This window comes from Coregonus lavaretus (assembly GCF_964263955.1).
Source record: "Coregonus lavaretus genome assembly, chromosome: 28".
Lineage (NCBI taxonomy): Eukaryota > Metazoa > Chordata > Actinopteri > Salmoniformes > Salmonidae > Coregonus > Coregonus lavaretus.
This window is the reverse complement of record NC_140015.1, coordinates 27,423,557-27,490,852: the sequence shown is the minus strand read 5'-3', so window position 1 is coordinate 27,490,852 and position 67,296 is coordinate 27,423,557.

The window sequence follows — 67,296 nt, the reverse complement described above, 5'->3', positions numbered from 1 at the left end:
TGTAAGTAGACAGTGTAAGTAGACAGTGTAAGTAGAGAGTGTAAGTAGAGAGTGTAAGTAGAGAGTGTAAGTAGAGAGTGTAAGTAGACAGTGTAAGTAGAGAGTGTAAGTAGAGAGTGTAAGTAGACAGTGTAAGTAGAGAGTGTAAGTAGAGAGTGTAAGTAAACAGTGTAAGTAGAGAGTGTAAGTAGAGAGTGTAAGTAGACAGTGTAAGTAGAGAGTGTAAGTAGAGAGTGTAAGTAGACAGTGTAAGTGTACAGTGTAAGTAGAGAGTGTAAGTAGACAGTGTAAGTAGACAGTGTAAGTAGAGAGTGTAAGTAGACATTGTAAGTAGACAGTGTAAGTAGAGAGTGTAAGTAGAGAGTGTAAGTAGACAGTGTAAGTAGAGAGTGTAAGTAGAGAGTGTAAGTAGACAGTGTAAGTAGAGAGTGTAAGTAGAGAGTGTACGTAGAGAGAGTAAGTAGACAGTGTAAGTAGAGAGTGTAAGTAGAGAGTGTAAGTAGAGAGTGTAAGTAGAGAGTGTAAGTAGAGAGTGTAAGTAGAGAGTGTAAGTAGACAGTGTAAGTAGACAGTGTAAGTAGAGAGTGTAAGTAGAGAGTGTAAGTAGACAGTGTAAGTAGAGAGTGTAGTAGAGAGTGTAAGTAGACAGTGTAAGTAGAGAGTGTAAGTAGACAGTGTAAGTAGAGAGTGTAAGTAGATCGTGTAAGTAGACAGTGTAAGTAGACAGTGTAAGTAGAGAGTGTAAGTAGAAAGTGTAAGTAGAGAGTGTAAGTAGACATTGTAAGTAGAGAGTGTAAGTAGAGAGTGTAAATAGACAGTGTAAGTATACAGTGTAAGTAGAGAGTATAAGCAGAGAGTGTAAGTAGAGAGTGTAAGTAGAGAGTGTAAGTAGACATTGTAAGTAGACAGTGTAAGTAGACAGTGTAAGTAGAGAGTGTAAGTAGAGAGTGTAAGTAGACAGTGTAAGTAGAGAGTGTAAGTAGAGAGTGTAAGTAGACAGTGTAAGTAGAGAGTGTATTAGAGAGTGTACGTAGAGAGAGTAAGTAGACAGTGTAAGTAGAGAGTGTAAGTAGAGAGTGTAAGTAGAGAGTGTAAGTAGAGAGTGTAAGTAGAGAGTGTAAGTAGAGAGTGTAAGTAGAGAGTGTAAGTAGACAGTGTAAGTAGACAGTGTAAGTAGAGAGTGTAAGTAGAGAGTGTATGTAGACAGTGTAAGTATAGAGTGTAAGTACAGAGTGTAAGTATAGAGTGTAAGTAGACAGTGTAAGTAGAGAGTGTAAGTACGGAGTGTAAGTAGACAGTGTAAGTAGAGAGTGTAAGTAGAGAGTGTAAGTAGACAGTGTAAGTAGAGAGTGTAAGTAGAGAGTGTAAGTAGACAGTGTAAGTAGAGAGTGTAAGTAGAGAGTGTAAGTAGAGAGTGTAAATAGACAGTGTAAGTAGACAGTGTAAGTAGAGAGTGTAAGCAGAGAGTGTAAGTAGAGAGTGTAAGTAGAGAGTGTAAGTAGAGAGTGTATGTATACAGTGTAAGTAGAGAGTGTAAGTACAGAGTGTAAGTAGACAGTGTAAGTAGACAGTATATGTAGAGAGTGTAAGTAGACAGTGTAAGTAGACAGTGTAAGTAGAGAGTGTAAGTAGAGAGTGTAAGTAGAGAGTGTAAGTAGAGAGTGTAAGTAGACAGTGTAAGTAGAGAGTGTAAGTAGAGAGTGTAAGTAGACAGTGTAAGTAGAGAGTGTAAGTAGAGAGTGTAAGTAGACAGTGTAAGTAGAGAGTGTAAGTAGAGAGTGTAAGTAGACAGTGTAAGTAGAGAGAGTAAGTAGAGAGTGTAAGTAGACAGTGTAAGTGTACAGTGTAAGTAGAGAGTGTAAGTAGACAGTGTAAGTAGACAGTGTAAGTAGAGAGTGTAAGTAGACATTGTAAGTAGACAGTGTAAGTAGACAGTGTAAGTAGAGAGTGTAAGTAGAGAGTGTAAGTAGACAGTGTAAGTAGAGAGTGTAAGTAGAGAGTGTAAGTAGACAGTGTAAGTAGAGAGTGTAAGTAGAGAGTGTACGTAGAGAGAGTAAGTAGACAGTGTAAGTAGAGAGTGTAAGTAGAGAGTGTAAGTAGAGAGTGTAAGTAGAGAGTGTAAGTAGAGAGTGTAAGTAGAGAGTGTAAGTAGACAGTGTAAGTAGACAGTGTAAGTAGAGAGTGTAGTAGAGAGTGTAAGTAGACAGTGTAAGTAGAGAGTGTAAGTAGACAGTGTAAGTAGAGAGTGTAAGTAGATCGTGTAAGTAGACAGTGTAAGTAGACAGTGTAAGTAGAGAGTGTAAGTAGAAAGTGTAAGTAGAGAGTGTAAGTAGACATTGTAAGTAGAGAGTGTAAGTAGAGAGTGTAAATAGACAGTGTAAGTAGACAGTGTAAGTAGAGAGTATAAGCAGAGAGTGTAAGTAGAGAGTGTAAGTAGAGAGTGTAAGTAGACATTGTAAGTAGACAGTGTAAGTAGACAGTGTAAGTAGAGAGTGTAAGTAGAGAGTGTAAGTAGACAGTGTAAGTAGAGAGTGTAAGTAGAGAGTGTAAGTAGACAGTGTAAGTAGAGAGTGTAAGTAGAGAGTGTACGTAGAGAGAGTAAGTAGACAGTGTAAGTAGAGAGTGTAAGTAGAGAGTGTAAGTAGAGAGTGTAAGTAGAGAGTGTAAGTAGAGAGTGTAAGTAGACAGTGTAAGTAGACAGTGTAAGTAGAGAGTGTAAGTAGAGAGTGTATGTAGACAGTGTAAGTATAGAGTGTAAGTACAGAGTGTAAGTATAGAGTGTAAGTAGACAGTGTAAGTAGAGAGTGTAAGTACGGAGTGTAAGTAGACAGTGTAAGTAGAGAGTGTAAGTAGAGAGTGTAAGTAGACAGTGTAAGTAGAGAGTGTAAGTAGAGAGTGTAAGTAGACAGTGTAAGTAGAGAGTGTAAGTAGAGAGTGTAAGTAGAGAGTGTAAGTAGACAGTGTAAGTAGAGAGTGTAAGTAGAGAGTGTAAATAGACAGTGTAAGTAGACAGTGTAAGTAGAGAGTGTAAGCAGAGAGTGTAAGTAGAGAGTGTAAGTAGAGAGTGTAAGTAGAGAGTGTATGTATACAGTGTAAGTAGAGAGTGTAAGTACAGAGTGTAAGTAGACAGTGTAAGTAGACAGTGTAAGTACAGAGTGTAAGTAGACAGTGTAAGTAGACAGTATATGTAGAGAGTGTAAGTAGACAGTGTAAGTAGACAGTGTAAGTAGAGAGTGTAAGTAGAGAGTGTAAGTAGAGAGTGTAAGTAGAGAGTGTAAGTAGACAGTGTAAGTAGAGAGTGTAAGTAGAGAGTGTAAGTAGACAGTGTAAGTAGAGAGTGTAAGTAGAGAGTGTAAGTAGACAGTGTAAGTAGAGAGTGTAAGTAGAGAGTGTAAGTAGACAGTGTAAGTAGAGAGAGTAAGTAGAGAGTGTAAGTAGACAGTGTAAGTGTACAGTGTAAGTAGAGAGTGTAAGTAGACAGTGTAAGTAGACAGTGTAAGTAGAGAGTGTAAGTAGACATTGTAAGTAGACAGTGTAAGTAGACAGTGTAAGTAGAGAGTGTAAGTAGAGAGTGTAAGTAGACAGTGTAAGTAGAGAGTGTAAGTAGAGAGTGTAAGTAGACAGTGTAAGTAGAGAGTGTAAGTAGAGAGTGTACGTAGAGAGAGTAAGTAGACAGTGTAAGTAGAGAGTGTAAGTAGAGAGTGTAAGTAGAGAGTGTAAGTAGAGAGTGTAAGTAGAGAGTGTAAGTAGAGAGTTTAAGTAGACAGTGTAAGTAGACAGTGTAAGTAGAGAGTGTAGTAGAGAGTGTAAGTAGACAGTGTAAGTAGAGAGTGTAAGTAGACAGTGTAAGTAGAGAGTGTAAGTAGATCGTGTAAGTAGACAGTGTAAGTAGACAGTGTAAGTAGAGAGTGTAAGTAGAGAGTGTAAGTAGACAGTGTAAGTAGAGAGTGTAAGTAGAGAGTGTACGTAGAGAGAGTAAGTAGACAGTGTAAGTAGAGAGTGTAAGTAGAGAGTGTAAGTAGAGAGTGTAAGTAGAGAGTGTAAGTAGAGAGTGTAAGTAGAGAGTGTAAGTAGACAGTGTAAGTAGACAGTGTAAGTAGAGAGTGTAAGTAGAGAGTGTAAGTAGACAGTGTAAGTAGAGAGTGTAGTAGAGAGTGTAAGTAGACAGTGTAAGTAGAGAGTGTAAGTAGACAGTGTAAGTAGAGAGTGTAAGTAGATCGTGTAAGTAGACAGTGTAAGTAGACAGTGTAAGTAGAGAGTGTAAGTAGAAAGTGTAAGTAGAGAGTGTAAGTAGACATTGTAAGTAGAGAGTGTAAGTAGAGAGTGTAAATAGACAGTGTAAGTAGACAGTGTAAGTAGAGAGTATAAGCAGAGAGTGTAAGTAGAGAGTGTAAGTAGAGAGTGTAAGTAGACATTGTAAGTAGACAGTGTAAGTAGACAGTGTAAGTAGAGAGTGTAAGTAGAGAGTGTAAGTAGACAGTGTAAGTAGAGAGTGTAAGTAGAGAGTGTAAGTAGACAGTGTAAGTAGAGAGTGTAATTAGAGAGTGTACGTAGAGAGAGTAAGTAGACAGTGTAAGTAGAGAGTGTAAGTAGAGAGTGTAAGTAGAGAGTGTAAGTAGAGAGTGTAAGTAGAGAGTGTAAGTAGAGAGTGTAAGTAGAGAGTGTAAGTAGACAGTGTAAGTAGACAGTGTAAGTAGAGAGTGTAAGTAGAGAGTGTATGTAGACAGTGTAAGTATAGAGTGTAAGTACAGAGTGTAAGTATAGAGTGTAAGTAGACAGTGTAAGTAGAGAGTGTAAGTACGGAGTGTAAGTAGACAGTGTAAGTAGAGAGTGTAAGTAGAGAGTGTAAGTAGACAGTGTAAGTAGAGAGTGTAAGTAGAGAGTGTAAGTAGACAGTGTAAGTAGAGAGTGTAAGTAGAGAGTGTAAGTAGAGAGTGTAAGTAGACAGTGTAAGTAGAGAGTGTAAGTAGAGAGTGTAAATAGACAGTGTAAGTAGACAGTGTAAGTAGAGAGTGTAAGCAGAGAGTGTAAGTAGAGAGTGTAAGTAGAGAGTGTAAGTAGAGAGTGTATGTATACAGTGTAAGTAGAGAGTGTAAGTACAGAGTGTAAGTAGACAGTGTAAGTAGACAGTATATGTAGAGAGTGTAAGTAGACAGTGTAAGTAGACAGTGTAAGTAGAGAGTGTAAGTAGAGAGTGTAAGTAGAGAGTGTAAGTAGAGAGTGTAAGTAGACAGTGTAAGTAGAGAGTGTAAGTAGAGAGTGTAAGTAGACAGTGTAAGTAGAGAGTGTAAGTAGAGAGTGTAAGTAGACAGTGTAAGTAGAGAGTGTAAGTAGAGAGTGTAAGTAGACAGTGTAAGTAGAGAGAGTAAGTAGAGAGTGTAAGTAGACAGTGTAAGTGTACAGTGTAAGTAGAGAGTGTAAGTAGACAGTGTAAGTAGACAGTGTAAGTAGAGAGTGTAAGTAGACATTGTAAGTAGACAGTGTAAGTAGACAGTGTAAGTAGAGAGTGTAAGTAGAGAGTGTAAGTAGACAGTGTAAGTAGAGAGTGTAAGTAGAGAGTGTAAGTAGACAGTGTAAGTAGAGAGTGTAAGTAGAGAGTGTACGTAGAGAGAGTAAGTAGACAGTGTAAGTAGAGAGTGTAAGTAGAGAGTGTAAGTAGAGAGTGTAAGTAGAGAGTGTAAGTAGAGAGTGTAAGTAGAGAGTGTAAGTAGACAGTGTAAGTAGACAGTGTAAGTAGAGAGTGTAGTAGAGAGTGTAAGTAGACAGTGTAAGTAGAGAGTGTAAGTAGACAGTGTAAGTAGAGAGTGTAAGTAGATCGTGTAAGTAGACAGTGTAAGTAGACAGTGTAAGTAGAGAGTGTAAGTAGAAAGTGTAAGTAGAGAGTGTAAGTAGACATTGTAAGTAGAGAGTGTAAGTAGAGAGTGTAAATAGACAGTGTAAGTAGACAGTGTAAGTAGAGAGTATAAGCAGAGAGTGTAAGTAGAGAGTGTAAGTAGAGAGTGTAAGTAGACATTGTAAGTAGACAGTGTAAGTAGACAGTGTAAGTAGAGAGTGTAAGTAGAGAGTGTAAGTAGACAGTGTAAGTAGAGAGTGTAAGTAGAGAGTGTAAGTAGACAGTGTAAGTAGAGAGTGTAAGTAGAGAGTGTACGTAGAGAGAGTAAGTAGACAGTGTAAGTAGAGAGTGTAAGTAGAGAGTGTAAGTAGAGAGTGTAAGTAGAGAGTGTAAGTAGAGAGTGTAAGTAGAGAGTGTAAGTAGAGAGTGTAAGTAGACAGTGTAAGTAGACAGTGTAAGTAGAGAGTGTAAGTAGAGAGTGTATGTAGACAGTGTAAGTATAGAGTGTAAGTACAGAGTGTAAGTATAGAGTGTAAGTAGACAGTGTAAGTAGAGAGTGTAAGTACGGAGTGTAAGTAGACAGTGTAAGTAGAGAGTGTAAGTAGAGAGTGTAAGTAGACAGTGTAAGTAGAGAGTGTAAGTAGAGAGTGTAAGTAGACAGTGTAAGTAGAGAGTGTAAGTAGAGAGTGTAAGTAGAGAGTGTAAGTAGACAGTGTAAGTAGAGAGTGTAAGTAGAGAGTGTAAATAGACAGTGTAAGTAGACAGTGTAAGTAGAGAGTGTAAGCAGAGAGTGTAAGTAGAGAGTGTAAGTAGAGAGTGTAAGTAGAGAGTGTATGTATACAGTGTAAGTAGAGAGTGTAAGTACAGAGTGTAAGTAGACAGTGTAAGTAGACAGTGTAAGTACAGAGTGTAAGTAGACAGTGTAAGTAGACAGTATATGTAGAGAGTGTAAGTAGAGAGTGTAAGTAGAGAGTGTAAGTAGAGAGTGTAAGTAGAGAGTGTAAGTAGACAGTGTAAGTAGAGAGTGTAAGTAGAGAGTGTAAGTAGACAGTGTAAGTAGAGAGTGTAAGTAGAGAGTGTAAGTAGACAGTGTAAGTAGAGAGAGTAAGTAGAGAGTGTAAGTAGACAGTGTAAGTGTACAGTGTAAGTAGAGAGTGTAAGTAGACAGTGTAAGTAGACAGTGTAAGTAGAGAGTGTAAGTAGACATTGTAAGTAGACAGTGTAAGTAGACAGTGTAAGTAGAGAGTGTAAGTAGAGAGTGTAAGTAGACAGTGTAAGTAGAGAATGTAAGTAGAGAGTGTAAGTAGACAGTGTAAGTAGAGAGTGTAAGTAGAGAGTGTACGTAGAGAGAGTAAGTAGACAGTGTAAGTAGAGAGTGTAAGTAGAGAGTGTAAGTAGAGAGTGTAAGTAGAGAGTGTAAGTAGAGAGTGTAAGTAGAGAGTTTAAGTAGACAGTGTAAGTAGACAGTGTAAGTAGAGAGTGTAGTAGAGAGTGTAAGTAGACAGTGTAAGTAGAGAGTGTAAGTAGACAGTGTAAGTAGAGAGTGTAAGTAGATCGTGTAAGTAGACAGTGTAAGTAGACAGTGTAAGTAGAGAGTGTAAGTAGAGAGTGTAAGTAGAGAGTGTAAGTAGACATTGTAAGTAGAGAGTGTAAGTAGAGAGTGTAAATAGACAGTGTAAGTAGACAGTGTAAGTAGAGAGTATAAGCAGAGAGTGTAAGTAGAGAGTGTAAGTAGAGAGTGTAAGTAGAGAGTGTATGTATACAGTGTAAGTAGAGAGTGTAAGTACAGAGTGTAAGTAGACAGTGTAAGTAGACAGTGTAAGTACAGAGTGTAAGTAGACAGTGTAAGTAGACAGTATAAGTAGAGAGTGTAAGTAGACAGTGTAAGTAGACAGTGTAAGTAGAGAGTGTAAGTAGAGAGTGTAAGTAGAGAGTGTAAGTAGAGAGTGTAAGTAGACAGTGTAAGTAGAGAGTGTAAGTAGAGAGTGTAAGTAGACAGTGTAAGTAGAGAGTGTAAGTAGAGAGTGTAAGTAGACAGTGTAAGTAGAGAGTGTAAGTAGAGAGTGTAAGTAGACAGTGTAAGTAGAGAGAGTAAGTAGAGAGTGTAAGTAGACAGTGTAAATGTACAGTGTAAGTAGAGAGTGTAAGTAGACAGTGTAAGTAGACAGTGTAAGTAGAGAGTGTAAGTAGACATTGTAAGTAGACAGTGTAAGTAGACAGTGTAAGTAGAGAGTGTAAGTAGAGAGTGTAAGTAGACAGTGTAAGTAGAGAGTGTAAGTAGAGAGTGTAAGTAGACAGTGTAAGTAGAGAGTGTAAGTAGAGAGTGTACGTAGAGAGAGTAAGTAGACAGTGTAAGTAGAGAGTGTAAGTAGAGAGTGTAAGTAGAGAGTGTAAGTAGACAGTGTAAGTAGACAGTGTAAGTAGACAGTGTAAGTAGAGAGTGTAGTAGAGAGTGTAAGTAGACAGTGTAAGTAGAGAGTGTAAGTAGACAGTGTAAGTAGAGAGTGTAAGTAGATAGTGTAAGTAGACAGTGTAAGTAGAGAGTGTAAGTAGAGAGTGTAAGTAGAGAGTGTAAGTAGACAGTGTAAGTATAGAGTGTAAGTACAGAGTGTAAGTATAGATTGTAAGTAGACAGTGTAAGTAGAGAGTGTAAGTACGGAGTGTAAGTAGACAGTGTAAGTAGAGAGTGTAAGTAGAGAGTGTAAGTAGACAGTGTAAGTAGAGAGTGTAAGTAGAGAGTTTAAGTAGACACTGTATGTAGACAGTGTAAGTAGAGTGTGTATGTAGACAGTGTAAGTAGAGAGTGTAAGTAGAGAGTGTAAGTAGATAGTGTAAGTAGAAAGTGTAAGTAGATAGTGTAAGTAGAGAGTGTAAGTAGTAGAGAGTGTAAGTAGAGAGTGTAAGTACAGAGTGCAAGTAGAGAGTGTAAGTAAATAGTGTAAGTAGACAGTGTAAGTAGAGAGTGTAAGTAGACAGTGTAAGTAGAGAGTGTTAGTAGACAGTCTAAGTAGAGAGTGTAAGTAGAGAGTGTAAGTAGAGAGTGTAAGTAGACAGTGTAAGTAAACAGTGTAAGTAGAGAGTGTTAGTAGAGAGTGTAAATAGACAGTATAAATACGGAGTGGAAGTAAACAGTGTGAGTAGAAAGTGTAAGTACGGAGTGTAAGTAGAGAGTGTAAGTAGACAGTGTAAGTAGAGATTTAAGTACAGAGTGTAAGTAGACAGTGTAAGTAGAGAGTGTAAGTAGACAGTGTAAGTAAACAGTGTAAGTAGAGAGTGTTAGTAGAGAGTGTAAATAGACAGTATAAATACGGAGTGGAAGTAGACAGTGTGAGTAGAAAGTGTAAGTACGGAGTGTAAGTAGAGAGTGTAAGTAGACAGTGTAAGTAGACAGTGTAAGTAGAGAGTGTAAGTAGAGAGTGTATGTAGACAGTGTAAGTATAGAGTGTAAGTACAGAGTGTAAGTATAGAGTGTAAGTAGACAGTGTAAGTAGAGATTTAAGTACGGAGTGTAAGTAGACAGTGTAAGTAGAGAGTGTAAGTAGAGAGTGTAAGTAGACAGTGTAAGTTAGAGAGTGTAAGTAGAGAGTGTAAGTAGACAGTGTAAGTAGAGAGTGTAAGTAGAGAGTGTAAGTAGAGAGTGTAAGTAGACAGTGTAAGTAGAGAGTGTAAGTAGAGAGTGTAAATAGACAGTGTAAGTAGACAGTGTAGGTAGAGAGTGTAAGCAGAGAGTATAAGTAGAGAGTGTAAGTAGAGAGTGTAAGTAGAGAGTGTATGTATACAGTGTAAGTAGAGAGTGTAAGTACAGAGTGTAAGTAGACAGTGTAAGTAGACAGTGTAAGTACAGAGTGTAAGTAGACAGTGTAAGTAGACAGTATAAGTAGAGAGTGTAAGTAGACAGTGTAAGTAGACAGTGTAAGTAGAGAGTGTAAGTAGAGAGTGTAAGTAGAGAGTGTAAGTAGAGAGTGTAAGTAGAGAGTGTAAGTAGAGAGTGTAAGTAGACAGTGTAAGTAGAGAGTGTAAGTAGAGAGTGTAAGTAGACAGTGTAAGTAGAGAGTGTAAGTAGAGAGTGTAAGTAGACAGTGTAAGTAGACAGTGTAAGTAGAGAGTGTAAGTAGACAGTGTAAGTAGAGAGAGTAAGTAGAGAGTGTAAGTAGACAGTGTAAGTGTACAGTGTAAGTAGAGAGTGTAAGTAGACAGTGTAAGTAGACAGTGTAAGTAGAGAGTGTAAGTAGAGAGTGGACGTAGAGAGTGTAAGTAGAGAGTGTAAGTAGACATTGTAAGTAGACAGTGTAAGTAGACAGTGTAAGTAGAGAGTGTAAGTAGAGAGTGTAAGTAGAGAGTGTAAGTAGAGAGTGTAAGTAGAGAGTGTAAGTAGACAGTGTAAGTAGAGAGTGTAAGTAGAGAGTGTACGTAGAGAGAGTAAGTAGACAGTGTAAGTAGAGAGTGTACGTAGAGAGTGTAAGTAGAGAGTGTAAGTACAGAGTGCAAGTAGAGAGTGTAAGTAAATAGTGTAAGTAGACAGTGTAAGTAGAGAGTGTAAGTAGACAGTGTAAGTAGAGAGTGTAAGTAGACAGTCTAAGTAGAGAGTGTAAGTACAGAGTGTAAGTAGACAGTGTAAGTAGAGAGTGTAAGTAGACAGTGTAAGTAAACAGTGTAAGTAGAGAGTGTTAGTAGAGAGTGTAAATAGACAGTATAAATACGGAGTGGAAGTAGACAGTGTGAGTAGAAAGTGTAAGTACGGAGTGTAAGTAGAGAGTGTAAGTAGACAGTGTAAGTAGACAGTGTAAGTAGAGAGTGTAAGTAGAGAGTGTATGTAGACAGTGTAAGTATAGAGTGTAAGTACAGAGTGTAAGTATAGAGTGTAAGTAGACAGTGTAAGTAGAGATTTAAGTAAGGAGTGTAAGTAGACAGTGTAAGTAGAGAGTGTAAGTAGAGAGTGTAAGTAGACAGTGTAAGTTAGAGAGTGTAAGTAGAGAGTGTAAGTAGACAGTGTAAGTAGAGAGTGTAAGTAGAGAGTGTAAGTAGAGAGTGTAAGTAGACAGTGTAAGTAGAGAGTGTAAGTAGAGAGTGTAAATAGACAGTGTAAGTAGACAGTGTAGGTAGAGAGTGTAAGCAGAGAGTGTAAGTAGAGAGTGTAAGTAGAGAGTGTAAGTAGAGAGTGTATGTATACAGTGTAAGTAGAGAGTGTAAGTACAGAGTGTAAGTAGACAGTGTAAGTAGACAGTGTAAGTACAGAGTGTAAGTAGACAGTGTAAGTAGACAGTATAAGTAGAGAGTGTAAGTAGACAGTGTAAGTAGACAGTGTAAGTAGAGAGTGTAAGTAGAGAGTGTAAGTAGAGAGTGTAAGTAGAGAGTGTAAGTAGACAGTGTAAGTAGAGAGTGTAAGTAGAGAGTGTAAGTAGACAGTGTAAGTAGAGAGTGTAAGTAGAGAGTGTAAGTAGACAGTGTAAGTAGACAGTGTAAGTAGAGAGTGTAAGTAGACAGTGTAAGTAGAGAGAGTAAGTAGAGAGTGTAAGTAGACAGTGTAAGTGTACAGTGTAAGTAGAGAGTGTAAGTAGACAGTGTAAGTAGACAGTGTAAGTAGAGAGTGTAAGTAGAGAGTGGACGTAGAGAGTGTAAGTAGAGAGTGTAAGTAGACATTGTAAGTAGACAGTGTAAGTAGACAGTGTAAGTAGAGAGTGTAAGTAGAGAGTGTAAGTAGAGAGTGTAAGTAGAGAGTGTAAGTAGAGAGTGTAAGTAGACAGTGTAAGTAGAGAGTGTAAGTAGAGAGTGTACGTAGAGAGAGTAAGTAGACAGTGTAAGTAGAGAGTGTAAGTAGAGAGTGTAAGTAGAGAGTGTAAGTAGAGAGTGTAAGTAGAGAGTGTAAGTAGAGAGTGTAAGTAGACAGTGTAAGTAGACAGTGTAAGTAGAGAGTGTAAGTAGAGAGTGTATGTAGACAGTATAAGTATAGAGTGTAAGTACAGAGTGTAAGTATAGAGTGTAAGTAGACAGTGTAAGTAGAGAGTGTAAGTACGGAGTGTAAGTAGACAGTGTAAGTAGAGAGTGTAAGTAGAGAGTGTAAGTAGACAGTGTAAGTAGAGAGTGTAAGTAGAGAGTGTAAGTAGACAGTGTAAGTAGAGAGTGTAAGTAGAGAGTGTAAGTAGATAGTGTAAGTAGACAGTGTAAGTAGAGAGTGTAAATAGACAGTGTAAGTAGACAGTGTAAGTAGAGAGTGTAAGCAGAGAGTGTAAGTAGAGAGTGTAAGTAGAGAGTGTAAGTAGAGAGTGTATGTATACAGTGTAAGTAGAGAGTGTAAGTACAGAGTGTAAGTAGACAGTGTAAGTAGACAGTGTAAGTAGAGAGTGTAAGTAGACAGTGTAAGTAGACAGTGTAAGTAGATAGTGTAAGTTGAGAGTGTAAGTAGAGAGTGTAAGTAGAGAGTGTAAGTAGACAGTGTAAGTAGAGAGTGTAAGTAGAGAGTGTAAGTAGACAGTGTAAGTAGAGAGTGTAAGTAGAGAGTGTAAGTAGACAGTGTAAGTAGAGAGTGTAAGTAGAGAGTGTAAGTAGACAGTGTAAGTAGAGAGAGTAAGTAGAGAGTGTAAGTAGACAGTGTAAGTGTACAGTGTAAGTCGAGAGTGTAAGTAGACAGTGTAAGTAGACAGTGTAAGTAGAGAGTGTAAGTAGAGAGTGGACGTAGAGAGTGTAAGTAGAGAGTGTAAGTAGACATTGTAAGTAGACAGTGTAAGTAGACAGTGTAAGTAGAGAGTGTAAGTAGAGAGTGTAAGTAGACAGTGTAAGTAGAGAGTGTAAGTAGAGAGTGTAAGTAGACAGTGTAAGTAGAGAGTGTAAGTAGAGAGTGTACGTAGAGAGAGTAAGTAGAGAGTGTAAGTAGAGAGTGTAAGTAGAGAGTGTGAGTAGAGAGTGTAAGTAGAGAGTGTGAGTAGAGAGTGTAAGTAGACAGTGTAAGTAGACAGTGTAAGTAGAGAGTGTAAGTAGAGAGTGTAAGTAGACAGTGTAAGTAGAGAGTGTAGTAGAGAGTGTAAGTAGACAGTGTAAGTAGAGAGTGTAAGTAGAGAGTGTACGTAGAGAGAGTAAGTAGACAGTGTAAGTAGAGAGAGTAAGTAGAGAGTGTAAGTAGACAGTGTAAGTAGAGAGTGTAAGTAGATAGTGTAAGTAGACAGTGTAAGTAGAGAGTGTAAGTAGAGAGTGTAAGTAGACAGTGTAAGTAGACAGTGTAAGTAGAGAGTGTAAGTAGAGAGTGTACGTAGAGAGAGTAAGTAGACAGTGTAAGTAGAGAGTGTAAGTAGAGAGTGTATGTATACAGTGTAAGTAGAGAGTGTAAGTACAGAGTGTAAGTAGACAGTGTAAGTAGACAGTGTAAGTAGGGAGTGTAAGTAGACAGTGTAAGTAGAGAGTGTAAGTAGAGAGTGTAAATACAGAGTGTAAGTAGACAGTGTAAGTAGACAGTGTAAGTAGAGAGTGTAAATACAGAGTGTAAGTAGACAGTGTAAGTAGACAGTGTATGTAGACAGTGTAAGTAGACAGTGTAAGTACAGAGTGTAAGTAGACAGTGTAAGTAGACAGTGTAAGTAGAGAGTGTAAGTAGACAGTGTAAGTAGAGAGTGTAAGTAGAGTGTAAGTAGAGATTGTAAGTAGAGAGTGTAAGTAGAGGGTGTAAGTAGACAGTGTAAGTAGAGAGTGTAAGTAGAGAGTGTAAGTAGACACTGTATGTAGACAGTGTAAGTAGAGAGTGTATGTAGACAGTGTAAGTAGAGAGTGTAAGTAGACAGTGTAAGTAGATACTGTAAGTAGAGAGTGTAAGTAGTAGAGAGCGTAAGTAGAGAGTGTAAGTAGAGAGTGTAAGTAGAGAGTGTAAGTAAATAGTGTAAGTAGACAGTGTAAGTAGAGAGTGTAAGTAGACAGTGTAAGTAGAGAGTGTAAGTAGACAGTGTAAGTAAACAGTGTAAGTAGAGAGTGTTAGTAGAGAGTGTAAGTAGACAGTGTAAATACAGAGTGGAAGTAGACAGTGTAAGTAGAAAGTGTAAGTATGGAGTGTAAGTAGAGAGTGTAAGTAGACAGTGTAAGTAGAGAGTGTAAGTAGAGAGTGTAAGTAGACAGTGTAAGTAGAGAGTGTAAGGAGAGAGTGTAGTAGAGAGTGTAAGTAGACAGTGTAAGTAGAGAGTGTAAGTAGACAGTGTAAGTAGAGAGTGTAAGTAGATAGTGTAAGTAGACAGTGTAAGTAGACAGTGTAAGTAGAGAGTGTAAGTAGAGAGTGTAAGTAGAGAGTGTAAGTAGACAGTGTAAGTAGACAGTGTAAGTAGAGTGTGTAAGTAGAGAGTGTAAGTAGAGAGTGTACGTAGAGAGTGTAAGTAGACAGTGTAAGTAGAGAATGTAAGTAGACAGTGTAAGTAAATAGTGTAAGTAGACAGTGTAAGTAGAGAGTGTAAGTATAGAGTGTAAGTAGACAGTGTAAGTAGAGAGTGTAAGTAGACAGTCTAAGTAGAGAGTGTAAGTAGAGAGTGTAAGTAGACCGTGTAAGTAGAGAGTGTAAGTAGAGAGTGTAAGTAGACAGTGTAAATAGACAGTGTAAGTAGAGAGTGTAAGTAGAGAGTATAAGTAGACACTGTATGTAGACAGTGTAAGTAGAGAGTGTAAGTAGACAGTGTAAGTAGAGAGTGTAAGTAGATAGTGTAAGTAGAACGTGTAAGTAGACAGTGTATGTAGAGAGTGTAATTAGTAGAGAGTGTAAGTACAGAGTGTAAGTACAGAGTGTAAGTAGAGAGTGTAAGTAAATAGTGTAAGTAGACAGTGTAAGTAGACAGTGTAAGTAGAGAGTGTAAGTAGACCGTGTAAGTAGACAGTGTAAGTAGAGAGTGTAAGTAGAGAGTGTAAGTAGACAGTGTAAGTAGAGAGTGTAAGTACAGAGTGTAAATAGACAGTGTAAGTAGAGAGTGTAAGTAGAGAGTTTAAGTAGACACTGTATGTAGACAGTGTAAGTAGAGTGTGTATGTAGACAGTGTAAGTAGAGAGTGTAAGTAGAGAGTGTAAGTAGATAGTGTAAGTAGAAAGTGTAAGTAGATAGTGTAAGTAGAGAGTGTAAGTAGTAGAGAGTGTAAGTAGAGAGTGTAAGTACAGAGTGCAAGTAGAGAGTGTAAGTAAATAGTGTAAGTAGACAGTGTAAGTAGAGAGTGTAAGTAGACAGTGTAAGTAGAGAGTGTAAGTAGACAGTCTAAGTAGAGAGTGTAAGTACAGAGTGTAAGTAGACAGTGTAAGTAGAGAGTGTAAGTAGACAGTGTAAGTAAACAGTGTAAGTAGAGAGTGTTAGTAGAGAGTGTAAATAGACAGTATAAATACGGAGTGGAAGTAGACAGTGTGAGTAGAAAGTGTAAGTACGGAGTGTAAGTAGAGAGTGTAAGTAGACAGTGTAAGTAGACAGTGTAAGTAGAGAGTGTAGGTGGAGAGTGTATGTAGACAGTGTAAGTATAGAGTGTAAGTACAGAGTGTAAGTATAGAGTGTAAGTAGACAGTGTAAGTAGAGATTTAAGTACGGAGTGTAAGTAGACAGTGTAAGTAGAGAGTGTAAGTAGAGAGTGTAAGTAGACAGTGTAAGTTAGAGAGTGTAAGTAGAGAGTGTAAGTAGACAGTGTAAGTAGAGAGTGTAAGTAGAGAGTGTAAGTAGAGAGTGTAAGTAGACAGTGTAAGTAGAGAGTGTAAGTAGAGAGTGTAAATAGACAGTGTAAGTAGACAGTGTAAGTAGAGAGTGTAAGCAGAGAGTGTAAGTAGAGAGTGTAAGTAGAGAGTGTAAGTAGAGAGTGTATGTATACAGTGTAAGTAGAGAGTGTAAGTACAGAGTGTAAGTAGACAGTGTAAGTAGACAGTGTAAGTACAGAGTGTAAGTAGACAGTGTAAGTAGACAGTGTAAGTAGAGAGTGTAAGTAGAGAGTGTAAGTAGACAGTGTAAGTAGACAGTATAAGTAGAGAGTGTAAGTAGACAGTGTAAGTAGACAGTGTAAGTAGAGAGTGTAAGTAGAGAGTGTAAGTAGAGAGTGTAAGTAGAGAGTGTAAGTAGACAGTGTAAGTAGAGAGTGTAAGTAGAGAGTGTAAGTAGACAGTGTAAGTAGAGAGTGTAAGTAGAGAGTGTAAGTAGACAGTGTAAGTAGACAGTGTAAGTAGAGAGTGTAAGTAGACAGTGTAAGTAGAGAGAGTAAGTAGAGAGTGTAAGTAGACAGTGTAAGTGTACAGTGTAAGTAGAGAGTGTAAGTAGACAGTGTAAGTAGACAGTGTAAGTAGAGAGTGTAAGTAGAGAGTGGACGTAGAGAGTGTAAGTAGAGAGTGTAAGTAGACATTGTAAGTAGACAGTGTAAGTAGACAGTGTAAGTAGAGAGTGTAAGTAGAGAGTGTAAGTAGAGAGTGTAAGTAGAGAGTGTAAGTAGAGAGTGTAAGTAGACAGTGTAAGTAGAGAGTGTAAGTAGAGAGTGTACGTAGAGAGAGTAAGTAGACAGTGTAAGAAGAGAGTGTAAGTAGAGAGTGTAAGTAGAGAGTGTAAGTAGAGAGTGTAAGTAGAGAGTGTAAGTAGAGAGTGTAAGTAGACAGTGTAAGTAGACAGTGTAAGTAGAGAGTGTAAGTAGAGAGTGTATGTAGACAGTGTAAGTATAGAGTGTAAGTACAGAGTGTAAGTATAGAGTGTAAGTAGACAGTGTAAGTAGAGAGTGTAAGTACGGAGTGTAAGTAGACAGTGTAAGTAGAGAGTGTAAGTAGAGAGTGTAAGTAGACAGTGTAAGTAGAGAGTGTAAGTAGAGAGTGTAAGTAGACAGTGTAAGTAGAGAGTGTAAGTAGAGAGTGTAAGTAGATAGTGTAAGTAGACAGTGTAAGTAGAGAGTGTAAATAGACAGTGTAAGTAGACAGTGTAAGTAGAGAGTGTAAGCAGAGAGTGTAAGTAGAGAGTGTAAGTAGAGAGTGTAAGTAGAGAGTGTATGTATACAGTGTAAGTAGAGACTGTAAGTACAGAGTGTAAGTAGACAGTGTAAGTAGACAGTGTAATACAGAGTGTAAGTAGACAGTGTAAGTAGACAGTATAAGTAGAGAGTGTAAGTAGACAGTGTAAGTAGACAGTGTAAGTAGAGAGTGTAAGTTGAGAGTGTAAGTAGAGAGTGTAAGTAGAGAGTGTAAGTAGACAGTGTAAGTAGAGAGTGTAAGTAGAGAGTGTAAGTAGACAGTGTAAGTAGAGAGTGTAAGTAGAGAGTGTAAGTAGACAGTGTAAGTAGAGAGTGTAAGTAGAGAGTGTAAGTAGACAGTGTAAGTAGAGAGAGTAAGTAGAGAGTGTAAGTAGACAGTGTAAGTGTACAGTGTAAGTCGAGAGTGTAAGTAGACAGTGTAAGTAGACAGTGTAAGTAGAGAGTGTAAGTAGAGAGTGGACGTAGAGAGTGTAAGTAGAGAGTGTAAGTAGACATTGTAAGTAGACAGTGTAAGTAGACAGTGTAAGTAGAGAGTGTAAGTAGAGAGTGTAAGTAGACAGTGTAAGTAGAGAGTGTAAGTAGAGAGTGTAAGTAGACAGTGTAAGTAGAGAGTGTAAGTAGAGAGTGTACGTAGAGAGAGTAAGTAGAGAGTGTAAGTAGAGAGTGTAAGTAGAGAGTGTGAGTAGAGAGTGTAAGTAGAGAGTGTGAGTAGAGAGTGTAAGTAGACAGTGTAAGTAGACAGTGTAAGTAGAGAGTGTAAGTAGACAGTGTAAGTAGAGAGTGTAGTAGAGAGTGTAAGTAGACAGTGTAAGTAGAGAGTGTAAGTAGAGAGTGTACGTAGAGAGAGTAAGTAGACAGTGTAAGTAGAGAGAGTAAGTAGAGAGTGTAAGTAGACAGTGTAAGTAGAGAGTGTAAGTAGAGAGTGTAAGTAGACAGTGTAAGTAGAGAGTGTAAGTAGAGAGTGTAAGTAGACAGTGTAAGTAGACAGTGTAAGTAGAGAGTGTAAGTAGAGAGTGTACGTAGAGAGAGTAAGTAGACAGTTTAAGTAGAGAGTGTAAGTAGAGAGTGTATGTATACAGTGTAAGTAGAGAGTGTAAGTACAGAGTGTAAGTAGACAGTGTAAGTAGACAGTGTAAGTAGGGAGTGTAAGTAGACAGTGTAAGTAGAGAGTGTAAGTAGAGAGTGTAAATACAGAGTGTAAGTAGACAGTGTAAGTAGACAGTGTAAGTAGAGAGTGTAAATACAGAGTGTAAGTAGACAGTGTAAGTAGACAGTGTATGTAGACAGTGTAAGTAGACAGTGTAAGTACAGAGTGTAAGTAGACAGTGTAAGTAGACAGTGTAAGTAGAGAGTGTAAGTAGACAGTGTAAGTAGAGAGTGTAAGTAGAGTGTAAGTAGAGATTGTAAGTAGAGAGTGTAAGTAGAGAGTGTAAGTAGACAGTGTAAGTAGAGAGTGTAAGTAGAGAGTGTAAGTAGACACTGTATGTAGACAGTGTAAGTAGAGAGTGTATGTAGACAGTGTAAGTAGAGAGTGTAAGTAGACAGTGTAAGTAGATACTGTAAGTAGAGAGTGTAAGTAGTAGAGAGCGTAAGTAGAGAGTGTAAGTAGAGAGTGTAAGTAGAGAGTGTAAGTAAATAGTGTAAGTAGACAGTGTAAGTAGAGAGTGTAAGTAGACAGTGTAAGTAGAGAGTGTAAGTAGACAGTGTAAGTAAACAGTGTAAGTAGAGAGTGTTAGTAGAGAGTGTAAGTAGACAGTGTAAATACAGAGTGGAAGTAGACAGTGTAAGTAGAAAGTGTAAGTATGGAGTGTAAGTAGAGAGTGTAAGTAGACAGTGTAAGTAGAGAGTGTAAGTAGAGAGTGTAAGTAGACAGTGTAAGTAGAGAGTGTAAGTAGACAGTGTAAGTAGAGAGAGTAAGTAGAGAGTGTAAGTAGACAGTGTAAGTATAGAGTGTAAGTACAGAGTGTAAGTATAGAGTGTAAGTAGACAGTGTAAGTAGAGAGTGTAAGTAGAGAGTGTAAGTAGACAGTGTAAGTAGAGAGTGTTAGTACAGAGTGTAAGTAGACAGTGTAAGTAGAGAGTGTAAGTAGAGAGTGTAAGTAGAGAGTGTAAGTAGACAGTGTAAGTAGAGAGTGTAAGTAGAGAGTGTAAGTAGACAGTGTAAGTAGAGAGTGTAAGTAGAGAGTGTAAGTAGAGAGTGTAAGTAGACAGTGTAAGTAGAGAGTGTAAGTAGAGAGTGTAAATAGACAGTGTAAGTAGACAGTGTAAGTAGAGAGTGTAAGCAGAGAGTGTAAGTAGAGAGTGTAAGAAGAGAGTGTAAGTAGAGAGTGTATGTATACAGTGTAAGTAGAGAGTGTAAGTACAGAGTGTAAGTAGACAGTGTAAGTAGACAGTGTAAGTACAGAGTGTAAGTAGACAGTGTAAGTAGAGAGTGTAAGTAGAGAGTGTAAGTAGACAGTGTAAGTAGACAGTGTAAGTAGAGAGTGTAAGTAGAGAGTGTAAGTAGAGAGTGTAAGTAGAGAGTGTAAGTAGAGAGTGTAAGTAGACAGTGTAAGTAGAGAGTGTAAGTAGAGAGTGTAAGTAGACAGTGTAAGTAGAGAGAGTAAGTAGAGAGTGTAAGTAGACAGTGTAAGTATAGAGTGTAAGTACAGAGTGTAAGTAGAGAGTGTAAGTAAATAGTGTAAGTAGACAGTGTAAGTAGAGAGTGTAAGTAGACAGTGTAAGTAGAGAGTGTAAGTAGAGAGTGTAAGTAGACAGTGTAAGTAGAGATTTAAGTACGGAGTGTAAGTAGACAGTGTAAGTAGAGAGTGTAAGTAGAGAGTGTAAGTAGACAGTGTAAGTTAGAGAGTGTAAGTAGAGAGTGTAAGTAGACAGTGTAAGTAGAGAGTGTAAGTAGAGAGTGTAAGTAGAGAGTGTAAGTAGACAGTGTAAGTAGAGAGTGTAAGTAGAGAGTGTAAATAGACAGTGTAAGTAGACAGTGTAAGTAGAGAGTGTAAGCAGAGAGTGTAAGTAGAGAGTGTAAGTAGAGAGTGTAAGTAGAGAGTGTATGTATACAGTGTAAGTAGAGAGTGTAAGTACAGAGTGTAAGTAGACAGTGTAAGTAGACAGTGTAAGTACAGAGTGTAAGTAGACAGTGTAAGTAGACAGTGTAAGTAGAGAGTGTAAGTAGAGAGTGTAAGTAGACAGTGTAAGTAGACAGTATAAGTAGAGAGTGTAAGTAGACAGTGTAAGTAGACAGTGTAAGTAGAGAGTGTAAGTAGAGAGTGTAAGTAGAGAGTGTAAGTAGAGAGTGTAAGTAGACAGTGTAAGTAGAGAGTGTAAGTAGAGAGTGTAAGTAGACAGTGTAAGTAGAGATTGTAAGTAGAGAGTGTAAGTAGACAGTGTAAGTAGACAGTGTAAGTAGAGAGTGTAAGTAGACAGTGTAAGTAGAGAGAGTAAGTAGAGAGTGTAAGTAGACAGTGTAAGTGTACAGTGTAAGTAGAGAGTGTAAGTAGACAGTGTAAGTAGACAGTGTAAGTAGAGAGTGTAAGTAGAGAGTGGACGTAGAGAGTGTAAGTAGAGAGTGTAAGTAGACATTGTAAGTAGACAGTGTAAGTAGACAGTGTAAGTAGAGAGTGTAAGTAGAGAGTGTAAGTAGAGAGTGTAAGTAGAGAGTGTAAGTAGAGAGTGTAAGTAGACAGTGTAAGTAGAGAGTGTAAGTAGAGAGTGTACGTAGAGAGAGTAAGTAGACAGTGTAAGAAGAGAGTGTAAGTAGAGAGTGTAAGTAGAGAGTGTAAGTAGAGAGTGTAAGTAGAGAGTGTAAGTAGAGAGTGTAAGTAGACAGTGTAAGTAGACAGTGTAAGTAGAGAGTGTAAGTAGAGAGTGTATGTAGACAGTGTAAGTATAGAGTGTAAGTACAGAGTGTAAGTATAGAGTGTAAGTAGACAGTGTAAGTAGAGAGTGTAAGTACGGAGTGTAAGTAGACAGTGTAAGTAGAGAGTGTAAGTAGAGAGTGTAAGTAGACAGTGTAAGTAGAGAGTGTAAGTAGAGAGTGTAAGTAGACAGTGTAAGTAGAGAGTGTAAGTAGAGAGTGTAAGTAGATAGTGTAAGTAGACAGTGTAAGTAGAGAGTGTAAATAGACAGTGTAAGTAGACAGTGTAAGTAGAGAGTGTAAGCAGAGAGTGTAAGTAGAGAGTGTAAGTAGAGAGTGTAAGTAGAGAGTGTATGTATACAGTGTAAGTAGAGACTGTAAGTACAGAGTGTAAGTAGACAGTGTAAGTAGACAGTGTAATACAGAGTGTAAGTAGACAGTGTAAGTAGACAGTATAAGTAGAGAGTGTAAGTAGACAGTGTAAGTAGACAGTGTAAGTAGAGAGTGTAAGTTGAGAGTGTAAGTAGAGAGTGTAAGTAGAGAGTGTAAGTAGACAGTGTAAGTAGAGAGTGTAAGTAGAGAGTGTAAGTAGACAGTGTAAGTAGAGAGTGTAAGTAGAGAGTGTAAGTAGACAGTGTAAGTAGAGAGTGTAAGTAGAGAGTGTAAGTAGACAGTGTAAGTAGAGAGAGTAAGTAGAGAGTGTAAGTAGACAGTGTAAGTGTACAGTGTAAGTCGAGAGTGTAAGTAGACAGTGTAAGTAGACAGTGTAAGTAGAGAGTGTAAGTAGAGAGTGGACGTAGAGAGTGTAAGTAGAGAGTGTAAGTAGACATTGTAAGTAGACAGTGTAAGTAGACAGTGTAAGTAGAGAGTGTAAGTAGAGAGTGTAAGTAGACAGTGTAAGTAGAGAGTGTAAGTAGAGAGTGTAAGTAGACAGTGTAAGTAGAGAGTGTAAGTAGAGAGTGTACGTAGAGAGAGTAAGTAGAGAGTGTAAGTAGAGAGTGTAAGTAGAGAGTGTGAGTAGAGAGTGTAAGTAGAGAGTGTGAGTAGAGAGTGTAAGTAGACAGTGTAAGTAGACAGTGTAAGTAGAGAGTGTAAGTAGACAGTGTAAGTAGAGAGTGTAGTAGAGAGTGTAAGTAGACAGTGTAAGTAGAGAGTGTAAGTAGAGAGTGTACGTAGAGAGAGTAAGTAGACAGTGTAAGTAGAGAGAGTAAGTAGAGAGTGTAAGTAGACAGTGTAAGTAGAGAGTGTAAGTAGAGAGTGTAAGTAGACAGTGTAAGTAGAGAGTGTAAGTAGAGAGTGTAAGTAGACAGTGTAAGTAGACAGTGTAAGTAGAGAGTGTAAGTAGAGAGTGTACGTAGAGAGAGTAAGTAGACAGTTTAAGTAGAGAGTGTAAGTAGAGAGTGTATGTATACAGTGTAAGTAGAGAGTGTAAGTACAGAGTGTAAGTAGACAGTGTAAGTAGACAGTGTAAGTAGGGAGTGTAAGTAGACAGTGTAAGTAGAGAGTGTAAGTAGAGAGTGTAAATACAGAGTGTAAGTAGACAGTGTAAGTAGACAGTGTAAGTAGAGAGTGTAAATACAGAGTGTAAGTAGACAGTGTAAGTAGACAGTGTATGTAGACAGTGTAAGTAGACAGTGTAAGTACAGAGTGTAAGTAGACAGTGTAAGTAGACAGTGTAAGTAGAGAGTGTAAGTAGACAGTGTAAGTAGAGAGTGTAAGTGGAGTGTAAGTAGAGATTGTAAGTAGAGAGTGTAAGTAGAGAGTGTAAGTAGACAGTGTAAGTAGAGAGTGTAAGTAGAGAGTGTAAGTAGACACTGTATGTAGACAGTGTAAGTAGAGAGTGTATGTAGACAGTGTAAGTAGAGAGTGTAAGTAGACAGTGTAAGTAGATACTGTAAGTAGAGAGTGTAAGTAGTAGAGAGCGTAAGTAGAGAGTGTAAGTAGAGAGTGTAAGTAGAGAGTGTAAGTAAATAGTGTAAGTAGACAGTGTAAGTAGAGAGTGTAAGTAGACAGTGTAAGTAGAGAGTATAAGTAGACAGTGTAAGTAAACAGTGTAAGTAGAGAGTGTTAGTAGAGAGTGTAAGTAGACAGTGTAAATACAGAGTGGAAGTAGACAGTGTAAGTAGAAAGTGTAAGTATGGAGTGTAAGTAGAGAGTGTAAGTAGACAGTGTAAGTAGAGAGTGTAAGTAGAGAGTGTAAGTAGACAGTGTAAGTAGAGAGTGTAAGTAGACAGTGTAAGTAGAGAGAGTAAGTAGAGAGTGTAAGTAGACAGTGTAAGTATAGAGTGTAAGTACAGAGTGTAAGTATAGAGTGTAAGTAGACAGTGTAAGTAGAGAGTGTAAGTAGAGAGTGTAAGTAGACAGTGTAAGTAGAGAGTGTTAGTACAGAGTGTAAGTAGACAGTGTAAGTAGAGAGTGTAAGTAGAGAGTGTAAGTAGAGAGTGTAAGTAGACAGTGTAAGTAGAGAGTGTAAGTAGAGAGTGTAAGTAGACAGTGTAAGTAGAGAGTGTAAGTAGAGAGTGTAAGTAGAGAGTGTAAGTAGACAGTGTAAGTAGAGAGTGTAAGTAGAGAGTGTAAATAGACAGTGTAAGTAGACAGTGTAAGTAGAGAGTGTAAGCAGAGAGTGTAAGTAGAGAGTGTAAGAAGAGAGTGTAAGTAGAGAGTGTATGTATACAGTGTAAGTAGAGAGTGTAAGTACAGAGTGTAAGTAGACAGTGTAAGTAGACAGTGTAAGTACAGAGTGTAAGTAGACAGTGTAAGTAGAGAGTGTAAGTAGAGAGTGTAAGTAGACAGTGTAAGTAGACAGTGTAAGTAGAGAGTGTAAGTAGAGAGTGTAAGTAGAGAGTGTAAGTAGAGAGTGTAAGTAGAGAGTGTAAGTAGACAGTGTAAGTAGAGAGTGTAAGTAGAGAGTGTAAGTAGACAGTGTAAGTAGAGAGAGTAAGTAGAGAGTGTAAGTAGACAGTGTAAGTATAGAGTGTAAGTACAGAGTGTAAGTAGAGAGTGTAAGTAAATAGTGTAAGTAGACAGTGTAAGTAGAGAGTGTAAGTAGACAGTGTAAGTAGAGAGTGTAAGTAGAGAGTGTAAGTAGACAGTGTAAGTAGAGAGAGTAAGTAGAGAGTGTAAGTAGACAGTGTAAGTGTACAGTGTAAGTAGAGAGTGTAAGTAGACAGTGTAAGTAGACAGTGTAAGTAGAGAGTGTAAGTAGAGAGTGGACGTAGAGAGTGTAAGTAGAGAGTGTAAGTAGACATTGTAAGTAGACAGTGTAAGTAGACAGTGTAAGTAGAGAGTGTAAGTAGAGAGTGTAAGTAGACAGTGTAAGTAGAGAGTGTAAGTAGAGAGTGTAAGTAGACAGTGTAAGTAGAGAGTGTAAGTAGAGAGTGTACGTAGAGAGAGTAAGTAGACAGTGTAAGTAGAGAGTGTAAGTAGAGAGTGTAAGTAGAGAGTGTAAGTAGAGAGTGTAAGTAGAGAGTGTAAGTAGAGAGTGTGAGTAGAGAGTGTAAGTAGACAGTGTAAGTAGAGAGTGTAGTAGAGAGTGTAAGTAGACAGTGTAAGTAGAGAGTGTAAGTAGAGAGTGTACGTAGAGAGAGTAAGTAGACAGTGTAAGTAGAGAGTGTAAGTAGAGAGTGTATGTATACAGTGTAAGTAGAGAGTGTAAGTACAGAGTGTAAGTAGACAGTGTAAGTAGACAGTGTAAGTAGGGAGTGTAAGTAGACAGTGTAAGTAGAGAGTGTAAGTAGAGAGTGTAAATACAGAGTGTAAGTAGACAGTGTAAGTAGACAGTGTAAGTAGAGAGTGTAAATACAGAGTGTAAGTAGACAGTGTAAGTAGACAGTGTATGTAGACAGTGTAAGTAGACAGTGTAAGTACAGAGTGTAAGTAGACAGTGTAAGTAGACAGTGTAAGTAGAGAGTGTAAGTAGACAGTGTAAGTAGAGAGTGTAAGTAGAGTGTAAGTAGAGATTGTAAGTAGAGAGTGTAAGTAGAGAGTGTAAGTAGACAGTGTAAGTAGAGAGTGTAAGTAGAGAGTGTAAGTAGACACTGTATGTAGACAGTGTAAGTAGAGAGTGTATGTAGACAGTGTAAGTAGAGAGTGTAAGTAGACAGTGTAAGTAGATACTGTAAGTAGAGAGTGTAAGTAGTAGAGAGTGTAAGTAGAGAGTGTAAGTAGAGAGTGTAAGTAGAGAGTGTAAGTAAATAGTGTAAGTAGACAGTGTAAGTAGAGAGTGTAAGTAGACAGTGTAAGTAGAGAGTGTAAGTAGACAGTGTAAGTAAACAGTGTAAGTAGAGAGTGTTAGTAGAGAGTGTAAGTAGACAGTGTAAATACAGAGTGGAAGTAGACAGTGTAAGTAGAAAGTGTAAGTATGGAGTGTAAGTAGAGAGTGTAAGTAGACAGTGTAAGTAGAGAGTGTAAGTAGAGAGTGTAAGTAGACAGTGTAAGTAGAGAGTGTAAGTAGACAGTGTAAGTAGAGAGAGTAAGTAGAGAGTGTAAGTAGACAGTGTAAGTATAGAGTGTAAGTACAGAGTGTAAGTATAGAGTGTAAGTAGACAGTGTAAGTAGAGAGTGTAAGTAGAGAGTGTAAGTAGACAGTGTAAGTAGAGTGTTAGTACAGAGTGTAAGTAGACAGTGTAAGTAGAGAGTGTAAGTAGAGAGTGTAAGTAGAGAGTGTAAGTAGACAGTGTAAGTAGAGAGTGTAAGTAGAGAGTGTAAGTAGACAGTGTAAGTAGAGAGTGTAAGTAGAGAGTGTAAGTAGAGAGTGTAAGTAGACAGTGTAAGTAGAGAGTGTAAGTAGAGAGTGTACGTAGAGAGAGTAAGTAGACAGTGTAAGTAGAGAGTGTAAGTAGAGAGTGTAAGTAGAGAGTGTAAGTAGAGAGTGTAAGTAGAGAGTGTAAGTAGAGAGTGTGAGTAGAGAGTGTAAGTAGACAGTGTAAGTAGAGAGTGTAGTAGAGAGTGTAAGTAGACAGTGTAAGTAGAGAGTGTAAGTAGAGAGTGTACGTAGAGAGAGTAAGTAGACAGTGTAAGTAGAGAGTGTAAGTAGAGAGTGTATGTATACAGTGTAAGTAGAGAGTGTAAGTACAGAGTGTAAGTAGACAGTGTAAGTAGACAGTGTAAGTAGGGAGTGTAAGTAAACAGTGTAAGTAGAGAGTGTAAGTAGAGAGTGTAAATACAGAGTGTAAGTAGACAGTGTAAGTAGACAGTGTAAGTAGAGAGTGTAAATACAGAGTGTAAGTAGACAGTGTAAGTAGACAGTGTATGTAGACAGTGTAAGTAGACAGTGTAAGTACAGAGTGTAAGTAGACAGTGTAAGTAGACAGTGTAAGTAGAGAGTGTAAGTAGACAGTGTAAGTAGAGAGTGTAAGTAGAGTGTAAGTAGAGATTGTAAGTAGAGAGTGTAAGTAGAGAGTGTAAGTAGACAGTGTAAGTAGAGAGTGTAAGTAGAGAGTGTAAGTAGACACTGTATGTAGACAGTGTAAGTGGAGAGTGTATGTAGACAGTGTAAGTAGAGAGTGTAAGTAGACAGTGTAAGTAGATACTGTAAGTAGAGAGTGTAAGTAGTAGAGAGTGTAAGTAGAGAGTGTAAGTAGAGAGTGTAAGTAGAGAGTGTAAGTAAATAGTGTAAGTAGACAGTGTAAGTAGAGAGTGTAAGTAGACAGTGTAAGTAGAGAGTGTAAGTAGACAGTGTAAGTAAACAGTGTAAGTAGAGAGTGTTAGTAGAGAGTGTAAGTAGACAGTGTAAATACAGAGTGGAAGTAGACAGTGTAAGTAGAAAGTGTAAGTATGGAGTGTAAGTAGAGAGTGTAAGTAGACAGTGTAAGTAGAGAGTGTAAGTAGAGAGTGTAAGTAGACAGTGTAAGTAGAGAGTGTAAGTAGACAGTGTAAGTAGAGAGAGTAAGTAGAGAGTGTAAGTAGACAGTGTAAGTATAGAGTGTAAGTACAGAGTGTAAGTATAGAGTGTAAGTAGACAGTGTAAGTAGAGAGTGTAAGTAGAGAGTGTAAGTAGACAGTGTAAGTAGAGAGTGTTAGTACAGAGTGTAAGTAGACAGTGTAAGTAGAGAGTGTAAGTAGAGAGTGTAAGTAGAGAGTGTAAGTAGACAGTGTAAGTAGAGAGTGTAAGTAGAGAGTGTAAGTAGACAGTGTAAGTAGAGAGTGTAAGTAGAGAGTGTAAGTAGAGAGTGTAAGTAGACAGTGTAAGTAGAGAGTGTAAGTAGAGAGTGTAAATAGACAGTGTAAGTAGACAGTGTAAGTAGAGAGTGTAAGCAGAGAGTGTAAGTAGAGAGTGTAAGAAGAGAGTGTAAGTAGAGAGTGTATGTATACAGTGTAAGTAGAGAGTGTAAGTACAGAGTGTAAGTAGACAGTGTAAGTAGACAGTGTAAGTACAGAGTGTAAGTAGACAGTGTAAGTAGAGAGTGTAAGTAGAGAGTGTAAGTAGACAGTGTAAGTAGACAGTGTAAGTAGAGAGTGTAAGTAGAGAGTGTAAGTAGAGAGTGTAAGTAGAGAGTGTAAGTAGAGAGTGTAAGTAGACAGTGTAAGTAGAGAGTGTAAGTAGAGAGTGTAAGTAGACAGTGTAAGTAGAGAGAGTAAGTAGAGAGTGTAAGTAGACAGTGTAAGTATAGAGTGTAAGTACAGAGTGTAAGTAGAGAGTGTAAGTAAATAGTGTAAGTAGACAGTGTAAGTAGAGAGTGTAAGTAGACAGTGTAAGTAGAGAGTGTAAGTAGACAGTCTAAGTAGAGAGTGTAAGTACAGAGTGTAAGTAGACAGTGTAAGTAGAGAGTGTAAGTAGACAGTGTAAGTAGAGAGTGTAAGTACAGAGTGTAAATAGACAGTGTAAGTAGAGAGTGTAAGTAGAGAGTTTAAGTAGACACTGTATGTAGACAGTGTAAGTAGAGTGTGTATGTAGACAATGTAAGTAGAGAGTGTAAGTAGAGAGTGTAAGTAGATAGTGTAAGTAGAAAGTGTAAGTAGATAGTGTAAATAGAGAGTGTAAGTAGTAGAGAGTGTAAGTAGAGAGTGTAAGTACAGAGTGCAAGTAGAGAGTGTAAGTAAATAGTGTAAGTAGACAGTGTAAGTAGAGAGTGTAAGTAGACAGTGTAAGTAGAGAGTGTAAGTAGACAGTCTAAGTAGAGAGTGTAAGTACAGAGTGTAAGTAGACAGTGTAAGTAGAGAGTGTAAGTAGACAGTGTAAGTAAACAGTGTAAGTAGAGAGTGTTAGTAGAGAGTGTAAATAGACAGTGTAAATACGGAGTGGAAGTAGACAGTGTGAGTAGAAAGTGTAAGTACGGAGTGTAAGTAGAGAGTGTAAGTAGACAGTGTAAGTAGACAGTGTAAGTAGAGAGTGTAAGTAGAGAGTGTATGTAGACAGTGTAAGTAGAGAGTGTAAGTAGAGAGTGTAAGTAGACACTGTATGTAGACAGTGTAAGTGGAGAGTGTATGTAGACAGTGTAAGTAGAGAGTGTAAGTAGACAGTGTAAGTAGATACTGTAAGTAGAGAGTGTAAGTAGTAGAGAGTGTAAGTAGAGAGTGTAAGTAGAGAGTGTAAGTAGAGAGTGTAAGTAAATAGTGTAAGTAGACAGTGTAAGTAGAGAGTGTAAGTAGACAGTGTAAGTAGAGAGTGTAAGTAGACAGTGTAAGTAAACAGTGTAAGTAGAGAGTGTTAGTAGAGAGTGTAAGTAGACAGTGTAAATACAGAGTGGAAGTAGACAGTGTAAGTAGAAAGTGTAAGTATGGAGTGTAAGTAGAGAGTGTAAGTAGACAGTGTAAGTAGAGAGTGTAAGTAGAGAGTGTAAGTAGACAGTGTAAGTAGAGAGTGTAAGTAGACAGTGTAAGTAGAGAGAGTAAGTAGAGAGTGTAAGTAGACAGTGTAAGTATAGAGTGTAAGTACAGAGTGTAAGTATAGAGTGTAAGTAGACAGTGTAAGTAGAGAGTGTAAGTAGAGAGTGTAAGTAGACAGTGTAAGTAGAGAGTGTTAGTACAGAGTGTAAGTAGACAGTGTAAGTAGAGAGTGTAAGTAGAGAGTGTAAGTAGAGAGTGTAAGTAGACAGTGTAAGTAGAGAGTGTAAGTAGAGAGTGTAAGTAGACAGTGTAAGTAGAGAGTGTAAGTAGAGAGTGTAAGTAGAGAGTGTAAGTAGACAGTGTAAGTAGAGAGTGTAAGTAGAGAGTGTAAATAGACAGTGTAAGTAGACAGTGTAAGTAGAGAGTGTAAGCAGAGAGTGTAAGTAGAGAGTGTAAGAAGAGAGTGTAAGTAGAGAGTGTATGTATACAGTGTAAGTAGAGAGTGTAAGTACAGAGTGTAAGTAGACAGTGTAAGTAGACAGTGTAAGTACAGAGTGTAAGTAGACAGTGTAAGTAGAGAGTGTAAGTAGAGAGTGTAAGTAGACAGTGTAAGTAGACAGTGTAAGTAGAGAGTGTAAGTAGAGAGTGTAAGTAGAGAGTGTAAGTAGAGAGTGTAAGTAGAGAGTGTAAGTAGACAGTGTAAGTAGAGAGTGTAAGTAGAGAGTGTAAGTATAGAGTGTAAGTACAGAGTGTAAGTAGAGAGTGTAAGTAAATAGTGTAAGTAGACAGTGTAAGTAGAGAGTGTAAGTAGACAGTGTAAGTAGAGAGTGTAAGTAGAGAGTGTAAGTAGACAGTGTAAGTAGAGAGAGTAAGTAGAGAGTGTAAGTAGACAGTGTAAGTGTACAGTGTAAGTAGAGAGTGTAAGTAGACAGTGTAAGTAGACAGTGTAAGTAGAGAGTGTAAGTAGAGAGTGGACGTAGAGAGTGTAAGTAGAGAGTGTAAGTAGACATTGTAAGTAGACAGTGTAAGTAGACAGTGTAAGTAGAGAGTGTAAGTAGAGAGTGTAAGTAGACAGTGTAAGTAGAGAGTGTAAGTAGAGAGTGTAAGTAGACAGTGTAAGTAGAGAGTGTAAGTAGAGAGTGTACGTAGAGAGAGTAAGTAGACAGTGTAAGTAGAGAGTGTAAGTAGAGAGTGTAAGTAGAGAGTGTAAGTAGAGAGTGTAAGTAGAGAGTGTAAGTAGAGAGTGTGAGTAGAGAGTGTAAGTAGACAGTGTAAGTAGAGAGTGTAGTAGAGAGTGTAAGTAGACAGTGTAAGTAGAGAGTGTAAGTAGAGAGTGTACGTAGAGAGAGTAAGTAGACAGTGTAAGTAGAGAGTGTAAGTAGAGAGTGTATGTATACAGTGTAAGTAGAGAGTGTAAGTACAGAGTGTAAGTAGACAGTGTAAGTAGACAGTGTAAGTAGGGAGTGTAAGTAGACAGTGTAAGTAGAGAGTGTAAGTAGAGAGTGTAAATACAGAGTGTAAGTAGACAGTGTAAGTAGACAGTGTAAGTAGAGAGTGTAAATACAGAGTGTAAGTAGACAGTGTAAGTAGACAGTGTATGTAGACAGTGTAAGTAGACAGTGTAAGTACAGAGTGTAAGTAGACAGTGTAAGTAGACAGTGTAAGTAGAGAGTGTAAGTAGACAGTGTAAGTAGAGAGTGTAAGTAGAGTGTAAGTAGAGATTGTAAGTAGAGAGTGTAAGTAGAGAGTGTAAGTAGACAGTGTAAGTAGAGAGTGTAAGTAGAGAGTGTAAGTAGACACTGTATGTAGACAGTGTAAGTAGAGAGTGTATGTAGACAGTGTAAGTAGAGAGTGTAAGTAGACAGTGTAAGTAGATACTGTAAGTAGAGAGTGTAAGTAGTAGAGAGTGTAAGTAGAGAGTGTAAGTAGAGAGTGTAAGTAGAGAGTGTAAGTAAATAGTGTAAGTAGACAGTGTAAGTAGAGAGTGTAAGTAGACAGTGTAAGTAGAGAGTGTAAGTAGACAGTGTAAGTAAACAGTGTAAGTAGAGAGTGTTAGTAGAGAGTGTAAGTAGACAGTGTAAATACAGAGTGGAAGTAGACAGTGTAAGTAGAAAGTGTAAGTATGGAGTGTAAGTAGAGAGTGTAAGTAGACAGTGTAAGTAGAGAGTGTAAGTAGAGAGTGTAAGTAGACAGTGTAAGTAGAGAGTGTAAGTAGACAGTGTAAGTAGAGAGAGTAAGTAGAGAGTGTAAGTAGACAGTGTAAGTATAGAGTGTAAGTACAGAGTGTAAGTATAGAGTGTAAGTAGACAGTGTAAGTAGAGAGTGTAAGTAGAGAGTGTAAGTAGACAGTGTAAGTAGAGTGTTAGTACAGAGTGTAAGTAGACAGTGTAAGTAGAGAGTGTAAGTAGAGAGTGTAAGTAGAGAGTGTAAGTAGACAGTGTAAGTAGAGAGTGTAAGTAGAGAGTGTAAGTAGACAGTGTAAGTAGAGAGTGTAAGTAGAGAGTGTAAGTAGAGAGTGTAAGTAGACAGTGTAAGTAGAGAGTGTAAGTAGAGAGTGTACGTAGAGAGAGTAAGTAGACAGTGTAAGTAGAGAGTGTAAGTAGAGAGTGTAAGTAGAGAGTGTAAGTAGAGAGTGTAAGTAGAGAGTGTAAGTAGAGAGTGTGAGTAGAGAGTGTAAGTAGACAGTGTAAGTAGAGAGTGTAGTAGAGAGTGTAAGTAGACAGTGTAAGTAGAGAGTGTAAGTAGAGAGTGTACGTAGAGAGAGTAAGTAGACAGTGTAAGTAGAGAGTGTAAGTAGAGAGTGTATGTATACAGTGTAAGTAGAGAGTGTAAGTACAGAGTGTAAGTAGACAGTGTAAGTAGACAGTGTAAGTAGGGAGTGTAAGTAAACAGTGTAAGTAGAGAGTGTAAGTAGAGAGTGTAAATACAGAGTGTAAGTAGACAGTGTAAGTAGACAGTGTAAGTAGAGAGTGTAAATACAGAGTGTAAGTAGACAGTGTAAGTAGACAGTGTATGTAGACAGTGTAAGTAGACAGTGTAAGTACAGAGTGTAAGTAGACAGTGTAAGTAGACAGTGTAAGTAGAGAGTGTAAGTAGACAGTGTAAGTAGAGAGTGTAAGTAGAGTGTAAGTAGAGATTGTAAGTAGAGAGTGTAAGTAGAGAGTGTAAGTAGACAGTGTAAGTAGAGAGTGTAAGTAGAGAGTGTAAGTAGACACTGTATGTAGACAGTGTAAGTGGAGAGTGTATGTAGACAGTGTAAGTAGAGAGTGTAAGTAGACAGTGTAAGTAGATACTGTAAGTAGAGAGTGTAAGTAGTAGAGAGTGTAAGTAGAGAGTGTAAGTAGAGAGTGTAAGTAGAGAGTGTAAGTAAATAGTGTAAGTAGACAGTGTAAGTAGAGAGTGTAAGTAGACAGTGTAAGTAGAGAGTGTAAGTAGACAGTGTAAGTAAACAGTGTAAGTAGAGAGTGTTAGTAGAGAGTGTAAGTAGACAGTGTAAATACAGAGTGGAAGTAGACAGTGTAAGTAGAAAGTGTAAGTATGGAGTGTAAGTAGAGAGTGTAAGTAGACAGTGTAAGTAGAGAGTGTAAGTAGAGAGTGTAAGTAGACAGTGTAAGTAGAGAGTGTAAGTAGACAGTGTAAGTAGAGAGAGTAAGTAGAGAGTGTAAGTAGACAGTGTAAGTATAGAGTGTAAGTACAGAGTGTAAGTATAGAGTGTAAGTAGACAGTGTAAGTAGAGAGTGTAAGTAGAGAGTGTAAGTAGACAGTGTAAGTAGAGAGTGTTAGTACAGAGTGTAAGTAGACAGTGTAAGTAGAGAGTGTAAGTAGAGAGTGTAAGTAGAGAGTGTAAGTAGACAGTGTAAGTAGAGAGTGTAAGTAGAGAGTGTAAGTAGACAGTGTAAGTAGAGAGTGTAAGTAGAGAGTGTAAGTAGAGAGTGTAAGTAGACAGTGTAAGTAGAGAGTGTAAGTAGAGAGTGTAAATAGACAGTGTAAGTAGACAGTGTAAGTAGAGAGTGTAAGCAGAGAGTGTAAGTAGAGAGTGTAAGAAGAGAGTGTAAGTAGAGAGTGTATGTATACAGTGTAAGTAGAGAGTGTAAGTACAGAGTGTAAGTAGACAGTGTAAGTAGACAGTGTAAGTACAGAGTGTAAGTAGACAGTGTAAGTAGAGAGTGTAAGTAGAGAGTGTAAGTAGACAGTGTAAGTAGACAGTGTAAGTAGAGAGTGTAAGTAGAGAGTGTAAGTAGAGAGTGTAAGTAGAGAGTGTAAGTAGAGAGTGTAAGTAGACAGTGTAAGTAGAGAGTGTAAGTAGAGAGTGTAAGTAGACAGTGTAAGTAGAGAGAGTAAGTAGAGAGTGTAAGTAGACAGTGTAAGTATAGAGTGTAAGTACAGAGTGTAAGTAGAGAGTGTAAGTAAATAGTGTAAGTAGACAGTGTAAGTAGAGAGTGTAAGTAGACAGTGTAAGTAGAGAGTGTAAGTAGACAGTCTAAGTAGAGAGTGTAAGTACAGAGTGTAAGTAGACAGTGTAAGTAGAGAGTGTAAGTAGACAGTGTAAGTAGAGAGTGTAAGTACAGAGTGTAAATAGACAGTGTAAGTAGAGAGTGTAAGTAGAGAGTTTAAGTAGACACTGTATGTAGACAGTGTAAGTAGAGTGTGTATGTAGACAATGTAAGTAGAGAGTGTAAGTAGAGAGTGTAAGTAGATAGTGTAAGTAGAAAGTGTAAGTAGATAGTGTAAATAGAGAGTGTAAGTAGTAGAGAGTGTAAGTAGAGAGTGTAAGTACAGAGTGCAAGTAGAGAGTGTAAGTAAATAGTGTAAGTAGACAGTGTAAGTAGAGAGTGTAAGTAGACAGTGTAAGTAGAGAGTGTAAGTAGACAGTCTAAGTAGAGAGTGTAAGTACAGAGTGTAAGTAGACAGTGTAAGTAGAGAGTGTAAGTAGACAGTGTAAGTAAACAGTGTAAGTAGAGAGTGTTAGTAGAGAGTGTAAATAGACAGTGTAAATACGGAGTGGAAGTAGACAGTGTGAGTAGAAAGTGTAAGTACGGAGTGTAAGTAGAGAGTGTAAGTAGACAGTGTAAGTAGACAGTGTAAGTAGAGAGTGTAAGTAGAGAGTGTATGTAGACAGTGTAAGTAGAGAGTGTAAGTAGAGAGTGTAAGTAGACACTGTATGTAGACAGTGTAAGTGGAGAGTGTATGTAGACAGTGTAAGTAGAGAGTGTAAGTAGACAGTGTAAGTAGATACTGTAAGTAGAGAGTGTAAGTAGTAGAGAGTGTAAGTAGAGAGTGTAAGTAGAGAGTGTAAGTAGAGAGTGTAAGTAAATAGTGTAAGTAGACAGTGTAAGTAGAGAGTGTAAGTAGACAGTGTAAGTAGAGAGTGTAAGTAGACAGTGTAAGTAAACAGTGTAAGTAGAGAGTGTTAGTAGAGAGTGTAAGTAGACAGTGTAAATACAGAGTGGAAGTAGACAGTGTAAGTAGAAAGTGTAAGTATGGAGTGTAAGTAGAGAGTGTAAGTAGACAGTGTAAGTAGAGAGTGTAAGTAGAGAGTGTAAGTAGACAGTGTAAGTAGAGAGTGTAAGTAGACAGTGTAAGTAGAGAGAGTAAGTAGAGAGTGTAAGTAGACAGTGTAAGTATAGAGTGTAAGTACAGAGTGTAAGTATAGAGTGTAAGTAGACAGTGTAAGTAGAGAGTGTAAGTAGAGAGTGTAAGTAGACAGTGTAAGTAGAGAGTGTTAGTACAGAGTGTAAGTAGACAGTGTAAGTAGAGAGTGTAAGTAGAGAGTGTAAGTAGAGAGTGTAAGTAGACAGTGTAAGTAGAGAGTGTAAGTAGAGAGTGTAAGTAGACAGTGTAAGTAGAGAGTGTAAGTAGAGAGTGTAAGTAGAGAGTGTAAGTAGACAGTGTAAGTAGAGAGTGTAAGTAGAGAGTGTAAATAGACAGTGTAAGTAGACAGTGTAAGTAGAGAGTGTAAGCAGAGAGTGTAAGTAGAGAGTGTAAGAAGAGAGTGTAAGTAGAGAGTGTATGTATACAGTGTAAGTAGAGAGTGTAAGTACAGAGTGTAAGTAGACAGTGTAAGTAGACAGTGTAAGTACAGAGTGTAAGTAGACAGTGTAAGTAGAGAGTGTAAGTAGAGAGTGTAAGTAGACAGTGTAAGTAGACAGTGTAAGTAGAGAGTGTAAGTAGAGAGTGTAAGTAGAGAGTGTAAGTAGAGAGTGTAAGTAGAGAGTGTAAGTAGACAGTGTAAGTAGAGAGTGTAAGTAGAGAGTGTAAGTAGACAGTGTAAGTAGAGAGAGTAAGTAGAGAGTGTAAGTAGACAGTGTAAGTATAGAGTGTAAGTACAGAGTGTAAGTAGAGAGTGTAAGTAAATAGTGTAAGTAGACAGTGTAAGTAGAGAGTGTAAGTAGACAGTGTAAGTAGAGAGTGTAAGTAGACAGTCTAAGTAGAGAGTGTAAGTACAGAGTGTAAGTAGACAGTGTAAGTAGAGAGTGTAAGTAGACAGTGTAAGTAGAGAGTGTAAGTACAGAGTGTAAATAGACAGTGTAAGTAGAGAGTGTAAGTAGAGAGTTTAAGTAGACACTGTATGTAGACAGTGTAAGTAGAGTGTGTATGTAGACAATGTAAGTAGAGAGTGTAAGTAGAGAGTGTAAGTAGATAGTGTAAGTAGAAAGTGTAAGTAGATAGTGTAAATAGAGAGTGTAAGTAGTAGAGAGTGTAAGTAGAGAGTGTAAGTACAGAGTGCAAGTAGAGAGTGTAAGTAAATAGTGTAAGTAGACAGTGTAAGTAGAGAGTGTAAGTAGACAGTGTAAGTAGAGAGTGTAAGTAGACAGTCTAAGTAGAGAGTGTAAGTACAGAGTGTAAGTAGACAGTGTAAGTAGAGAGTGTAAGTAGACAGTGTAAGTAAACAGTGTAAGTAGAGAGTGTTAGTAGAGAGTGTAAATAGACAGTGTAAATACGGAGTGGAAGTAGACAGTGTGAGTAGAAAGTGTAAGTACGGAGTGTAAGTAGAGAGTGTAAGTAGACAGTGTAAGTAGACAGTGTAAGTAGAGAGTGTAAGTAGAGAGTGTATGTAGACAGTGTAAGTATAGAGTGTAAGTACAGAGTGTAAGTATAGAGTGTAAGTAGACAGTGTAAGTAGAGAGTGTAAGTACAGAGTGTAAGTAGACAGTGTAAGTAGAGAGTGTAAGTAGAGAGTGTAAGTAGACAGTGTAAGTAGAGAGTGTAAGTAGAGAGTGTAAGTAGACAGTGTAAGTAGAGAGTGTAAGTAGAGAGTGTAGGTAGAGAGTGTAAGTAGACAGTGTAAGTAGAGAGTGTAAGTAGAGAGTGTAAATAGACAGTGTAAGTAGACAGTGTAAGTAGAGAGTGTAAGCAGAGAGTGTAAGTAGAGAGTGTAAGTAGAGAGTGTAAGTAGAGAGTGTATGTATACAGTGTAAGTAGAGAGTGTAAGTACAGAGTGTAAGTAGACAGTGTAAGTAGACAGTGTAAGTAGAGAGTGTAAGTAGAGAGTGTAAGTAGACAGTGTAAGTAGAGAGAGTAAGTAGAGAGTGTAAGTAGACAGTGTAAGTGGACAGTGTAAGTAGAGAGTGTAAGTAGACAGTGTAAGTAGACAGTGTAAGTAGAGAGTGTAAGTAGAGAGTGTACGTAGAGAGTGTAAGTAGAGAGTGTAAGTAGACATTGTAAGTAGACAGTGTAAGTAGAGAGTGTAAGTAGAGAGTGTAAGTAGAGAGTGTAAGTAGACAGTGTAAGTAGAGAGTGTAAGTAGAGAGTGTAAGTAAAGAGTGTAAGTAGAGAGTGTAAGTAGAGAGTGTAAGTAGAGAGTGTAAGTAGAGAGTGTAAGTAGAGAGTGTAAGTAGAGAGTGTAAGTAGAGAGTGTAAGTAGACAGTGTAAGTAGACAGTGTAAGTAGAGAGTGTAAGTAGAGAGTGTATGTAGACAGTGTAAGTATAGAGTGTAAGTACAGAGTGTAAGTATAGAGTGTAAGTAGACAGTGTAAGTAGAGAGTGTAAGTATGGAGTGTAAGTAGACAGTGTAAGTAGAGAGTGTAAGTAGAGAGTGTAAGTAGACAGTGTAAGTAGAGAGTGTAAGTAGAGAGTGTAAGTTGACAGTGTAAGTAGAGAGTGTAAGTAGAGAGTGTAAGTAGAGAGTGTAAGTAGACAGTGTAAGTAGAGAGTGTAAGTAGAGAGTGTAAATAGACAGTGTAAGTAGACAGTGTAAGTAGAGAGTGTAAGCAGAGAGTGTAAGTAGAGAGTGTAAGTAGAGAGTGTAAGTAGAGAGTGTATGTATACAGTGTAAGTAGAGAGTGTAAGTACAGAGTGTAAGTAGACAGTGTAAGTAGACAGTGTAAGTAGACAGTGTAAGTACAGAGTGTAAGTAGACAGTGTAAGTAGACAGTATAAGTAGAGAGTGTAAGTAGACAGTGTAAGTAGACAGTGTAAGTAGAGAGTGTAAGTAGAGAGTGTAAGTAGAGAGTGTAAGTAGAGAGTGTAAGTAGACAGTGTAAGTAGAGAGTGTAAGTAGAGAGTGTAAGTAGACAGTGTAAGTAGAGAGTGTAAGTAGAGAGTGTAAGTAAACAGTGTAAGTAGAGAGTGTAAGTAGAGAGTGTAAGTAGACAGTGTAAGTAGAGAGTGTAAGTAGAGAGTGTAAGTAGACAGTGTAAGTAGAGAGTGTAAGTAGAGAGTGTACGTAGAGAGAGTAAGTAGACAGTGTAAGTAGAGAGTGTAAGTAGAGAGTGTAAGTAGAGAGTGTAAGTAGAGAGTGTAAGTAGAGAGTGTAAGTAGAGAGTGTAAGTAGACAGTGTAAGTAGACAGTGTAAGTAGAGAGTGTAAGTAGAGAGTGTAAGTAGACAGTGTAAGTAGAGAGTGTAGTAGAGAGTGTAAGTAGACAGTGTAAGTAGAGAGTGTAAGTAGACAGTGTAAGTAGAGAGTGTAAGTAGATCGTGTAAGTAGACAGTGTAAGTAGACAGTGTAAGTAGAGAGTGTAAGTAGAAAGTGTAAGTAGAGAGTGTAAGTAGACATTGTAAGTAGAGAGTGTAAGTAGAGAGTGTAAATAGACAGTGTAAGTAGACAGTGTAAGTAGAGAGTATAAGCAGAGAGTGTAAGTAGAGAGTGTAAGTAGAGAGTGTAAGTAGACATTGTAAGTAGACAGTGTAAGTAGACAGTGTAAGTAGAGAGTGTAAGTAGAGAGTGTAAGTAGACAGTGTAAGTAGAGAGTGTAAGTAGAGAGTGTAAGTAGACAGTGTAAGTAGAGAGTGTAATTAGAGAGTGTACGTAGAGAGAGTAAGTAGACAGTGTAAGTAGAGAGTGTAAGTAGAGAGTGTAAGTAGAGAGTGTAAGTAGAGAGTGTAAGTAGAGAGTGTAAGTAGAGAGTGTAAGTAGACAGTGTAAGTAGACAGTGTAAGTAGAGAGTGTAAGTAGAGAGTGTATGTAGACAGTGTAAGTATAGAGTGTAAGTACAGAGTGTAAGTATAGAGTGTAAGTAGACAGTGTAAGTAGAGAGTGTAAGTACGGAGTGTAAGTAGACAGTGTAAGTAGAGAGTGTAAGTAGAGAGTGTAAGTAGACAGTGTAAGTAGAGAGTGTAAGTAGAGAGTGTAAGTAGACAGTGTAAGTAGAGAGTGTAAGTAGAGAGTGTAAGTAGAGAGTGTAAGTAGACAGTGTAAGTAGAGAGTGTAAGTAGAGAGTGTAAATAGACAGTGTAAGTAGACAGTGTAAGTAGAGAGTGTAAGCAGAGAGTGTAAGTAGAGAGTGTAAGTAGAGAGTGTAAGTAGAGAGTGTATGTATACAGTGTAAGTAGAGAGTGTAAGTACAGAGTGTAAGTAGACAGTGTAAGTAGACAGTATATGTAGAGAGTGTAAGTAGACAGTGTAAGTAGACAGTGTAAGTAGAGAGTGTAAGTAGAGAGTGTAAGTAGAGAGTGTAAGTAGAGAGTGTAAGTAGACAGTGTAAGTAGAGAGTGTAAGTAGAGAGTGTAAGTAGACAGTGTAAGTAGAGAGTGTAAGTAGAGAGTGTAAGTAGACAGTGTAAGTAGAGAGTGTAAGTAGAGAGTGTAAGTAGACAGTGTAAGTAGAGAGAGTAAGTAGAGAGTGTAAGTAGACAGTGTAAGTGTACAGTGTAAGTAGAGAGTGTAAGTAGACAGTGTAAGTAGACAGTGTAAGTAGAGAGTGTAAGTAGACATTGTAAGTAGACAGTGTAAGTAGACAGTGTAAGTAGAGAGTGTAAGTAGAGAGTGTAAGTAGACAGTGTAAGTAGAGAGTGTAAGTAGAGAGTGTAAGTAGACAGTGTAAGTAGAGAGTGTAAGTAGAGAGTGTACGTAGAGAGAGTAAGTAGACAGTGTAAGTAGAGAGTGTAAGTAGAGAGTGTAAGTAGAGAGTGTAAGTAGAGAGTGTAAGTAGAGAGTGTAAGTAGAGAGTGTAAGTAGACAGTGTAAGTAGACAGTGTAAGTAGAGAGTGTAGTAGAGAGTGTAAGTAGACAGTGTAAGTAGAGAGTGTAAGTAGACAGTGTAAGTAGAGAGTGTAAGTAGATCGTGTAAGTAGACAGTGTAAGTAGACAGTGTAAGTAGAGAGTGTAAGTAGAAAGTGTAAGTAGAGAGTGTAAGTAGACATTGTAAGTAGAGAGTGTAAGTAGAGAGTGTAAATAGACAGTGTAAGTAGACAGTGTAAGTAGAGAGTATAAGCAGAGAGTGTAAGTAGAGAGTGTAAGTAGAGAGTGTAAGTAGACATTGTAAGTAGACAGTGTAAGTAGACAGTGTAAGTAGAGAGTGTAAGTAGAGAGTGTAAGTAGACAGTGTAAGTAGAGAGTGTAAGTAGAGAGTGTAAGTAGACAGTGTAAGTAGAGAGTGTAAGTAGAGAGTGTACGTAGAGAGAGTAAGTAGACAGTGTAAGTAGAGAGTGTAAGTAGAGAGTGTAAGTAGAGAGTGTAAGTAGAGAGTGTAAGTAGAGAGTGTAAGTAGAGAGTGTAAGTAGAGAGTGTAAGTAGACAGTGTAAGTAGACAGTGTAAGTAGAGAGTGTAAGTAGAGAGTGTATGTAGACAGTGTAAGTATAGAGTGTAAGTACAGAGTGTAAGTATAGAGTGTAAGTAGACAGTGTAAGTAGAGAGTGTAAGTACGGAGTGTAAGTAGACAGTGTAAGTAGAGAGTGTAAGTAGAGAGTGTAAGTAGACAGTGTAAGTAGAGAGTGTAAGTAGAGAGTGTAAGTAGACAGTGTAAGTAGAGAGTGTAAGTAGAGAGTGTAAGTAGAGAGTGTAAGTAGACAGTGTAAGTAGAGAGTGTAAGTAGAGAGTGTAAATAGACAGTGTAAGTAGACAGTGTAAGTAGAGAGTGTAAGCAGAGAGTGTAAGTAGAGAGTGTAAGTAGAGAGTGTAAGTAGAGAGTGTATGTATACAGTGTAAGTAGAGAGTGTAAGTACAGAGTTTAAGTAGACAGTGTAAGTAGACAGTGTAAGTACAGAGTGTAAGTAGACAGTGTAAGTAGACAGTATATGTAGAGAGTGTAAGTAGACAGTGTAAGTAGACAGTGTAAGTAGAGAGTGTAAGTAGAGAGTGTAAGTAGAGAGTGTAAGTAGAGAGTGTAAGTAGACAGTGTAAGTAGAGAGTGTAAGTAGAGAGTGTAAGTAGACAGTGTAAGTAGAGAGTGTAAGTAGAGAGTGTAAGTAGACAGTGTAAGTGTACAGTGTAAGTAGAGAGTGTAAGTAGACAGTGTAAGTAGACAGTGTAAGTAGAGAGTGTAAGTAGACATTGTAAGTAGACAGTGTAAGTAGACAGTGTAAGTAGAGAGTGTAAGTAGAGAGTGTAAGTAGACAGTGTAAGTAGAGAGTGTAAGTAGAGAGTGTAAGTAGACAGTGTAAGTAGAGAGTGTAAGTAGAGAGTGTACGTAGAGAGAGTAAGTAGACAGTGTAAGTAGAGAGTGTAAGTAGAGAGTGTAAGTAGAGAGTGTAAGTAGAGAGTGTAAGTAGAGAGTGTAAGTAGAGAGTTTAAGTAGACAGTGTAAGTAGACAGTGTAAGTAGAGAGTGTAGTAGAGAGTGTAAGTAGACAGTGTAAGTAGAGAGTGTAAGTAGACAGTGTAAGTAGAGAGTGTAAGTAGATCGTGTAAGTAGACAGTGTAAGTAGACAGTGTAAGTAGAGAGTGTAAGTAGAGAGTGTAAGTAGACAGTGTAAGTAGAGAGTGTAAGTAGAGAGTGTACGTAGAGAGAGTAAGTAGACAGTGTAAGTAGAGAGTGTAAGTAGAGAGTGTAAGTAGAGAGTGTAAGTAGAGAGTGTAAGTAGAGAGTGTAAGTAGAGAGTGTAAGTAGACAGTGTAAGTAGACAGTGTAAGTAGAGAGTGTAAGTAGAGAGTGTAAGTAGACAGTGTAAGTAGAGAGTGTAGTAGAGAGTGTAAGTAGACAGTGTAAGTAGAGAGTGTAAGTAGACAGTGTAAGTAGAGAGTGTAAGTAGATCGTGTAAGTAGACAGTGTAAGTAGACAGTGTAAGTAGAGAGTGTAAGTAGAAAGTGTAAGTAGAGAGTGTAAGTAGACATTGTAAGTAGAGAGTGTAAGTAGAGAGTGTAAATAGACAGTGTAAGTAGACAGTGTAAGTAGAGAGTATAAGCAGAGAGTGTAAGTAGAGAGTGTAAGTAGAGAGTGTAAGTAGACATTGTAAGTAGACAGTGTAAGTAGACAGTGTAAGTAGAGAGTGTAAGTAGAGAGTGTAAGTAGACAGTGTAAGTAGAGAGTGTAAGTAGAGAGTGTAAGTAGACAGTGTAAGTAGAGAGTGTAATTAGAGAGTGTACGTAGAGAGAGTAAGTAGACAGTGTAAGTAGAGAGTGTAAGTAGAGAGTGTAAGTAGAGAGTGTAAGTAGAGAGTGTAAGTAGAGAGTGTAAGTAGAGAGTGTAAGTAGAGAGTGTAAGTAGACAGTGTAAGTAGACAGTGTAAGTAGAGAGTGTAAGTAGAGAGTGTATGTAGACAGTGTAAGTATAGAGTGTAAGTACAGAGTGTAAGTATAGAGTGTAAGTAGACAGTGTAAGTAGAGAGTGTAAGTACGGAGTGTAAGTAGACAGTGTAAGTAGAGAGTGTAAGTAGAGAGTGTAAGTAGACAGTGTAAGTAGAGAGTGTAAGTAGAGAGTGTAAGTAGACAGTGTAAGTAGAGAGTGTAAGTAGAGAGTGTAAGTAGAGAGTGTAAGTAGACAGTGTAAGTAGAGAGTGTAAGTAGAGAGTGTAAATAGACAGTGTAAGTAGACAGTGTAAGTAGAGAGTGTAAGCAGAGAGTGTAAGTAGAGAGTGTAAGTAGAGAGTGTAAGTAGAGAGTGTATGTATACAGTGTAAGTAGAGAGTGTAAGTACAGAGTGTAAGTAGACAGTGTAAGTAGACAGTATATGTAGAGAGTGTAAGTAGACAGTGTAAGTAGACAGTGTAAGTAGAGAGTGTAAGTAGAGAGTGTAAGTAGAGAGTGTAAGTAGAGAGTGTAAGTAGACAGTGTAAGTAGAGAGTGTAAGTAGAGAGTGTAAGTAGACAGTGTAAGTAGAGAGTGTAAGTAGAGAGTGTAAGTAGACAGTGTAAGTAGAGAGTGTAAGTAGAGAGTGTAAGTAGACAGTGTAAGTAGAGAGAGTAAGTAGAGAGTGTAAGTAGACAGTGTAAGTGTACAGTGTAAGTAGAGAGTGTAAGTAGACAGTGTAAGTAGACAGTGTAAGTAGAGAGTGTAAGTAGACATTGTAAGTAGACAGTGTAAGTAGACAGTGTAAGTAGACAGTGTAAGTAGAGAGTGTAAGTAGAGAGTGTACGTAGAGAGAGTAAGTAGACAGTGTAAGTAGAGAGTGTAAGTAGAGAGTGTAAGTAGAGAGTGTAAGTAGAGAGTGTAAGTAGAGAGTGTAAGTAGAGAGTGTAAGTAGACAGTGTAAGTAGACAGTGTAAGTAGAGAGTGTAGTAGAGAGTGTAAGTAGACAGTGTAAGTAGAGAGTGTAAGTAGACAGTGTAAGTAGAGAGTGTAAGTAGATCGTGTAAGTAGACAGTGTAAGTAGACAGTGTAAGTAGAGAGTGTAAGTAGAAAGTGTAAGTAGAGAGTGTAAGTAGACATTGTAAGTAGAGAGTGTAAGTAGAGAGTGTAAATAGACAGTGTAAGTAGACAGTGTAAGTAGAGAGTATAAGCAGAGAGTGTAAGTAGAGAGTGTAAGTAGAGAGTGTAAGTAGACATTGTAAGTAGACAGTGTAAGTAGACAGTGTAAGTAGAGAGTGTAAGTAGAGAGTGTAAGTAGACAGTGTAAGTAGAGAGTGTAAGTAGAGAGTGTAAGTAGACAGTGTAAGTAGAGAGTGTAAGTAGAGAGTGTACGTAGAGAGAGTAAGTAGACAGTGTAAGTAGAGAGTGTAAGTAGAGAGTGTAAGTAGAGAGTGTAAGTAGAGAGTGTAAGTAGAGAGTGTAAGTAGAGAGTGTAAGTAGAGAGTGTAAGTAGACAGTGTAAGTAGACAGTGTAAGTAGAGAGTGTAAGTAGAGAGTGTATGTAGACAGTGTAAGTATAGAGTGTAAGTACAGAGTGTAAGTATAGAGTGTAAGTAGACAGTGTAAGTAGAGAGTGTAAGTACGGAGTGTAAGTAGACAGTGTAAGTAGAGAGTGTAAGTAGAGAGTGTAAGTAGACAGTGTAAGTAGAGAGTGTAAGTAGAGAGTGTAAGTAGACAGTGTAAGTAGAGAGTGTAAGTAGAGAGTGTAAGTAGAGAGTGTAAGTAGACAGTGTAAGTAGAGAGTGTAAGTAGAGAGTGTAAATAGACAGTGTAAGTAGACAGTGTAAGTAGAGAGTGTAAGCAGAGAGTGTAAGTAGAGAGTGTAAGTAGAGAGTGTAAGTAGAGAGTGTATGTATACAGTGTAAGTAGAGAGTGTAAGTACAGAGTGTAAGTAGACAGTGTAAGTAGACAGTGTAAGTACAGAGTGTAAGTAGACAGTGTAAGTAGACAGTATATGTAGAGAGTGTAAGTAGACAGTGTAAGTAGACAGTGTAAGTAGAGAGTGTAAGTAGAGAGTGTAAGTAGAGAGTGTAAGTAGAGAGTGTAAGTAGACAGTGTAAGTAGAGAGTGTAAGTAGAGAGTGTAAGTAGACAGTGTAAGTAGAGAGTGTAAGTAGAGAGTGTAAGTAGACAGTGTAAGTGTACAGTGTAAGTAGAGAGTGTAAGTAGACAGTGTAAGTAGACAGTGTAAGTAGAGAGTGTAAGTAGACATTGTAAGTAGACAGTGTAAGTAGACAGTGTAAGTAGAGAGTGTAAGTAGAGAGTGTAAGTAGACAGTGTAAGTAGAGAGTGTAAGTAGAGAGTGTAAGTAGACAGTGTAAGTAGAGAGTGTAAGTAGAGAGTGTACGTAGAGAGAGTAAGTAGACAGTGTAAGTAGAGAGTGTAAGTAGAGAGTGTAAGTAGAGAGTGTAAGTAGAGAGTGTAAGTAGAGAGTGTAAGTAGAGAGTTTAAGTAGACAGTGTAAGTAGACAGTGTAAGTAGAGAGTGTAGTAGAGAGTGTAAGTAGACAGTGTAAGTAGAGAGTGTAAGTAGACAGTGTAAGTAGAGAGTGTAAGTAGATCGTGTAAGTAGACAGTGTAAGTAGACAGTGTAAGTAGAGAGTGTAAGTAGAGAGTGTAAGTAGACAGTGTAAGTAGAGAGTGTAAGTAGAGAGTGTACGTAGAGAGAGTAAGTAGACAGTGTAAGTAGAGAGTGTAAGTAGAGAGTGTAAGTAGAGAGTGTAAGTAGAGAGTGTAAGTAGAGAGTGTAAGTAGAGAGTGTAAGTAGACAGTGTAAGTAGACAGTGTAAGTAGAGAGTGTAAGTAGAGAGTGTAAGTAGACAGTGTAAGTAGAGAGTGTAGTAGAGAGTGTAAGTAGACAGTGTAAGTAGAGAGTGTAAGTAGACAGTGTAAGTAGAGAGTGTAAGTAGATCGTGTAAGTAGACAGTGTAAGTAGACAGTGTAAGTAGAGAGTGTAAGTAGAAAGTGTAAGTAGAGAGTGTAAGTAGACATTGTAAGTAGAGAGTGTAAGTAGAGAGTGTAAATAGACAGTGTAAGTAGACAGTGTAAGTAGAGAGTATAAGCAGAGAGTGTAAGTAGAGAGTGTAAGTAGAGAGTGTAAGTAGACATTGTAAGTAGACAGTGTAAGTAGACAGTGTAAGTAGAGAGTGTAAGTAGAGAGTGTAAGTAGACAGTGTAAGTAGAGAGTGTAAGTAGAGAGTGTAAGTAGACAGTGTAAGTAGAGAGTGTAATTAGAGAGTGTACGTAGAGAGAGTAAGTAGACAGTGTAAGTAGAGAGTGTAAGTAGAGAGTGTAAGTAGAGAGTGTAAGTAGAGAGTGTAAGTAGAGAGTGTAAGTAGAGAGTGTAAGTAGAGAGTGTAAGTAGAGAGTGTAAGTAGACAGTGTAAGTAGACAGTGTAAGTAGAGAGTGTAAGTAGAGAGTGTATGTAGACAGTGTAAGTATAGAGTGTAAGTACAGAGTGTAAGTATAGAGTGTAAGTAGACAGTGTAAGTAGAGAGTGTAAGTACGGAGTGTAAGTAGACAGTGTAAGTAGAGAGTGTAAGTAGAGAGTGTAAGTAGACAGTGTAAGTAGAGAGTGTAAGTAGAGAGTGTAAGTAGACAGTGTAAGTAGAGAGTGTAAGTAGAGAGTGTAAGTAGAGAGTGTAAGTAGACAGTGTAAGTAGAGAGTGTAAGTAGAGAGTGTAAATAGACAGTGTAAGTAGACAGTGTAAGTAGAGAGTGTAAGCAGAGAGTGTAAGTAGAGAGTGTAAGTAGAGAGTGTAAGTAGAGAGTGTATGTATACAGTGTAAGTAGAGAGTGTAAGTACAGAGTGTAAGTAGACAGTGTAAGTAGACAGTATATGTAGAGAGTGTAAGTAGACAGTGTAAGTAGACAGTGTAAGTAGAGAGTGTAAGTAGAGAGTGTAAGTAGAGAGTGTAAGTAGAGAGTGTAAGTAGACAGTGTAAGTAGAGAGTGTAAGTAGAGAGTGTAAGTAGACAGTGTAAGTAGAGAGTGTAAGTAGAGAGTGTAAGTAGACAGTGTAAGTAGAGAGTGTAAGTAGAGAGTGTAAGTAGACAGTGTAAGTAGAGAGAGTAAGTAGAGAGTGTAAGTAGACAGTGTAAGTGTACAGTGTAAGTAGAGAGTGTAAGTAGACAGTGTAAGTAGACAGTGTAAGTAGAGAGTGTAAGTAGACATTGTAAGTAGACAGTGTAAGTAGACAGTGTAAGTAGAGAGTGTAAGTAGAGAGTGTAAGTAGACAGTGTAAGTAGAGAGTGTAAGTAGAGAGTGTAAGTAGACAGTGTAAGTAGAGAGTGTAAGTAGAGAGTGTACGTAGAGAGAGTAAGTAGACAGTGTAAGTAGAGAGTGTAAGTAGAGAGTGTAAGTAGAGAGTGTAAGTAGAGAGTGTAAGTAGAGAGTGTAAGTAGAGAGTGTAAGTAGACAGTGTAAGTAGACAGTGTAAGTAGAGAGTGTAGTAGAGAGTGTAAGTAGACAGTGTAAGTAGAGAGTGTAAATAGACAGTGTAAGTAGACAGTGTAAGTAGAGAGTATAAGCAGAGAGTGTAAGTAGAGAGTGTAAGTAGAGAGTGTAAGTAGACATTGTAAGTAGACAGTGTAAGTAGACAGTGTAAGTAGAGAGTGTAAGTAGAGAGTGTAAGTAGACAGTGTAAGTAGAGAGTGTAAGTAGAGAGTGTAAGTAGACAGTGTAAGTAGAGAGTGTAATTAGAGAGTGTACGTAGAGAGAGTAAGTAGACAGTGTAAGTAGAGAGTGTAAGTAGAGAGTGTAAGTAGAGAGTGTAAGTAGAGAGTGTAAGTAGAGAGTGTAAGTAGAGAGTGTAAGTAGAGAGTGTAAGTAGACAGTGTAAGTAGACAGTGTAAGTAGAGAGTGTAAGTAGAGAGTGTATGTAGACAGTGTAAGTATAGAGTGTAAGTACAGAGTGTAAGTATAGAGTGTAAGTAGACAGTGTAAGTAGAGAGTGTAAGTACGGAGTGTAAGTAGACAGTGTAAGTAGAGAGTGTAAGTAGAGAGTGTAAGTAGACAGTGTAAGTAGAGAGTGTAAGTAGAGAGTGTAAGTAGACAGTGTAAGTAGAGAGTGTAAGTAGAGAGTGTAAGTAGAGAGTGTAAGTAGACAGTGTAAGTAGAGAGTGTAAGTAGAGAGTGTAAATAGACAGTGTAAGTAGACAGTGTAAGTAGAGAGTGTAAGCAGAGAGTGTAAGTAGAGAGTGTAAGTAGAGAGTGTAAGTAGAGAGTGTATGTATACAGTGTAAGTAGAGAGTGTAAGTACAGAGTGTAAGTAGACAGTGTAAGTAGACAGTATATGTAGAGAGTGTAAGTAGACAGTGTAAGTAGACAGTGTAAGTAGAGAGTGTAAGTAGAGAGTGTAAGTAGAGAGTGTAAGTAGAGAGTGTAAGTAGACAGTGTAAGTAGAGAGTGTAAGTAGAGAGTGTAAGTAGACAGTGTAAGTAGAGAGTGTAAGTAGAGAGTGTAAGTAGACAGTGTAAGTAGAGAGTGTAAGTAGAGAGTGTAAGTAGACAGTGTAAGTAGAGAGAGTAAGTAGAGAGTGTAAGTAGACAGTGTAAGTGTACAGTGTAAGTAGAGAGTGTAAGTAGACAGTGTAAGTAGACAGTGTAAGTAGAGAGTGTAAGTAGACATTGTAAGTAGACAGTGTAAGTAGACAGTGTAAGTAGAGAGTGTAAGTAGAGAGTGTAAGTAGACAGTGTAAGTAGAGAGTGTAAGTAGAGAGTGTAAGTAGACAGTGTAAGTAGAGAGTGTAAGTAGAGAGTGTACGTAGAGAGAGTAAGTAGACAGTGTAAGTAGAGAGTGTAAGTAGAGAGTGTAAGTAGAGAGTGTAAGTAGAGAGTGTAAGTAGAGAGTGTAAGTAGAGAGTGTAAGTAGACAGTGTAAGTAGACAGTGTAAGTAGAGAGTGTAGTAGAGAGTGTAAGTAGACAGTGTAAGTAGAGAGTGTAAGTAGACAGTGTAAGTAGAGAGTGTAAGTAGATCGTGTAAGTAGACAGTGTAAGTAGACAGTGTAAGTAGAGAGTGTAAGTAGAAAGTGTAAGTAGAGAGTGTAAGTAGACATTGTAAGTAGAGAGTGTAAGTAGAGAGTGTAAATAGACAGTGTAAGTAGACAGTGTAAGTAGAGAGTATAAGCAGAGAGTGTAAGTAGAGAGTGTAAGTAGAGAGTGTAAGTAGACATTGTAAGTAGACAGTGTAAGTAGACAGTGTAAGTAGAGAGTGTAAGTAGAGAGTGTAAGTAGACAGTGTAAGTAGAGAGTGTAAGTAGAGAGTGTAAGTAGACAGTGTAAGTAGAGAGTGTAAGTAGAGAGTGTACGTAGAGAGAGTAAGTAGACAGTGTAAGTAGAGAGTGTAAGTAGAGAGTGTAAGTAGAGAGTGTAAGTAGAGAGTGTAAGTAGAGAGTGTAAGTAGAGAGTGTAAGTAGAGAGTGTAAGTAGACAGTGTAAGTAGACAGTGTAAGTAGAGAGTGTAAGTAGAGAGTGTATGTAGACAGTGTAAGTATAGAGTGTAAGTACAGAGTGTAAGTATAGAGTGTAAGTAGACAGTGTAAGTAGAGAGTGTAAGTACGGAGTGTAAGTAGACAGTGTAAGTAGAGAGTGTAAGTAGAGAGTGTAAGTAGACAGTGTAAGTAGAGAGTGTAAGTAGAGAGTGTAAGTAGACAGTGTAAGTAGAGAGTGTAAGTAGAGAGTGTAAGTAGAGAGTGTAAGTAGACAGTGTAAGTAGAGAGTGTAAGTAGAGAGTGTAAATAGACAGTGTAAGTAGACAGTGTAAGTAGAGAGTGTAAGCAGAGAGTGTAAGTAGAGAGTGTAAGTAGAGAGTGTAAGTAGAGAGTGTATGTATACAGTGTAAGTAGAGAGTGTAAGTACAGAGTGTAAGTAGACAGTGTAAGTAGACAGTGTAAGTACAGAGTGTAAGTAGACAGTGTAAGTAGACAGTATATGTAGAGAGTGTAAGTAGACAGTGTAAGTAGACAGTGTAAGTAGAGAGTGTAAGTAGAGAGTGTAAGTAGAGAGTGTAAGTAGAGAGTGTAAGTAGACAGTGTAAGTAGAGAGTGTAAGTAGAGAGTGTAAGTAGACAGTGTAAGTAGAGAGTGTAAGTAGAGAGTGTAAGTAGACAGTGTAAGTAGAGAGTGTAAGTAGAGAGTGTAAGTAGACAGTGTAAGTAGAGAGAGTAAGTAGAGAGTGTAAGTAGACAGTGTAAGTGTACAGTGTAAGTAGAGAGTGTAAGTAGACAGTGTAAGTAGACAGTGTAAGTAGAGAGTGTAAGTAGACATTGTAAGTAGACAGTGTAAGTAGACAGTGTAAGTAGAGAGTGTAAGTAGAGAGTGTAAGTAGACAGTGTAAGTAGAGAGTGTAAGTAGAGAGTGTAAGTAGACAGTGTAAGTAGAGAGTGTAAGTAGAGAGTGTACGTAGAGAGATTAAGTAGACAGTGTAAGTAGAGAGTGTAAGTAGAGAGTGTAAGTAGAGAGTGTAAGTAGAGAGTGTAAGTAGAGAGTGTAAGTAGAGAGTTTAAGTAGACAGTGTAAGTAGACAGTGTAAGTAGAGAGTGTAGTAGAGAGTGTAAGTAGACAGTGTAAGTAGAGAGTGTAAGTAGACAGTGTAAGTAGAGAGTGTAAGTAGATCGTGTAAGTAGACAGTGTAAGTAGACAGTGTAAGTAGAGAGTGTAAGTAGAGAGTGTAAGTAGAGAGTGTAAGTAGACATTGTAAGTAGAGAGTGTAAGTAGAGAGTGTAAATAGACAGTGTAAGTAGACAGTGTAAGTAGAGAGTATAAGCAGAGAGTGTAAGTAGAGAGTGTAAGTAGAGAGTGTAAGTAGAGAGTGTATGTATACAGTGTAAGTAGAGAGTGTAAGTACAGAGTGTAAGTAGACAGTGTAAGTAGACAGTGTAAGTACAGAGTGTAAGTAGACAGTGTAAGTAGACAGTATAAGTAGAGAGTGTAAGTAGACAGTGTAAGTAGACAGTGTAAGTAGAGAGTGTAAGTAGAGAGTGTAAGTAGAGAGTGTAAGTAGAGAGTGTAAGTAGACAGTGTAAGTAGAGAGTGTAAGTAGAGAGTGTAAGTAGACAGTGTAAGTAGAGAGTGTAAGTAGAGAGTGTAAGTAGACAGTGTAAGTAGAGAGTGTAAGTAGAGAGTGTAAGTAGACAGTGTAAGTAGAGAGAGTAAGTAGAGAGTGTAAGTAGACAGTGTAAATGTACAGTGTAAGTAGAGAGTGTAAGTAGACAGTGTAAGTAGACAGTGTAAGTAGAGAGTGTAAGTAGACATTGTAAGTAGACAGTGTAAGTAGACAGTGTAAGTAGAGAGTGTAAGTAGAGAGTGTAAGTAGACAGTGTAAGTAGAGAGTGTAAGTAGAGAGTGTAAGTAGACAGTGTAAGTAGAGAGTGTAAGTAGAGAGTGTACGTAGAGAGAGTAAGTAGACAGTGTAAGTAGAGAGTGTAAGTAGAGAGTGTAAGTAGAGAGTGTAAGTAGACAGTGTAAGTAGACAGTGTAAGTAGACAGTGTAAGTAGAGAGTGTAGTAGAGAGTGTAAGTAGACAGTGTAAGTAGAGAGTGTAAGTAGACAGTGTAAGTAGAGAGTGTAAGTAGATAGTGTAAGTAGACAGTGTAAGTAGAGAGTGTAAGTAGAGAGTGTAAGTAGAGAGTGTAAGTAGACAGTGTAAGTATAGAGTGTAAGTACAGAGTGTAAGTATAGATTGTAAGTAGACAGTGTAAGTAGAGAGTGTAAGTACGGAGTGTAAGTAGACAGTGTAAGTAGAGAGTGTAAGTAGAGAGTGTAAGTAGACAGTGTAAGTAGAGAGTGTAAGTAGAGAGTGTAAGTAGACAGTGTAAGTAGAGAGTGTAAGTAGAGAGTGTAAGTAGAGAGTGTAAGTAGACAGTGTAAGTAGAGAGTGTAAGTAGAGAGTGTAAATAGACAGTGTAAGTAGACAGTGTAAGTAGAGAGTGTAAGCAGAGAGTGTAAGTAGAGAGTGTAAGTAGAGAGTGTAAGTAGAGAGTGTATGTATACAGTGTAAGTAGAGAGTGTAAGTAGACAGTGTAAGTAGAGAGTGTAAGTAGAGAGTGTAAGTAGACAGTGTAAGTAGAGAGAGTAAGTAGAGAGTGTAAGTAGACAGTGTAAGTGTACAGTGTAAGTAGAGAGTGTAAGTAGACAGTGTAAGTAGACAGTGTAAGTAGAGAGTGTAAGTAGACATTGTAAGTAGACAGTGTAAGTAGACAGTGTAAGTAGAGAGTGTAAGTAGAGAGTGTAAGTAGACAGTGTAAGTAGAGAGTGTAAGTAGAGAGTGTAAGTAGACAGTGTAAGTAGAGAGTGTAAGTAGAGAGTGTACGTAGAGAGAGTAAGTAGACAGTGTAAGTAGAGAGTGTAAGTAGAGAGTGTAAGTAGAGAGTGTAAGTAGAGAGTGTAAGTAGAGAGTGTAAGTAGAGAGTGTAAGTAGACAGTGTAAGTAGACAGTGTAAGTAGAGAGTGTAGTAGAGAGTGTAAGTAGACAGTGTAAGTAGAGAGTGTAAGTAGACAGTGTAAGTAGAGAGTTTAAGTAGATCGTGTAAGTAGACAGTGTAAGTAGACAGTGTAAGTAGAGAGTGTAAGTAGAGAGTGTAAGTAGAGAGTGTAAGTAGACATTGTAAGTAGAGAGTGTAAGTAGAGAGTGTAAATAGACAGTGTAAGTAGACAGTGTAAGTAGAGAGTATAAGCAGAGAGTGTAAGTAGAGAGTGTAAGTAGAGAGTGTAAGTAGAGAGTGTATGTATACAGTGTAAGTAGAGAGTGTAAGTACAGAGTGTAAGTAGACAGTGTAAGTAGACAGTGTAAGTACAGAGTGTAAGTAGACAGTGTAAGTAGACAGTATAAGTAGAGAGTGTAAGTAGACAGTGTAAGTAGACAGTGTAAGTAGAGAGTGTAAGTAGAGAGTGTAAGTAGAGAGTGTAAGTAGAGAGTGTAAGTAGACAGTGTAAGTAGAGAGTGTAAGTAGAGAGTGTAAGTAGACAGTGTAAGTAGAGAGTGTAAGTAGAGAGTGTAAGTAGACAGTGTAAGTAGAGAGTGTAAGTAGAGAGTGTAAGTAGACAGTGTAAGTAGAGAGAGTAAGTAGAGAGTGTAAGTAGACAGTGTAAATGTACAGTGTAAGTAGAGAGTGTAAGTAGACAGTGTAAGTAAACAGTGTAAGTAGAGAGTGTAAGTAGACATTGTAAGTAGACAGTGTAAGTAGACAGTGTAAGTAGAGAGTGTAAGTAGAGAGTGTAAGTAGACAGTGTAAGTAGAGAGTGTAAGTAGAGAGTGTAAGTAGAGAGTGTAAGTAGAGAGTGTAAGTAGAGAGTGTAAGTAGACAGTGTAAGTAGAGAGTGTAAGTAGAGAGTGTACGTAGAGAGAGTAAGTAGACAGTGTAAGTAGAGAGTGTAAGTAGAGAGTGTAAGTAGAGAGTGTAAGTAGACAGTGTAAGTAGACAGTGTAAGTAGAGAGTGTAAGTAGACAGTGTAAGTAGAGAGTGTAAGTAGAGAGTGTAAGTAGAGAGTGTAAGTAGAGAGTGTAAGTAGACAGTGTAAGTAGACAGTGTAAGTAGAGAGTGTAGTAGAGAGTGTAAGTAGACAGTGTAAGTAGAGAGTGTAAGTAGACAGTGTAAGTAGAGAGTGTAAGTAGATAGTGTAAGTAGACAGTGTAAGTAGAGAGTGTAAGTAGAGAGTGTAAGTAGAGAGTGTAAGTAGAGAGTGTAAGTAGACAGTGTAAGTAGACAGTGTAAGTAGAGAGTGTAAGTAGAGTGTGTATGTAGACAGTGTAAGTATAGAGTGTAAGTACAGAGTGTAAGTATAGATTGTAAGTAGACAGTGTAAGTAGAGAGTGTAAGTACGGAGTGTAAGTAGACAGTGTAAGTAGAGAGTGTAAGTAGAGAGTGTAAGTAGAGAGTGTAAGTAGACAGTGTAAGTAGAGAGTGTAAGTAGAGAGTGTAAGTAGACAGTGTAAGTAGAGAGTGTAAGTAGAGAGTGTAAGTAGAGAGTGTAAGTAGACAGTGTAAGTAGAGAGTGTAAGTAGAGAGTGTAAATAGACAGTGTAAGTAGACAGTGTAAGTAGAGAGTGTAAGCAGAGAGTGTAAGTAGAGAGTGTAAGTAGAGAGTGTAAGTAGAGAGTGTATGTATACAGTGTAAGTAGAGAGTGTAAGTACAGAGTGTAAGTAGACAGTGTAAGTAGACAGTGTAAGTACAGAGTGTAAGTAGACAGTGTAAGTAGACAGTATAAGTAGAGAGTGTAAGTAGACAGTGTAAGTAGACAGTGTAAGTAGAGAGTGTAAGTAGAGAGTGTAAGTAGAGAGTGTAAGTAGAGAGTGTAAGTAGACAGTGTAAGTAGAGAGTGTAAGTAGAGAGTGTAAGTAGACAGTGTAAGTAGAGAGTGTAAGTAGAGAGTGTAAGTAGACAGTGTAAGTAGAGAGTGTAAGTAGAGAGTGTAAGTAGACAGTGTAAGTAGAGAGAGTAAGTAGAGAGTGTAAGTAGACAGTGTAAGTGTACAGTGTAAGTAGAGAGTGTAAGTAGACAGTGTAAGTAGACAGTGTAAGTAGAGAGTGTAAGTAGACATTGTAAGTAGACAGTGTAAGTAGACAGTGTAAGTAGAGAGTGTAAGTAGAGAGTGTAAGTAGACAGTGTAAGTAGAGAGTGTAAGTAGAGAGTGTAAGTAGACAGTGTAAGTAGAGAGTGTAAGTAGAGAGTGTACGTAGAGAGAGTAAGTAGACAGTGTAAGTAGAGAGTGTAAGTAGAGAGTGTAAGTAGAGAGTGTAAGTAGAGAGTGTAAGTAGAGAGTGTAAGTAGAGAGTGTAAGTAGACAGTGTAAGTAGACAGTGTAAGTAGAGAGTGTAAGTAGAGAGTGTAAGTAGACAGTGTAAGTAGAGAGTGTAGTAGAGAGTGTAAGTAGACAGTGTAAGTAGAGAGTGTAAGTAGACAGTGTAAGTAGAGAGTGTAAGTAGATCGTGTAAGTAGACAGTGTAAGTAGACAGTGTAAGTAGAGAGTGTAAGTAGAGAGTGTAAGTAGAGAGTGTAAGTAGACATTGTAAGTAGAGAGTGTAAGTAGAGAGTGTAAATAGACAGTGTAAGTAGACAGTGTAAGTAGAGAGTATAAGCAGAGAGTGTAAGTAGAGAGTGTAAGTAGAGAGTGTAAGTAGAGAGTGTATGTATACAGTGTAAGTAGAGAGTGTAAGTACAGAGTGTAAGTAGACAGTGTAAGTAGACAGTGTAAGTACAGAGTGTAAGTAGACAGTGTAAGTAGACAGTATAAGTAGAGAGTGTAAGTAGACAGTGTAAGTAGACAGTGTAAGTAGAGAGTGTAAGTAGAGAGTGTAAGTAGAGAGTGTAAGTAGAGAGTGTAAGTAGACAGTGTAAGTAGAGAGTGTAAGTAGAGAGTGTAAGTAGACAGTGTAAGTAGAGAGTGTAAGTAGAGAGTGTAAGTAGACAGTGTAAGTAGAGAGTGTAAGTAGAGAGTGTAAGTAGACAGTGTAAGTAGAGAGAGTAAGTAGAGAGTGTAAGTAGACAGTGTAAGTAGACAGTGTAAGTAGAGAGTGTAAGTAGAGAGTGTAAGTAGACAGTGTAAGTAGAGAGTGTAAGTAGAGAGTGTAAGTAGACAGTGTAAGTAGACAGTGTAAGTAGAGAGTGTAAGTAGAGAGTGTAAGTAGACAGTGTAAGTAGAGAGTGTAAGTAGAGAGTGTAAGTAGACAATGTAATTAGACAGTGTAAGTAGAGAGTGTAAGTAGACATTGTAAGTAGACAGTGTAAGTAGACAGTGTAAGTAGAGAGTGTAAGTAGAGAGTGTAAGTAGACAGTGTAAGTAGAGAGTGTAAGTAGAGAGTGTAAGTAGACAGTGTAAGTAGAGAGTGTAAGTAGAGAGTGTACGTAGAGAGAGTAAGTAGACAGTGTAAGTAGAGAGTGTAAGTAGAGAGTGTAAGTAGAGAGTGTAAGTAGACAGTGTAAGTAGACAGTGTAAGTAGAGAGTGTAAGTAGAGAGTGTAAGTAGACAGTGTAAGTAGAGAGTGTAGTAGAGAGTGTAAGTAGACAGTGTAAGTAGAGAGTGTAAGTAGACAGTGTAAGTAGAGAGTGTAAGTAGATAGTGTAAGTAGACAGTGTAAGTAGACAGTGTAAGTAGAGAGTGTAAGTAGAGAGTGTAAGTAGAGAGTGTAAGTAGACAGTGTAAGTAGACAGTGTAAGTAGAGTGTGTAAGTAGAGAGTGTAAGTAGAGAGTGTACGTAGAGAGTGTAAGTAGACAGTGTAAGTAGAGAATGTAAGTAGACAGTGTAAGTAAATAGTGTAAGTAGACAGTGTAAGTAGAGAGTGTAAGTATAGAGTGTAAGTAGACAGTGTAAGTAGAGAGTGTAAGTAGACAGTCTAAGTAGAGAGTGTAAGTAGAGAGTGTAAGTAGACCGTGTAAGTAGAGAGTGTAAGTAGAGAGTGTAAGTAGACAGTGTAAATAGACAGTGTAAGTAGAGAGTGTAAGTAGAGAGTATAAGTAGACACTGTATGTAGACAGTGTAAGTAGAGAGTGTAAGTAGACAGTGTAAGTAGAGAGTGTAAGTAGATAGTGTAAGTAGAACGTGTAAGTAGACAGTGTATGTAGAGAGTGTAATTAGTAGAGAGTGTAAGTACAGAGTGTAAGTACAGAGTGTAAGTAGAGAGTGTAAGTAAATAGTGTAAGTAGACAGTGTAAGTAGACAGTGTAAGTAGAGAGTGTAAGTAGACCGTGTAAGTAGACAGTGTAAGTAGAGAGTGTAAGTAGAGAGTGTAAGTAGACAGTGTAAGTAGAGAGTGTAAGTACAGAGTGTAAATAGACAGTGTAAGTAGAGAGTGTAAGTAGAGAGTTTAAGTAGACACTGTATGTAGACAGTGTAAGTAGAGTGTGTATGTAGACAGTGTAAGTAGAGAGTGTAAGTAGAGAGTGTAAGTAGATAGTGTAAGTAGAAAGTGTAAGTAGATAGTGTAAGTAGAGAGTGTAAGTAGTAGAGAGTGTAAGTAGAGAGTGTAAGTACAGAGTGCAAGTAGAGAGTGTAAGTAAATAGTGTAAGTAGACAGTGTAAGTAGAGAGTGTAAGTAGACAGTGTAAGTAGAGAGTGTTAGTAGACAGTCTAAGTAGAGAGTGTAAGTAGAGAGTGTAAGTAGAGAGTGTAAGTAGACAGTGTAAGTAAACAGTGTAAGTAGAGAGTGTTAGTAGAGAGTGTAAATAGACAGTATAAATACGGAGTGGAAGTAGACAGTGTGAGTAGAAAGTGTAAGTACGGAGTGTAAGTAGAGAGTGTAAGTAGACAGTGTAAGTAGAGATTTAAGTACAGAGTGTAAGTAGACAGTGTAAGTAGAGAGTGTAAGTAGACAGTGTAAGTAAACAGTGTAAGTAGAGAGTGTTAGTAGAGAGTGTAAATAGACAGTATAAATACGGAGTGGAAGTAGACAGTGTGAGTAGAAAGTGTAAGTACGGAGTGTAAGTAGAGAGTGTAAGTAGACAGTGTAAGTAGACAGTGTAAGTAGAGAGTGTAAGTAGAGAGTGTATGTAGACAGTGTAAGTATAGAGTGTAAGTACAGAGTGTAAGTATAGAGTGTAAGTAGACAGTGTAAGTAGAGATTTAAGTACGGAGTGTAAGTAGACAGTGTAAGTAGAGAGTGTAAGTAGAGAGTGTAAGTAGACAGTGTAAGTTAGAGAGTGTAAGTAGAGAGTGTAAGTAGACAGTGTAAGTAGAGAGTGTAAGTAGAGAGTGTAAGTAGAGAGTGTAAGTAGACAGTGTAAGTAGAGAGTGTAAGTAGAGAGTGTAAATAGACAGTGTAAGTAGACAGTGTAGGTAGAGAGTGTAAGCAGAGAGTGTAAGTAGAGAGTGTAAGTAGAGAGTGTAAGTAGAGAGTGTATGTATACAGTGTAAGTAGAGAGTGTAAGTACAGAGTGTAAGTAGACAGTGTAAGTAGACAGTGTAAGTACAGAGTGTAAGTAGACAGTGTAAGTAGACAGTATATGTAGAGAGTGTAAGTAGACAGTGTAAGTAGACAGTGTAAGTAGAGAGTGTAAGTAGAGAGTGTAAGTAGAGAGTGTAAGTAGAGAGTGTAAGTAGACAGTGTAAGTAGAGAGTGTAAGTAGAGAGTGTAAGTAGACAGTGTAAGTAGAGAGTGTAAGTAGAGAGTGTAAGTAGACAGTGTAAGTAGAGAGTGTAAGTAGAGAGTGTAAGTAGACAGTGTAAGTAGAGAGAGTAAGTAGAGAGTGTAAGTAGACAGTGTAAGTGTACAGTGTAAGTAGAGAGTGTAAGTAGACAGTGTAAGTAGACAGTGTAAGTAGAGAGTGTAAGTAGACATTGTAAGTAGACAGTGTAAGTAGACAGTGTAAGTAGAGAGTGTAAGTAGAGAGTGTAAGTAGACAGTGTAAGTAGAGAGTGTAAGTAGAGAGTGTAAGTAGACAGTGTAAGTAGAGAGTGTAAGTAGAGAGTGTACGTAGAGAGATTAAGTAGACAGTGTAAGTAGAGAGTGTAAGTAGAGAGTGTAAGTAGAGAGTGTAAGTAGAGAGTGTAAGTAGAGAGTGTAAGTAGAGAGTTTAAGTAGACAGTGTAAGTAGACAGTGTAAGTAGAGAGTGTAGTAGAGAGTGTAAGTAGACAGTGTAAGTAGAGAGTGTAAGTAGACAGTGTAAGTAGAGAGTGTAAGTAGATCGTGTAAGTAGACAGTGTAAGTAGACAGTGTAAGTAGAGAGTGTAAGTAGAGAGTGTAAGTAGAGAGTGTAAGTAGACATTGTAAGTAGAGAGTGTAAGTAGAGAGTGTAAATAGACAGTGTAAGTAGACAGTGTAAGTAGAGAGTATAAGCAGAGAGTGTAAGTAGAGAGTGTAAGTAGAGAGTGTAAGTAGAGAGTGTATGTATACAGTGTAAGTAGAGAGTGTAAGTACAGAGTGTAAGTAGACAGTGTAAGTAGACAGTGTAAGTACAGAGTGTAAGTAGACAGTGTAAGTAGACAGTATAAGTAGAGAGTGTAAGTAGACAGTGTAAGTAGACAGTGTAAGTAGAGAGTGTAAGTAGAGAGTGTAAGTAGAGAGTGTAAGTAGAGAGTGTAAGTAGACAGTGTAAGTAGAGAGTGTAAGTAGAGAGTGTAAGTAGACAGTGTAAGTAGAGAGTGTAAGTAGAGAGTGTAAGTAGACAGTGTAAGTAGAGAGTGTAAGTAGAGAGTGTAAGTAGACAGTGTAAGTAGAGAGAGTAAGTAGAGAGTGTAAGTAGACAGTGTAAATGTACAGTGTAAGTAGAGAGTGTAAGTAGACAGTGTAAGTAGACAGTGTAAGTAGAGAGTGTAAGTAGACATTGTAAGTAGACAGTGTAAGTAGACAGTGTAAGTAGAGAGTGTAAGTAGAGAGTGTAAGTAGACAGTGTAAGTAGAGAGTGTAAGTAGAGAGTGTAAGTAGACAGTGTAAGTAGAGAGTGTAAGTAGAGAGTGTACGTAGAGAGAGTAAGTAGACAGTGTAAGTAGAGAGTGTAAGTAGAGAGTGTAAGTAGAGAGTGTAAGTAGACAGTGTAAGTAGACAGTGTAAGTAGACAGTGTAAGTAGAGAGTGTAGTAGAGAGTGTAAGTAGACAGTGTAAGTAGAGAGTGTAAGTAGACAGTGTAAGTAGAGAGTGTAAGTAGATAGTGTAAGTAGACAGTGTAAGTAGAGAGTGTAAGTAGAGAGTGTAAGTAGAGAGTGTAAGTAGACAGTGTAAGTATAGAGTGTAAGTACAGAGTGTAAGTATAGATTGTAAGTAGACAGTGTAAGTAGAGAGTGTAAGTACGGAGTGTAAGTAGACAGTGTAAGTAGAGAGTGTAAGTAGAGAGTGTAAGTAGACAGTGTAAGTAGAGAGTGTAAGTAGAGAGTGTAAGTAGACAGTGTAAGTAGAGAGTGTAAGTAGAGAGTGTAAGTAGAGAGTGTAAGTAGACAGTGTAAGTAGAGAGTGTAAGTAGAGAGTGTAAATAGACAGTGTAAGTAGACAGTGTAAGTAGAGAGTGTAAGCAGAGAGTGTAAGTAGAGAGTGTAAGTAGAGAGTGTAAGTAGAGAGTGTATGTATACAGTGTAAGTAGAGAGTGTAAGTAGACAGTGTAAGTAGAGAGTGTAAGTAGAGAGTGTAAGTAGACAGTGTAAGTAGAGAGAGTAAGTAGAGAGTGTAAGTAGACAGTGTAAGTGTACAGTGTAAGTAGAGAGTGTAAGTAGACAGTGTAAGTAGACAGTGTAAGTAGAGAGTGTAAGTAGACATTGTAAGTAGACAGTGTAAGTAGACAGTGTAAGTAGAGAGTGTAAGTAGAGAGTGTAAGTAGACAGTGTAAGTAGAGAGTGTAAGTAGAGAGTGTAAGTAGACAGTGTAAGTAGAGAGTGTAAGTAGAGAGTGTACGTAGAGAGAGTAAGTAGACAGTGTAAGTAGAGAGTGTAAGTAGAGAGTGTAAGTAGAGAGTGTAAGTAGAGAGTGTAAGTAGAGAGTGTAAGTAGAGAGTGTAAGTAGACAGTGTAAGTAGACAGTGTAAGTAGAGAGTGTAGTAGAGAGTGTAAGTAGACAGTGTAAGTAGAGAGTGTAAGTAGACAGTGTAAGTAGAGAGTTTAAGTAGATCGTGTAAGTAGACAGTGTAAGTAGACAGTGTAAGTAGAGAGTGTAAGTAGAGAGTGTAAGTAGAGAGTGTAAGTAGACATTGTAAGTAGAGAGTGTAAGTAGAGAGTGTAAATAGACAGTGTAAGTAGACAGTGTAAGTAGAGAGTATAAGCAGAGAGTGTAAGTAGAGAGTGTAAGTAGAGAGTGTAAGTAGAGAGTGTATGTATACAGTGTAAGTAGAGAGTGTAAGTACAGAGTGTAAGTAGACAGTGTAAGTAGACAGTGTAAGTACAGAGTGTAAGTAGACAGTGTAAGTAGACAGTATAAGTAGAGAGTGTAAGTAGACAGTGTAAGTAGACAGTGTAAGTAGAGAGTGTAAGTAGAGAGTGTAAGTAGAGAGTGTAAGTAGAGAGTGTAAGTAGACAGTGTAAGTAGAGAGTGTAAGTAGAGAGTGTAAGTAGACAGTGTAAGTAGAGAGTGTAAGTAGAGAGTGTAAGTAGACAGTGTAAGTAGAGAGTGTAAGTAGAGAGTGTAAGTAGACTGTTTAAGTAGAGAGAGTAAGTAGAGAGTGTAAGTAGACAGTGTAAATGTACAGTGTAAGTAGAGAGTGTAAGTAGACAGTGTAAGTAAACAGTGTAAGTAGAGAGTGTAAGTAGACATTGTAAGTAGACAGTGTAAGTAGACAGTGTAAGTAGAGAGTGTAAGTAGAGAGTGTAAGTAGACAGTGTAAGTAGAGAGTGTAAGTAGAGAGTGTAAGTAGAGAGTGTAAGTAGAGAGTGTAAGTAGAGAGTGTAAGTAGACAGTGTAAGTAGAGAGTGTAAGTAGAGAGTGTACGTAGAGAGAGTAAGTAGACAGTGTAAGTAGAGAGTGTAAGTAGAGAGTGTAAGTAGAGAGTGTAAGTAGACAGTGTAAGTAGACAGTGTAAGTAGAGAGTGTAAGTAGACAGTGTAAGTAGAGAGTGTAAGTAGAGAGTGTAAGTAGAGAGTGTAAGTAGAGAGTGTAAGTAGACAGTGTAAGTAGACAGTGTAAGTAGAGAGTGTAGTAGAGAGTGTAAGTAGACAGTGTAAGTAGAGAGTGTAAGTAGACAGTGTAAGTAGAGAGTGTAAGTAGATAGTGTAAGTAGACAGTGTAAGTAGAGAGTGTAAGTAGAGAGTGTAAGTAGAGAGTGTAAGTAGAGAGTGTAAGTAGACAGTGTAAGTAGACAGTGTAAGTAGAGAGTGTAAGTAGAGTGTGTATGTAGACAGTGTAAGTATAGAGTGTAAGTACAGAGTGTAAGTATAGATTGTAAGTAGACAGTGTAAGTAGAGAGTGTAAGTACGGAGTGTAAGTAGACAGTGTAAGTAGAGAGTGTAAGTAGAGAGTGTAAGTAGAGAGTGTAAGTAGACAGTGTAAGTAGAGAGTGTAAGTAGAGAGTGTAAGTAGACAGTGTAAGTAGAGAGTGTAAGTAGAGAGTGTAAGTAGAGAGTGTAAGTAGACAGTGTAAGTAGAGAGTGTAAGTAGAGAGTGTAAATAGACAGTGTAAGTAGACAGTGTAAGTAGAGAGTGTAAGCAGAGAGTGTAAGTAGAGAGTGTAAGTAGAGAGTGTAAGTAGAGAGTGTATGTATACAGTGTAAGTAGAGAGTGTAAGTACAGAGTGTAAGTAGACAGTGTAAGTAGACAGTGTAAGTACAGAGTGTAAGTAGACAGTGTAAGTAGACAGTATAAGTAGAGAGTGTAAGTAGACAGTGTAAGTAGACAGTGTAAGTAGAGAGTGTAAGTAGAGAGTGTAAGTAGAGAGTGTAAGTAGAGAGTGTAAGTAGACAGTGTAAGTAGAGAGTGTAAGTAGAGAGTGTAAGTAGACAGTGTAAGTAGAGAGTGTAAGTAGAGAGTGTAAGTAGACAGTGTAAGTAGAGAGTGTAAGTAGAGAGTGTAAGTAGACAGTGTAAGTAGAGAGAGTAAGTAGAGAGTGTAAGTAGACAGTGTAAGTGTACAGTGTAAGTAGAGAGTGTAAGTAGACAGTGTAAGTAGACAGTGTAAGTAGAGAGTGTAAGTAGACATTGTAAGTAGACAGTGTAAGTAGACAGTGTAAGTAGAGAGTGTAAGTAGAGAGTGTAAGTAGACAGTGTAAGTAGAGAGTGTAAGTAGAGAGTGTAAGTAGACAGTGTAAGTAGAGAGTGTAAGTAGAGAGTGTACGTAGAGAGAGTAAGTAGACAGTGTAAGTAGAGAGTGTAAGTAGAGAGTGTAAGTAGAGAGTGTAAGTAGAGAGTGTAAGTAGAGAGTGTAAGTAGAGAGTGTAAGTAGACAGTGTAAGTAGACAGTGTAAGTAGAGAGTGTAAGTAGAGAGTGTAAGTAGACAGTGTAAGTAGAGAGTGTAGTAGAGAGTGTAAGTAGACAGTGTAAGTAGAGAGTGTAAGTAGACAGTGTAAGTAGAGAGTGTAAGTAGATCGTGTAAGTAGACAGTGTAAGTAGACAGTGTAAGTAGAGAGTGTAAGTAGAGAGTGTAAGTAGAGAGTGTAAGTAGACATTGTAAGTAGAGAGTGTAAGTAGAGAGTGTAAATAGACAGTGTAAGTAGACAGTGTAAGTAGAGAGTATAAGCAGAGAGTGTAAGTAGAGAGTGTAAGTAGAGAGTGTAAGTAGAGAGTGTATGTATACAGTGTAAGTAGAGAGTGTAAGTACAGAGTGTAAGTAGACAGTGTAAGTAGACAGTGTAAGTACAGAGTGTAAGTAGACAGTGTAAGTAGACAGTATAAGTAGAGAGTGTAAGTAGACAGTGTAAGTAGACAGTGTAAGTAGAGAGTGTAAGTAGAGAGTGTAAGTAGAGAGTGTAAGTAGAGAGTGTAAGTAGACAGTGTAAGTAGAGAGTGTAAGTAGAGAGTGTAAGTAGACAGTGTAAGTAGAGAGTGTAAGTAGAGAGTGTAAGTAGACAGTGTAAGTAGAGAGTGTAAGTAGAGAGTGTAAGTAGACAGTGTAAGTAGAGAGAGTAAGTAGAGAGTGTAAGTAGACAGTGTAAGTAGACAGTGTAAGTAGAGAGTGTAAGTAGAGAGTGTAAGTAGACAGTGTAAGTAGAGAGTGTAAGTAGAGAGTGTAAGTAGACAGTGTAAGTAGACAGTGTAAGTAGAGAGTGTAAGTAGAGAGTGTAAGTAGACAGTGTAAGTAGAGAGTGTAAGTAGAGAGTGTAAGTAGACAATGTAATTAGACAGTGTAAGTAGAGAGTGTAAGTAGACATTGTAAGTAGACAGTGTAAGTAGACAGTGTAAGTAGAGAGTGTAAGTAGAGAGTGTAAGTAGACAGTGTAAGTAGAGAGTGTAAGTAGAGAGTGTAAGTAGACAGTGTAAGTAGAGAGTGTAAGTAGAGAGTGTACGTAGAGAGAGTAAGTAGACAGTGTAAGTAGAGAGTGTAAGTAGAGAGTGTAAGTAGAGAGTGTAAGTAGACAGTGTAAGTAGACAGTGTAAGTAGAGAGTGTAAGTAGAGAGTGTAAGTAGACAGTGTAAGTAGAGAGTGTAGTAGAGAGTGTAAGTAGACAGTGTAAGTAGAGAGTGTAAGTAGACAGTGTAAGTAGAGAGTGTAAGTAGATAGTGTAAGTAGACAGTGTAAGTAGACAGTGTAAGTAGAGAGTGTAAGTAGAGAGTGTAAGTAGAGAGTGTAAGTAGACAGTGTAAGTAGACAGTGTAAGTAGAGTGTGTAAGTAGAGAGTGTAAGTAGAGAGTGTACGTAGAGAGTGTAAGTAGACAGTGTAAGTAGAGAATGTAAGTAGACAGTGTAAGTAAATAGTGTAAGTAGACAGTGTAAGTAGAGAGTGTAAGTATAGAGTGTAAGTAGACAGTGTAAGTAGAGAGTGTAAGTAGACAGTCTAAGTAGAGAGTGTAAGTAGAGAGTGTAAGTAGACCGTGTAAGTAGAGAGTGTAAGTAGAGAGTGTAAGTAGACAGTGTAAATAGACAGTGTAAGTAGAGAGTGTAAGTAGAGAGTATAAGTAGACACTGTATGTAGACAGTGTAAGTAGAGAGTGTAAGTAGACAGTGTAAGTAGAGAGTGTAAGTAGATAGTGTAAGTAGAACGTGTAAGTAGACAGTGTATGTAGAGAGTGTAATTAGTAGAGAGTGTAAGTACAGAGTGTAAGTACAGAGTGTAAGTAGAGAGTGTAAGTAAATAGTGTAAGTAGACAGTGTAAGTAGACAGTGTAAGTAGAGAGTGTAAGTAGACCGTGTAAGTAGACAGTGTAAGTAGAGAGTGTAAGTAGAGAGTGTAAGTAGACAGTGTAAGTAGAGAGTGTAAGTACAGAGTGTAAATAGACAGTGTAAGTAGAGAGTGTAAGTAGAGAGTTTAAGTAGACACTGTATGTAGACAGTGTAAGTAGAGTGTGTATGTAGACAGTGTAAGTAGAGAGTGTAAGTAGAGAGTGTAAGTAGATAGTGTAAGTAGAAAGTGTAAGTAGATAGTGTAAGTAGAGAGTGTAAGTAGTAGAGAGTGTAAGTAGAGAGTGTAAGTACAGAGTGCAAGTAGAGAGTGTAAGTAAATAGTGTAAGTAGACAGTGTAAGTAGAGAGTGTAAGTAGACAGTGTAAGTAGAGAGTGTTAGTAGACAGTCTAAGTAGAGAGTGTAAGTAGAGAGTGTAAGTAGAGAGTGTAAGTAGACAGTGTAAGTAAACAGTGTAAGTAGAGAGTGTTAGTAGAGAGTGTAAATAGACAGTATAAATACGGAGTGGAAGTAGACAGTGTGAGTAGAAAGTGTAAGTACGGAGTGTAAGTAGAGAGTGTAAGTAGACAGTGTAAGTAGAGATTTAAGTACAGAGTGTAAGTAGACAGTGTAAGTAGAGAGTGTAAGTAGACAGTGTAAGTAAACAGTGTAAGTAGAGAGTGTTAGTAGAGAGTGTAAATAGACAGTATAAATACGGAGTGGAAGTAGACAGTGTGAGTAGAAAGTGTAAGTACGGAGTGTAAGTAGAGAGTGTAAGTAGACAGTGTAAGTAGACAGTGTAAGTAGAGAGTGTAAGTAGAGAGTGTATGTAGACAGTGTAAGTATAGAGTGTAAGTACAGAGTGTAAGTATAGAGTGTAAGTAGACAGTGTAAGTAGAGATTTAAGTACGGAGTGTAAGTAGACAGTGTAAGTAGAGAGTGTAAGTAGAGAGTGTAAGTAGACAGTGTAAGTTAGAGAGTGTAAGTAGAGAGTGTAAGTAGACAGTGTAAGTAGAGAGTGTAAGTAGAGAGTGTAAGTAGAGAGTGTAAGTAGACAGTGTAAGTAGAGAGTGTAAGTAGAGAGTGTAAATAGACAGTGTAAGTAGACAGTGTAGGTAGAGAGTGTAAGCAGAGAGTGTAAGTAGAGAGTGTAAGTAGAGAGTGTAAGTAGAGAGTGTATGTATACAGTGTAAGTAGAGAGTGTAAGTACAGAGTGTAAGTAGACAGTGTAAGTAGACAGTGTAAGTACAGAGTGTAAGTAGACAGTGTAAGTAGACAGTATAAGTAGAGAGTGTAAGTAGACAGTGTAAGTAGACAGTGTAAGTAGAGAGTGTAAGTAGAGAGTGTAAGTAGAGAGTGTAAGTAGAGAGTGTAAGTAGAGAGTGTAAGTAGAGAGTGTAAGTAGACAGTGTAAGTAGAGAGTGTAAGTAGAGAGTGTAAGTAGAGAGTGTAAGTAGAGAGTGTATGTATACAGTGTAAGTAGAGAGTGTAAGTACAGAGTGTAAGTAGACAGTGTAAGTAGACAGTGTAAGTACAGAGTGTAAGTAGACAGTGTAAGTAGACAGTATAAGTAGAGAGTGTAAGTAGACAGTGTAAGTAGACAGTGTAAGTAGAGAGTGTAAGTAGAGAGTGTAAGTAGAGAGTGTAAGTAGAGAGTGTAAGTAGAGAGTGTAAGTAGAGAGTGTAAGTAGACAGTGTAAGTAGAGAGTGTAAGTAGAGAGTGTAAGTAGACAGTGTAAGTAGAGAGTGTAAGTAGAGAGTGTAAGTAGACAGTGTAAGTAGACAGTGTAAGTAGAGAGTGTAAGTAGACAGTGTAAGTAGAGAGAGTAAGTAGAGAGTGTAAGTAGACAGTGTAAGTGTACAGTGTAAGTAGAGAGTGTAAGTAGACAGTGTAAGTAGACAGTGTAAGTAGACAGTGTAAGTAGAGAGTGTAAGTAGAGAGTGTAAGTAGACAGTGTAAGTAGAGAGTGTAAGTAGAGAGTGTAAGTAGACAGTGTAAGTAGACAGTGTAAGTAGAGAGTGTAAGTAGACAGTGTAAGTAGACAGTGTAAGTAGAGAGTGTAAGTAGAGAGTGTAAGTAGAGAGTGTAAGTAGAGAGTGTAAGTAGAGAGTGTAAGTAGACAGTGTAAGTAGAGAGTGTAAGTAGAGAGTGTACGTAGAGAGAGTAAGTAGACACTGTAAGTAGAGAGTGTACGTAGAGAGTGTAAGTAGAGAGTGTAAGTACAGAGTGCAAGTAGAGAGTGTAAGTAAATAGTGTAAGTAGACAGTGTAAGTAGAGAGTGTAAGTAGACAGTGTAAGTAGAGAGTGTAAGTAGACAGTCTAAGTAGAGAGTGTAAGTACAGAGTGTAAGTAGACAGTGTAAGTAGAGAGTGTAAGTAGACAGTGTAAGTAAACAGTGTAAGTAGAGAGTGTTAGTAGAGAGTGTAAATAGACAGTATAAATACGGAGTGGAAGTAGACAGTGTGAGTAGAAAGTGTAAGTACGGAGTGTAAGTAGAGAGTGTAAGTAGACAGTGTAAGTAGACAGTGTAAGTAGAGAGTGTAAGTAGAGAGTGTATGTAGACAGTGTAAGTATAGAGTGTAAGTACAGAGTGTAAGTATAGAGTGTAAGTAGACAGTGTAAGTAGAGATTTAAGTAAGGAGTGTAAGTAGACAGTGTAAGTAGAGAGTGTAAGTAGAGAGTGTAAGTAGACAGTGTAAGTTAGAGAGTGTAAGTAGAGAGTGTAAGTAGACAGTGTAAGTAGAGAGTGTAAGTAGAGAGTGTAAGTAGAGAGTGTAAGTAGACAGTGTAAGTAGAGAGTGTAAGTAGAGAGTGTAAATAGACAGTGTAAGTAGACAGTGTAGGTAGAGAGTGTAAGCAGAGAGTGTAAGTAGAGAGTGTAAGTAGAGAGTGTAAGTAGAGAGTGTATGTATACAGTGTAAGTAGAGAGTGTAAGTACAGAGTGTAAGTAGACAGTGTAAGTAGACAGTGTAAGTACAGAGTGTAAGTAGACAGTGTAAGTAGACAGTATAAGTAGAGAGTGTAAGTAGACAGTGTAAGTAGACAGTGTAAGTAGAGAGTGTAAGTAGAGAGTGTAAGTAGAGAGTGTAAGTAGAGAGTGTAAGTAGACAGTGTAAGTAGAGAGTGTAAGTAGAGAGTGTAAGTAGACAGTGTAAGTAGAGAGTGTAAGTAGAGAGTGTAAGTAGACAGTGTAAGTAGACAGTGTAAGTAGAGAGTGTAAGTAGACAGTGTAAGTAGAGAGAGTAAGTAGAGAGTGTAAGTAGACAGTGTAAGTGTACAGTGTAAGTAGAGAGTGTAAGTAGACAGTGTAAGTAGACAGTGTAAGTAGAGAGTGTAAGTAGAGAGTGGACGTAGAGAGTGTAAGTAGAGAGTGTAAGTAGACATTGTAAGTAGACAGTGTAAGTAGACAGTGTAAGTAGAGAGTGTAAGTAGAGAGTGTAAGTAGAGAGTGTAAGTAGAGAGTGTAAGTAGAGAGTGTAAGTAGACAGTGTAAGTAGAGAGTGTAAGTAGAGAGTGTACGTAGAGAGAGTAAGTAGACAGTGTAAGTAGAGAGTGTAAGTAGAGAGTGTAAGTAGAGAGTGTAAGTAGAGAGTGTAAGTAGAGAGTGTAAGTAGAGAGTGTAAGTAGACAGTGTAAGTAGACAGTGTAAGTAGAGAGTGTAAGTAGAGAGTGTATGTAGACAGTGTAAGTATAGAGTGTAAGTACAGAGTGTAAGTATAGAGTGTAAGTAGACAGTGTAAGTAGAGAGTGTAAGTACGGAGTGTAAGTAGACAGTGTAAGTAGAGAGTGTAAGTAGAGAGTGTAAGTAGACAGTGTAAGTAGAGAGTGTAAGTAGAGAGTGTAAGTAGACAGTGTAAGTAGAGAGTGTAAGTAGAGAGTGTAAGTAGATAGTGTAAGTAGACAGTGTAAGTAGAGAGTGTAAATAGACAGTGTAAGTAGACAGTGTAAGTAGAGAGTGTAAGCAGAGAGTGTAAGTAGAGAGTGTAAGTAGAGAGTGTAAGTAGAGAGTGTATGTATACAGTGTAAGTAGAGAGTGTAAGTACAGAGTGTAAGTAGACAGTGTAAGTAGACAGTGTAAGTAGAGAGTGTAAGTAGACAGTGTAAGTAGACAGTGTAAGTAGAGAGTGTAAGTTGAGAGTGTAAGTAGAGAGTGTAAGTAGAGAGTGTAAGTAGACAGTGTAAGTAGAGAGTGTAAGTAGAGAGTGTAAGTAGACAGTGTAAGTAGAGAGTGTAAGTAGAGAGTGTAAGTAGACAGTGTAAGTAGAGAGTGTAAGTAGAGAGTGTAAGTAGACAGTGTAAGTAGAG